We start from the raw sequence: 72,089 nt of genomic DNA, 5'->3' as shown, positions 1-72,089 counted from the left end.
CAGACATGGCTTAGCCACAGTCTGGGGGATGTTTCCAGAATGAGATTCTCACTCTGCAGCGGAGTGTGCGCTTAATGAAACTTCCTGGCAGATTGAAACTGTGTGCCCGACCGAGACTCGAACTCGGGACCTTTGCCTTTCGCGGGCAAGTGCTCTACCATCTGAGCTACCGAAGCACGGCTCACGCCCGGTACTCACAGCTTTACTTCTGCCAGTATCTCGTCTCCTACCTTCCAAACTTTACAGAAGCTCTTCTGCGAACCTTGCAGAACTAGCACTCCTGAGTGCTGTGGCTAAGCCATGTCTCCGCAGTATCCTTTCTTTCAGGAGTGGTAGTTCTGCAAGGTTCGCAGAAGAGCTTCTGTAAAGTTTGGAAGGTAGGAGACGAGATACTGGCAGAAGTAAAGCTGTGAGTACCGGGCGTGAGTCGTGCTTCGGTAGCTCAGATGGTCCAGTCGTGCTCAGGCACTCGGCCAGTGCACATCGCGCGGTGCCGGGCGGTAGCGCGGGCCAGTGTTTACGTCGCGAGCAGTGCTGCGGTGGAGAGCTGAGCAGCGTGTGCGACCGCTGTTAACGTTTGTTTCTGTACCACTGTTGTAAGTAAGATGTCGACAATTAACAGAGCGAACAGCGTTCAATGTGTTTTCGATCGTGCTGCCTTGCGACCGACGGCTTTTGAAATCCATGAGTGGATTTTTGAGGATCTGAAATTGCCGGAAGATATAGTCGACACGTTCCAGTTGGACTTTGTGCAGTACTCGTTATTTATCAAATTTATTTCGAGTGACACTTATGAGAAATTCGTTGAGGAGCATGCTCGTGTGAGACCATTTCGTCATAATGATGGCAGTATTAGTAACGTCCAAATCGTGCCTTCGGGATACGGAGTGAGAACCGTCAGGGTATTTAATGTGCCACCCGAGTGCCCTAATGATCTGATTGCACGTTCTCTGTCACTGTACGGCGCTGTTTTGTCAGTTACCAATGAAAAATGGTCGAGTGCATATCGCTACCAAGTTAACAGCGGGGTGCGAAGTGTACGTGTCGACTTAAAAAAGCATATACCTTCGTATGTTGCCATTGGCGGCTGTCGTGCACAGCTAACTTACATTGGACAACCCCCTACCTGTTCCATCTGCCATTCAACGGAACATCTGCGGATGAACTGTACACGTCGACGTCCATTTCAACTTCCACGGGAACATCCTGCAGACGCTAGTGAAAAGCTTGTTCCGCTATTGAGTGAGGTCGTCGCGGGGACGGTACCACCACCTCGGCAGCCGGAACGTGTTAGCGATGCGGAGATGCCAGTTCAGGTGGAATGCAGTGCCAAAGACATTCGCGGTAGGACGGATGTCGATCCGGCACCGTCATCCTCACCGGGGCAGTTACCGCTGGACACCAACGATGCGCCAGCCACCTCTGAAACTAAGCCGTCTGAGATACAGGAGTGGGTGCAGATCAGTTTGCCTGAGCCACCCCTATCGGTAGAGACTGCAGCAGAATCGAAGAAAGGCCGTCGAAGGAGAAGCAAAGGGAATAGTAGCAAAGAGGAAAAGACGGATGATTTGAGACCCGTACACGTGTCAGAAAGTGGCAGCGAGTCTGAACCTCAATCTTCTTGCTCCGTGCGCTGCGAGGACACAGCGAGGCAAGCACGCATTCGAGAACAAACAAAACACCTGAAGGCACTACTGAGTGCTGAGAGGGAACAGAGCACTGTAACGGCTAAGAGGAAGAGCGAACAGAGTAGCGAGCACCTGCAGCAGCGCTCCCGCAGGCACTCGCTGACGTCAGTCGCAGCCCCGCGTGGTGGACAGGCGGACGCGACCAAGCTGACAGACTCAGCCGGCGGTGGCGGGCAGGGCGGTGCGCGCACCGCGCTGCACCCCGACAGCAATGAGCCGTGGTGGCGGCAGGACGAGGAGATGCAGCAGTAGCTGCTCTCGCGCATGACAATCGCGCTGCGACATTTCCACTCTCTGACCCGTTATTGGTTTTGACATTTCGTTTCGTACTCCAGACGTTCCCAACGAGTTTGATTCAAAGCCGTCGAGAAGGACGATCCAACACAGAGCTCATTGTCCTCTGAACCATCATGTGCGATAGCCAAACCTACAACGTTACCACACTTAACGTCAATAGAATTCAAAGTGCGGTGAAACTCCGTTCGCTAACTGATTTCTTGTATGGTACCAGCGTTGACATTGCGCTACTACAGGAGGTAGTCACAGTCTTAGAAGTGCCCGGTTACGTTCTCATTGATAACACCAATCTCCAGGATGCTGTAGGCACTGCCATACTTCTGCGCGACGGTATACCCTTTACGGATGTGCAGCGGCTGCCTAGTGGTCGTGGCATTTCTCTTCGAGTGAATGGTGTGCTGATTGTTAACGTGTACGCCCCCTCAGGTAGCACTCATAAGAGAGATCGCTCAACATTTTATAAAAACGAGGTTCCCATTCTTCTTAGCGCTTATCGTGCACATCTCATCCTCGGTGGTGACTTCAATTGTGTGCTCAACGATAGAGACCAAACTCCTAACACGAACAGATGTATCGAACTTGAACATTTAATTCATGGCATGCGTCTTCACGATACATGGCAACAACTGCACGGTGAACGGGTAGCGTACACCTACGTAACCAGTCATTCTGCCAGTCGGCTGGATAGGATCTATGTGTCCGAGGCCCTCCAGCGACACGCTGTGAACTGTGACATAGCTCCTGTCAACATCTCCGACCATTGTGCGTATCAGTGTTACCTTAACCTACACCGCCAGCAAATATACCGCGGGAAAGGCTACTGGAAATTGAATGTCAGCCTTCTGCAGGATGCCCAACTTGAAGAGGAGGTGAACATAACGTGGCAACAGCTCCAGCGGCAACGACGTCGTTACGATAGCGCTCTCCAGTGGTGGACTCAGTGTGCTAAGCCTGAATTACGCCTCACCCTCATGAGTTACGCCCGACAAAAAAGCTTTTGGCAGAAACAGACTATTGAGTTTTATTATCGCTGTTTGAGAGAACTGTACAGTCGCGCTACCAATCCTTCTCGCGATATCGACATAAAGATCAAACGATATAAAGCGAAAATCACGGCGATACAACGCCAACGAATGCAAGGCATCATCGTGCGAGCCCACCCCAAGGACGTTGCCGCCGACGAACGGGCCTCTCTGTACCACATCCTGAGAACGACGAAACGGTGTAAAGCCATGTTGATTGAAGCCGTCGTTGATGACGCTGAGAATGCCATCACGAAGCAACGTGACATCATCTCGCACGTCTACGACTATTATAGTCAACTTTACAAGAAGCAAGCCGTTGATGAAAACTCGTGCGACGATTTTCTTAGGACGTTGAACTGTCGCTTGTCACAACAGGATAATGAAAATCTGGAATCTCTTTTCACAGAGGACGAAATCCGACTGGCGGTCCACAGTGCAAAGAAAGGGAAGTCACCAGGACCCGACGGTCTCAGCGCTGAGTTTTACCAGCGTTACTGGAACCTCCTCGGTCCGACATTCCTCCAGATAGCGAATGAACTCTGGCACCTGGAAGTTATACCCAAGGCATTTACGGAAGGTATCATCCTGCCCTTACCGAAAAAAGGGAACAGCAGGAAGGTCGAAAACATGCGACCCATCACACTCCTGAATGCCGATTTCAAAATCATCACCAGATCGATTAAGCGAAGGATGCAAACCGTTATGCACAAGGTTTTGGGCAGTTACCAGTGCAGTGCAGTGCAAGGCCGAAGTGCAATTTCGGCAGCCTGCGATTTGAGGGACATCATCTGTTCGTATGCTGTAACCAAAGGACAGGGCGCTCTGATCTTTCTAGATTTTGAGAAGGCTTATGACCGTGTACGTCATGACTTCCTCTTTAAAAGCATGAAGAAACTAGGATTTGGACTTCATATCATAGAATTAATTCGCAAACTTACTACAAACGCCTCCTCACGGATTCTCATTAATGGCCATTTTACAAAAGAAGTTTCCATTGAGCAATCCGTCCGCCAAGGATGTCCTCTGTCAATGATTTTGTACGCCATTGCAGTAGAGCCGCTACTGAACAACTTGGCGCACAGCGGGATCGGGCTTAGCGTCGAGTCTGTCACTATCCCATGCATTGCGTATGCTGACGATATATGCGTAACTGTGTCATCATCGCAACAACTTCTGTCAGCGGAAACTCTTTTACAAACATTCACGTTTCTTTCAGGAGCATTACTCAACAGAACTAAAACCACAGCTTTGCAGATCGGTGGCGGTATCGGAGACATATCCCATGTTACCTGGTGCAAGGACAAGGATTCTCACACAACCCTCGGTGTTACCTTTGAGGCCAAACCAGACAAATTCCTGACGAAGAACTGGTCACACATGCTTAATAAATTACGTGCTGCTTTGATACTTCACTCAGACCGTGACTTGAACATACTACAGAAAGTTAAGACCATCGAGATCGCCATCATGAGCAAGATGACTTATTTGGCGCAAATTCTTCCAATCTCCGACCATCTAGCCAAGAGTATACAACAAGCGTTATGTTGGTTTCTTTTTAGGGGGCACATTTTCAAAGTTCAATTCGATACCTTAACCTTACCTTCGTTCAAAGGTGGCCTTAACCTCATTAAAGTACACAAAAAATGTGTCACCCTGCTCCTAAATCGCATCAGGAAGGAGTTCCGTACCCGGAGGACCAGTATCATCACAAACCTCATTCAGCGGTGGAAGCCTCATAGCCTTGACCCACCCGTTAATATCGCCGGCATTCCACTTTGTTACCGACATGTGCGACTGTACTACATAGAAATGAGCTACATTCGACACAACATCGTCGATAACGGAAGCCTGACGAACAGGAAGCTTTATGGCTTTCTCACGACAACAAACCACAGGAATCGTCTCGAAGAAAAACATCCACATACACATTGGAGTATAGTATGGCGGAATGTGCACAGCGACGTGTTACCGTCACGCGTCATAGCCGACTGGTATCTAACAGTCAACGATAAAGTAGCAACGAATGAAAAGCTACATAAAATTGGCCTTCATCCAACGCCCAACTGTGACGCATGCGGAAGGGTCGATACGCTTCTTCATAGGTTCACGTGCGGACATGCAGCAGAAATTACCACATTTCTTCGTCAACGTTTGTCGGTGATAGACCGTACGACACCCTGTGGTGTAGATCCTTTAGAGGTCTTTCAGCCACAAAAACTGAGATATCCACGAGCCAAAAACAACGCTGCAACGTGGATCATGGGCCACACAGCATCGTTTATTATGCAGAACAGGCATGCTACTTTCCTCGACTATTATTCTTACATAGAAATTGAACACTTTAAAATGAGACAACATTGTGACTACAGGAGGATATTTGGAAATATGCTAAACATCATAATTAACGGTTAAATGCTTCAAATACAATATTTCGGATCGCAGAGGTTGCCAGTGACCTGTATGTATGAATCCCATTTGATTCCTGGGACTTCAGTACTTGTCGGAAATTTACGATACTATTCAGATGCTCACCAATGCAGAAGGCATTTTTTTCTTTCCCATTTTCGTTTTCACATTTCCCTTCTCTCGCAGAGCAGCGGAGCAACTTACCTTCACTTATGAAGTGATAGTCTTTTGTGCACCACAAAAATTTCTGTTTACTATTTGGACAAAAAAAAAAATAAATAAAAAACACCTCAAGAAGACATTTCATTTCTTATATTGCGCTACGGCGCCCTAGCAGTGAAAAAAAAAATAGATGGTAGAGCACTTGCCCGCGAAAGGCAAAGGTCCCGAGTTCGAGTCTCGGTCGGGCACACAGTTTCAATCTGCCAGGAAGTTTCATATCAGCGCACACTCCGCTGCAGAGTGAGAATCTCATTCTGAAAATATGTAATGTCGGACCTAGATGACGGTAGTTTATTTGGTCCTTCGATGGTACGAGAAGATAAAGATGAAGACTCCTTATGGACTGAAGCTTCAAGATTACGCATGAGACAAACCCTTCTATATGAGCAGATCCTCACGGAAATTCCAGAAGGAGTAATGCTATCAGCGGACGTGCTGTTATAGACCACTAAAAGGTTTAGTGGATTGGGAATAATAGCCAACCAGTTGCAAAGAATAGGTTTATTAAACCTTGGCCGTGGTTTCAACAGTTTTAAAACTGTAGGAACTATGGTGAAGGTGGAATAGACCTGTATTTTGCAAATGGTTTTTTGTCATTTCCGGCCGGCCGGGGTGGCCGAGCGGTTCTAGCCGCTACGGTCTGGAAGCGCGCGACCGCTGCGGTCGCTGGTTCGAATCCTGCCTCGGGTATGGATGTGTGTGATGTCCTTAGGTTAATTAGGTCTAACTAGTTCTAAGTTCTAGGGGACTGATGACCTTAGAAGTTAAGTCCGATAGTGCTCAGAGCCATTTGAACCATTTTCTTGTCCTTTCCAATCCATTGAAACTTGCGTGCACAGCTGCTGAAGCGGAGCCATGTTTAGAGTCTTAATAAACTACAAACACAACGTGGAAAATGTTTGTAACAAACGAAGATAAAAAATCTGAATTAGAATATATTTAGTGAATTTTATATTTAAATGGTTCAGGTATTGAAACTGAACGGGAAAAAAAGGTTAAAAAGGATCAAAGCGAGACTCGAACCAGACATCCAGAGATTACCACACTCGAGCGCTACCGATACAGCCACGAGTACGTCGGAAGTTGTCTTACCGTTAGTGAAGTTTCGATAGTCTCATCGAACTATTTGCTTGATTGATATTTGAGCGCACAACTTCATGTACTACAAATATAAAAAAATCACAAAAATCCGGTTGCCGTGTGGCCCCATATACCCGATATCTTGACTTACTGAAATCGACAGTAAAGAATCCATTCGCCACCAAAGCAAGATCTCTTTTTTCAATTCTGATGCAAAACGCAGTTTTTATATAATTCGAAATACGATGCAATATACTGTCTGGAGCGTTTTTACTATAAACATTGAGAAACGCCACTAAGGCTGAATTTGACCATAACTTGAAGAAAACAACTCTAGTTAAGACACGTTATTTAAGACCCTTTCAATTCCAATACTTTGATATTACATGTAAAATAACAGTGGATACACAGCCTCAATTTTAACACGAATAGTTATTTTAACACGAATATTTATTGAAACGTAACTTGGGCAGTCTTGTAAATTACTAGACTAGAGAACCTCGCACAGCTAGCCACGAAAGTACTCAAATTCCCATTGGCTTGTAAGAAGGGCTTTTAGGGCATAGAAAGTTACAACTTCGTACAATCATAAATGTGTATCAACACAAGGCCCAAGCTTGTAAGGCCGAAGTTTAACCACGAATGGTGGAGTCGACTGAAGGAAGTAATACTTACTTTGAACCAAGACGTGGCTCCGTTTGCAACCCCACGTCGAGTAGGCCACCGAAATGCGAACCCGGCTAACGCTACCGAAGAGGAACACACGAACTCAGGCGAAATCCACCGCCCGTAAGTCAAACTTGTAATCTAAAGGGAAGCTCTGCCTCAGCTCACTGAAACACAGACCACATCCGACAACGGGGGACCCAAAAAACGTTTCTTAACTTTAACATTCAAGATTGACCAGTAAATGAACACTATAAAATCAATGCTAAACAACAACTAATTTGACTCGCAAGTCCTTTCTTTAAGTGAAACAGTACCTGATAAAAAAGACGCTAAGAGTGGGAAATGGACTGCCTTACGAGAACCGACACTCACTAGAACTTAATGCCACGCATGTTGGCCACCTTAAGTGGGCCTGCATAGCTCAGCACGGCAACCTATAGGAATAAAAAATCAGATTGCCCGCAGAGGACATACTGACATGGATTAATCGATATCGTAAACAAATTAAACACTTGCTAATAATAGCTACTGAACTAACATTCTGCAAATACATCAATATTACGCGGAAGCAGAGCACACGCTTCGCAAGAGGCATCAAATGAAATCGCACACACGTAACATCACGCGGCCGGCAACGTCTTACTGTACCAAGAGCGATCACAATCACAGGCAACTAAGCGCTCTAAGTAATTAGAGCACTTTATTGGCTGTCTTGATGCTGGGGCGATTTTACGGAGATGTCAGACCATCACTTCACGAGACCTTAACAACGTGTCCCTCCAAGGAAGCGGGCACATCCACAGCTCACGAGGTCGCCGGAGAATGCGCAGCTCCGGCCAACTCCCGCAGCTTCCAGTACAACCACGTGACAACCGCCGCCCGGCCTCAGGCATGCCGTCTTCGCTTCTGCCCGGCAGCCAATCGCCGACTCGCGCACCGCCGCCTTCCGTTCTCATAGCGTTGTTCCCCATTCCAGCGGTCGGCACTCTCTTACACTACTGGCCATTAAAATTGCTACACCAAGAAGAAATGCAGATGATAAACGGGTATTCATTGGACAAATATATTATACTAGAACTGACATGTGATTACATTTTCACGCAATTTGGGTGCATAGATCCTGAGAAATCAGTACCCAGAACAACCATCTATAGCCGTAATAACAGCCTGGATATGCCTGGGCATTGAGTCAAACAGAGCCTGGATGGCGTGTACAGGTACAGCTGCCGATGCAGTTTCAACACGACACCACAGTTCATCAAGAGTAGTGACAGGCGTATTGTGACGAGCCAGTTGCTCGGCCACCATTGACCAGACGTTTTCAGTTGGTGAGAGATCTGGAGAATGTGCTGGCCAGGGCAGCAGTCGAACATTTTCTGTATCCAGAAAGGCCCGTACAGGACCTGCAACGTGCGGTCGTGCATTATCCTGCTGAAATGTAGGGTTTCGCAGAGATCGAATGAAGGGTAGAGCCACGGGTCGTAACACATCTGAAATGTAACGTCCACTGTTCAAAGTGCCGTCACTGCGAACAAGAGGTGACCGAGACGTGTAACCAATGGCACCCCATATCATCACGCCGGGTGATATGCCAGTATGGCGATGACGAATACACGCTTCTAATGTGTGTTCACCGCGATGCCGGCAAACACGGATGCGACCATCATGATGATGTAAACAGAGCGTGGATTCGTCCGAAAAAATGACGTTTTGCCATTCGTGCACCCAGGTTCGTCGTTGAGTACACCATCAGAGGCGCTCCTGTCTGTGATGCAGCGTCAAGGGTAACTGCAGCCATGGTCTCCGAGCTGATAGTCCACGCTGCTACAAACGTTGTCGAACAGTTCGTGCAGGTGGTTGTTGTCTTGCAAATGTCCCCATCTGTTGACCCAGGGATCGAAACGCGGCTGCACGATCCGTTACAGTCATGCGGATAAGATGCCTGTCATCTCGACTGCTAGTGATACGAGGCTGTTGGGATCCATCACGGCGTTCCGTATTACCCTCCTGAACCCACCGATTCCATGTTCTGCTAACAGTCATTGAATCTCGACCAACGCGAGCAACAATGTTGAGATACGATAAAGCGCAATCGCGACAGGCTACAATCCGACCTTTATCAAAGTCGGAAACGTGATGGTACGCATTTCTCCGTGTGACACGAGGCATTACAACAACGTTTCACCAGGCAACGCCGGTCAACTGCTGTTTGTGTATGAGAAATCGGTTGGAAACTTTCCTCATGTCAGCACGTTGTAGGTGTCGCCACCGGCGCCAACCTTGTGTGAATGCTCTGGAAAGCTAATCAAATGGTTCAAAGCACTATGGGACTTAACATCTATGGTAATAAGTCCCCTAGAACTTAGAACTACTTAAACCTAATTAACCTAAGGACATCACACAACACCCAGTCATGACGAGGCAGAGAAAATCCCTGACCCGCCGGGAATCGAACCCGGGAACCAGGGCGTGGGAAGCGAGAACGCTACGGCACGACCACGAGCTGCGGACGAAAGCTAATCATTTGCATATCACAGCATCTTCTTCCTGTCGGTTAAATTTCGCTTCTGTAGCACGTCATCTTCGTGGTGTAGCAATTTTAATGGCCAGTAGTGTATATCTCGAGCCGGCCCAAGCCCCAAGACAAACCTCTGCACTAGGAAATCGATCGTACTCATGTCAAAGATACTACTGGCGCCGATGCCGCCACGGCTCACTGGCATTCAGAGCATGGTATACTATGTCAACTTGTTGAAAATGTTACTGCTGTACTGACTACAGTTATTAAGGTTCATGTGTTTCCGAAGACTTGCCGGCAGGAATTTTCCACCGGTGTGTCTTATTTGCTTCAGTTAAGCCCTTAATGTCCCTCGATACAGCTGGAAGCTTAATTGTCCGTCGTGGCTACACTACTATGTTATTTATATCAAGATATTTTTACGGTAATGATCTCCGTCTACGTGTACCACAAATTATGTTTGTAGTTTATGATTACTTCGAAACATTGAGCACGAGTGAGACCATCACTCGCAGCACTTGTCAATGATTAACGGGTTATTCGTAGAAATATTGTATAGGTAGATATTACCTTGAACCTGACTGATCACATGTAAATATTGATATTTGACGGGGGCGTTGAATTTTCCGACGAATCAGTGTAATTCTATATGTCCTTTTAGCGCAACTTCTTTGTTATCATGACTGACTATTGCAAACAAAATATTAAGTAAATCGACATTCCTATTCCGTCCGACATATGAAACAAATAGTCTCTGTATGTCCATCTTTTTAGCGATGGTCGCGGGACTCGGCTATTCGATAGAGGATGTCAAATTAAGCACCTTTCAGCCGTCAATTTTCAACCTTATTTTGTTAGGCAACCAGATGGAATAATAAAGCACTGAAGCTGGTTGCCTAATAAAATAAGGTTGAAAATTGACGGCTGGAAGGTGCTTAATTTGACATCCTCTATCAAAAAAATACTTCGATGTCTTTAACTTATTTATAGCACTTCCGCAAATTTTTCTGACATTCTAGTAATCTGAAAAAGGAAGGGAAGCTATATATAAATAAACGGCCTGTATCGAAATTAAACGGAGAACTAAGCTCATCTGGACAAGGGTCTGTAAAAAAATCGACAGCTGAGCGTCTGGAGATACCAATCGCGGTCACACTTAATAATGAATTGAATCACTGGGCAATCTCTGTCAAATTTACTGTTTACTTTTTATAGGTCGGCGATACCTGAAATTACGTCTTTTGTTGTGACCTTTTCGGTACATTTGCTGGGCGGTAGGCAATGAATGTTGATTGTGAGCGAGAACTGACGTTGCGCAGCACATCCCTGTACTTTTGCTGCTGCCACGCAGTACTATTTCTGGTACTCCGTAAACATTTGTATGTAAATGTTACACACCACAGTTACGTTTCTGTCATGTTTTTGAGGCGGAACGGACAGTCCATTAAGCCCCGGCTCTTTATTAAAGACGATGACAGCGAATTTTTTTGCTGAATTCCCAGAGCAAGCTTAATTTCCCGGCAGAATGAGAGACGTGTTTGTATCTGTAAACTCATTTAGGAAGATATTTTCCGTTTTCGGCAAGCAGACTCGGCAAAGGGCATTAAACATTCTACGAGCTCAAAGATGACGTTCCACTAGCAGAGCGAGCTCGTTTATCTCGTATACTAAATGTGTGTATTTTTTCTCCATTATTTGGTTACAAAAACCATCTGCGAATGAAAAGAATGAGTGTTTCGTTTTTAATGCTTGAATCACGTCCCACATAAAATCTTGTAAAAGGGCGAGGTGAGATTGTAAAAGAGTAGGCAAAGACTTTACGGTCATTAACACACAAAACTTGTTTTTAGATATTACGCATTTTTTCAACATTAAAAACTTCGTCCGAACAGGTTCTGAAGACCCAAAGGTACCGACCGATCGCCGTGTCGTCCTTAGCCCTTGGGCGTCACTTGTAACGGAACATATTAAAGGCTTTACTGTACCGAAGTATGCGATACCCTCCAAAATTCAACCAGTTTAACGAGTATTTATGATTATAGAAAAGTTATTGTGTATGTTAACAATGATTGCGTAACATGTCTCCATAAACAGTCAACCCATTAAATTATACTGAATAACTAACCCACACAAAAGTTAATATCACTTGATCACTGATACAGCAAATGTCATCATGTAAAAACACTGAGTTCATCTTAAATAATTAATATGAAGTACGAAAAATAGTGTACAACTTAGGTATTTTGGATCTCCTTAAATAAAAATCACCCAGTGAAACCTATTTGTTCACTAGGAGCGGTTTCACTTAGAATTCACGAAATCAATCCTGTTTTAGACGAAAACCAATGTATTTCTTAATAATTCATGTTAATTACTTATTTATGCAAATTAGAGAAGTCAATTGACAAACTTTTAAAAAACGGACTTTTTGTAACAAAGAATTATTCTGTCAAGTCAACAAATCTGTCTGTCATTTTAATAACATGTTAAATTATGTCACTCGATGCAAATTAATAACTTTTCTGCACAAATTATGATAACAGATGTACATGTGACTTGTAAACTATATCTCTTTTTAGTAGTTCTTTGACAAGGTTATAAATACGAGCAGCAAGAAGGGTCGAGAAGCAGTTGGAATGTCACTTTGGTACAGTGTGTTAGTGTGTTATTGTTTGAGGTGGATAAACAATGCAAAGAACATGTAAAGGAAGTTGTGTTGTGTCATAGTCTTTGGTGGACAGTGGAATTAAGATGCCCACCAGAGAAATAAATATTTGAAGTTTGCATATTTGTTGGTTTCGTTCATCCTTTATCAGCAAAAGCACATAAAACAAAACACGGGACCTCATGTTTTTTCACCCTAGACAACAAGATTTAGAGCCAGCATCAACATCGAGACACAGCAGCGATCCAGCAAGCAGCAGTGATTACTACAAGGCATTGTAATGGCGCCAACCTAACATCAAGTACTAACAAGCTCCGTAAATGGGAGTGGAATAGTGCGATTATAGCAATTAGCAATATCTACGACCAGGCGACCATTACACACTGGATATGGATATGAAGGGGCATGTGGTCAGCACTCCGCCATCCAGGTCGTTGTTAGCTCTCGTGGCCGGAGCCGCTACTTCTCAATCAAGTAGCTGTCCATTTGGCCTTACAAGGTCTGAGTTGACCCCGCTTGCCAACAGCTCTCCGGGGACCCGGAACGTCACCAATCGGAGTGCTAGCCAAGCCCGACACCGCTTAACTTGGATGATCTGAAGAGAAACGGTGTTACCATTGCGGCGAGGCCATTGGACACAGTAAAAATTAGCACAGTCTTTAAATTTTTCCTTTCTCTCTCTTTTCGCTAGAGTTTATCCTCTCTAATACGTGGTCTGTTTGTACAAGACTTGCCAAATTTTATTTTATTATTTTTAACTTTGTAACCGAATGCCTTACCTGGTAGGACAGTCGTTAAGGTAACCGTGAACGAGGGAAGTCATGAGTACCATCTCTGCGACTTGTGTAAACTTTGTTTTGTGTGTTATTACGTATTCACTGTTTCTGTACCGCGTTCTGTGGGTCGCAATTTGGATACCAGCCCGGCATTTCCCTGAACAAGCCTTTGAAACGGCCTAAAAGCAACACTCAGGTAAGCGGTATACAATCCCAGAGTCGTTAATCCGTTGCCCGATGTGGGTCTGAGACATCTCCCTGTCTCGCAAGCTAGCGCACTGCGCCCTATACCACACAAGCAGGCCACAGGATTTAGGTATATAATACAGGGTGTAACAAAAAGGTACGGCCAAAATTTCAGGAAACATTCCTCACACACAAATAAAGAAAAGATGTTATGTGGATAGGTGTCCAGAAACGCTTAATTTCCATGTTAGAACTCATTTTAGTTTCGTCAGTATGTACTGTACTTCCTCGATTCACCGCCAGTTGCCCAATTGAAGGAAGATAATGTTGACTTCGGTGCTTGTGTTGACATGCGACTCATTGCTCTACAGTACTAGCATCAAGCACATCAGTACATAGCATCAATAGGTTAGTGTTCATCACGAACGTGGTTTTGCAGTCAGTGCAATGTTTACGAATGCGGAGTTGGCAGATGCCCATTTGATGTATGGATTAGCACGGGGCAATAGCCGTGGCGCGGTACGTATGTATCGAGACAGATTTCCAGAACGAAGGTATCCCGACAGGAAGACGTTCGAAGCAATCGATCGGCGTCTTAGGGAGCACGGAACATTCCAGCCTATGACTCGCGACTGGGGAAGACCTAGAACGACGAGGACACCTGCAATGGACGAGGCAATTCTTCGTGCAGTTTATGATAACCCTCATGTCAGCGTCAGAGAAGTTGCTGCTGTACAAGGTAACGTTGACCACGTCACTGTATGGAGAGTGCTGCGGGAGAACCAGTTGTTTCCGTACCATGTACAGCGTGTGCAGGCACTATCAGCAGCTGATTGGCCTCCACGGGTACACTTCTGCGAATGGTTCATCCAACAATGTGTCAATCCTCATTTCAGTGCAAATGTTCTCTTTACGGATGAGGCTTCATTCCAACGTGATCAAATTGTAAATTTTCACAAACAACATTTGTGAGCTGACGAGAATCCGCACGCAATTGTGCAATCACGTCATCAACACAGATTTTTTGTGAACGTTTGGGCAGGCATTGTTGGTGATGTCTTGATTGGGCCCCACGTTCTTCCACCTACGCTCAATGGAGCACGTTATCATGATTTCATACAGGATACTCTACCTGTTCTGCTAGAACATGTGCCTTTACAAGTACGACAAAACATGTGGTTCATGCACGATGGAGCTCCTGCACATTTCGGTCGAAGTGTTCGTACGCTTCTCAACAACAGATTCGGTGACCGATGGATTGGTAGAGGCGGACCAATTCCATGGCCTCCGCGCTCTCCTGACCTCAGCCCTCTTGACTTTCATTTATGGGGGCATTTGAAAGCTCTTGTCTACGCAATCCCGGTACCAGATGTAGAGACTCTTCGTGCTCGTATTGTGGACGGCTGTGATACAATACGCCATTCTCCAGGGCTGCATCAGCGCATCAGGGATTCCATGCGACGGAGGGTGGATACATGTATTCTCGCTAACGGAGGACATTTTGAACATTTCCTGTAACAAAGTGTTATAGTCACGCTGGTACGTTCTGTTGCTGTGTGTTTCCATTCCATGATTAATGTGATTTGAAGAGAAGTAATAAAATGAGCTCTAACATGGAAAGTAAGCGTTTCCGGACACATAACATATTTTCTTTCTTTGTGTGTGAGGAATGTTTCCTGAAAGTTTGGCCGTACCTTTTTGTAACACCCTGTATATTAAAACACTGTGGTATAATTGGGGAAACTGTTGTATCGTCTCCTGGAAAGCCTTCTAAAAACCGTGGTAAAATTTTACGATAACCACAAGTAATCTGTGCCAATAACGAACAAAACCATGCGTGTTATGTATGTAAATGCGCTATCAGTGATGGAATATTATTTCTGGACAAGAAAAACTCTTCACCTTTACTTTTTTCTCGTGATACCACGCACGCTGTAGACAGTGTACCATCGTGGCATCGCCGAGCCACCATCGCCTGTCATAGGGGTCAAAAAATCTGAGCCGAAACCGGTCATAACAAACAAATTTTATTGCCATCTCGGTTGTCGTTTCTAATCAAAGTTAGCAGCAGCTGGCTGCTCTCCAGGGACAATGTTGCCTAAATCTACAAACATTCATTGTCTGCGAACTGTTCCTTTATTGTACGCAGTAAACTATGGTCTAAAACGTGTTTATATCCCACTGAATATAGCGTTTTTTTAAGCGCACTAAGGAGACCACACCCTAACCACGAGAAACACACTCTTATATTAACATCACCTCTGCACTTCACTGTTGGCACTACTCATGAAGGCATGTGACGTTCTCAAGGCCTTCCATCCTATTGCCGCAGGTTACAGCGTGATTCATCACTCCGCAACAGTAATTTCCAATCGTGCACTGTCCAGTGACGTCACTGTTTACACCACCTCAGGCCTCATTTAGCAAATCTTATGAGGAGCTGCTCGATCATTGCACCCCATTTTTTTAAACTCCTTACACAATGTCATTATCTTAACTGGACTGCTGATAGCACTTTGGAACTTATGAGTGATTCCTTACGCTGAGTTCATGCGGTGTTTTGCAAACACCCTCGGAGATGCTCGATGGTCCCTGTCCGTCGCAGTACGAGGTTTTCCCGGACTTGGTTTAGCTATGTTTGTTCCTTCGCGTTCTTAATTGACAATCATCTCACCAGCAGTAGACTTGGCCTCCTTTAAAAGTGTTGAAATGTCCTTGATGGATCTGTTAATCAGGTGACATAAAATGACTCTTCCAGGTTCGAAGTCACTCAGTTCTCTTGACAGAGCTGTTCTACTATTACTGCTGCTTTACTGACAACACAATACTCCCCGCCGCCTTTCATACTGTCGTGACATCTAGTAGTCAGTCCTGCACTGAAAATGTGAGTCCGAATACTTTTGATCCCAAAGTGTACTTGAAACGCCTTCTGTGTGATTGGCAGAGAATGGTGGGTGCCAGAATTTTTCATTCCATTTATTTTAAATGCATTAATGGCAGTAGATTAAGATCAGTAATCTCTATGGTACCATGCACGTAGCATACACTGGTGTTAACTAGCTCTACATTTGTCACGCAAGGTTCAGGTACTATTTTTTTATGATACATAACGCCAAGTGTTCGGTGAGTTCAAATACCTATACGGGGCGGATCAGGCCTCGTCTGAACAAACGGAGAGCTGAAGATCAAAATATACCTATACTACTTAAATCAGAAACCACCGGCAGAACTGAACATTTGTAGGTTTGTACAGAAGGTTTGTCTGATGCACAACATTTTTAAGCCTTTTTTGATCGTCACACGGTGGCTTTTTTAACACTAGCTTACCTCACCATTGCGATTTTGTGGAAATTTTGAGTAAGCTGTCTTCCACTTGGTCATTATTTCCTGGTGTTCGCTCTCGTTTCACATAGTTCTTAACAATATCTTTGTTGTTTATTTCACTTTGTCACTCAATTCGCAAAAGACATTTCGGTTAACACAATTGCCTTCTACACTGTTCGCAAAACGTCTAACGCCTCTCACCCGTATCGAAAAAAAGCGCGCTGTGTCTATGGGTATAAAAGCATTCTCTGTATCCTTGGAGTGTTTGTAGCAGCCTTCTTGTGTAAGAATATTCAATAAAGTTGAAATAGGGGCAACTGTGACCATTATTTTGTGGATGTAAAATTTATTTCTCTATACTTTGTGAAGTAGTGGTGAAAAAGACGCGGACGCAACATACTGACCAGAATGAGACATAAAGCATAGCTTCGACAGCTTAAGGGAAGATACTACTAAGTACTTATACCAACAGTGACTGGCAAACAAATTGGAGAGTGGAGAGAAATCATTAGAAGAGGAATATGAGCATATAAAGAAGGCCATAGATGAAGCAGAGAAATAAGTCCTTGGAGCATATATGAAGAAGATGAAACCAGTGTGATGGGATGCAGAAAGAGCAGAGAAGGAAAAAAGCTTATTTGACGTTCCTGAATATCAGTGATAGTTAGGGATATATATAGGGCAGTAAATAGAAAAGTAAAATGAGAAGTTTAAAAAGGAAAAACAAGGCTCGAGAAGAAAGATGTGAATGTGTAGACTGACTGATTGGAGGGACTCACACTGCTGAGGCATGGAAAATAATCAGGTCAACGCGAGTGTCAACTACTGATGAGTTACACCATAGTAGTATTAGTCATGATCGATGGACAACGTGTTTTAAGGAAAGGATTTATTCCAAGAAAACCGGCCTGAACTTTCACATGGTTTTGAGGTGAGGATGCAACAGGAGGACTTATGGCATTTGGATATACAAGTTCTTCAACAGGCTATGAGCAGCTGTAAGTTGAAGAAGGCACCAGGATATGGATCAGTATGTATACAGAGTTAGTGTAGTTTGGTTCACTTGTATTGTTGAAGATGCTAAGGAAGGTATTTGGAAGACTATTAAACGGAGAAGATGCTCCATCGAAATGAGAAGCAGGTTACACAAGACCCATACAAATGAAAGGGTCTCGTAACAACCCAAATAATTGTAGGGGATTGAAGTGACATCGTTCGTTGTAAGATTGTACTTGAATACACTGAAACGTCTGGTAGAGAAAGAAACAACTCACAAGCAGTAAGAAGAGCAAGCAGGATTCCGAGAAGGAAGATCAGTAATGGGCAACATCTTCACCATTAAAATAATATGTAAAAAAGGCATAAAGGTTGGACTGGGGACGCATATCGCATTGATTGGCCTAGAGAAAGCATATGATAACTTGCCCAAGAACAAACTGTGGGAAAAGTTGAACGAGATAGAGTTAGATCTAATCAGCTAAAGGGTGATATGAAATTGTATGAAAATAACACAGCTAGAGTAAGGATTGGGAATAGTTGGATAGACGAATTCGAGGTGAATAAGGATCTGCCGCACGTATATTGGCTTTCACCGACCCTCCATAAGTTTTATCTAGGAGAGTGCTGCAGACTTGGCACAGAAAATGACAGGTTATGGGAGTGACAAGAGAGGACAGCAAGATATTTAGCTTATATTTTTCAGATATCAGAATGTACTAGCAGAAGATGGAGATGATCTGAGCTATATGATAATGAAGCTGAAAGAGGAATGCAATAAGGCCAGCCTGAAGATGAACATGGAGAGATGTGAGTACTTGCATGTCGGAAAAGAAAAAGTTAATATTTTGGAGGTAGATGGAGGAGTAACCGTAGGCGTGGAAAAGGCAAAATATCTTCAGGTAGTATTTAATAAACAGGACACAAGGAATGCTGAAATCACTAGTAGGACTAATAAAGGACGAGCGATAACAAGCGCAATGAACTCTGTTCTGTGGAAAAAAAAGAAGAACAACGAAGAATAAAATGTAAGACTGTAGTACAGAGTGTAGTTTACGGAGAAGAAGCGTGGAACTTTAGGAAAAAGAAAGAAGAATAAGCTGCTTGTCATTGAGCTGGGTTACGTCAGGCGAAGCTCGAGCAATACTACACTCCTGGAAATGGAAAAAAGAACACATTGACACCGGTGTGTCAGACCCATCATACTTGCTCCGGACACTGCGAGAGGGCTGTACAAGCAATGATCACACGCACGGCACAGCGGACACACCAGGAACCGCGGTGTTGGCCGTCGAATGGCGCTAGCTGCGCAGCATTTGTGCACCGCCGCCGTCAGTGTCAGCCAGTTTGCCGTGGCATACGGAGCTCCATCGCAGTCTTTAACACTGGTAGCATGCCGCGACAGCGTGGACGTGAACCGTATGTGCAGTTGACGGACTTTGAGCGAGGGCGTATAGTGGGCAACGGGAGGCCGGGTGGACGTACCGCCGAATTGCTCAACACGTGGGGCGTGAGGTCTCCACAGTACATCGATGTTGTCGCCAGTGGTCGGCGGAAGGTGCACGTGCCCGTCGACCTGGGACCGGACCGCAGCGACGCACGGATGCACGTCAAGACCGTAGGATCCTACGCAGTGCCGTAGGGGACTGCACCGCCACTTCCCAGCAAATTAGGGACACTGTTGCTCCTGGGGTATCGGCGAGGACCATTCGCAACCGTCTCCATGAAGCTGGGCTACGGTCCCGCACACCGTTAGGCCGTCTTCCGCTCACGCCCCAACATCGTGCAGCCCGCCTCCAGTGGTGTCGCGACAGGCGTGAATGGAGGGACGAATGGAGACGTGTCGTCTTCAGCGATGAGAGTCGCTTCTGCCTTGGTGCCAATGATGGTCGTATGCGTGTTTGGCGCCGTGCAGGTGAGCGCCACAATCAGGACTGCATACGACCGAGGCACACAGGGCCAACACCCGGCATCATGGTGTGGGGAGCGATCTCCTACACTGGCCGTACACCACTGGTGATCGTCGAGGGGACACTGAATAGTGCACGGTACATCCAAACCGTCATCGAACCCATCGTTCTACCATTCCTAGACCGGCAAGGGAACTTGCTGTTCCAACAGGACAATGCACGTCCGCATGTATCCCGTGCCACCCAACGTGCTCTAGAAGGTGTAAGTCAACTACCCTGGCCAGCAAGATCTCCGGATCTGTCCCCCATTGAGCATGTTTGGGACTGGATGAAGCGTCGTCTCACGCGGTCTGCACGTCCAGCACGAACGCTGGTCCAACTGAGGCGCCAGGTGGAAATGGCATGGCAAGCCGTTCCACAGGACTACATCCAGCATCTCTACGATCGTCTCCATGGGAGAATAGCAGCCTGCATTGCTGCGAAAGGTGGATATACACTGTACTAGTGCCGACATTGTGCATGCTCTGTTGCCTGTGTCTATGTGCCTGTGGTTCTGTCAGTGTGATCATGTGATGTATCTGACCCCAGGAATGTGTCAATAAAGTTTCCCCTTCCTGGGAAAATGAATTCACGGTGTTCTTATTTCAATTTCCAGGAGTGTATAATTCGAATGTTCTTATGAATTGTGATATTTACTCAAAAGCCTTAACTATCTGTAGCAATTTGGCAAGAATCTTGGTAACAGTTAGTTGGTTTATGATAGAATTATCATTAAATAAACACATTTGTTTCGGAATAATAAATGACGCATCAAACTGGACCATCCTTCCACGCCTTTTTCTTAAATTAATCTCGATCCTGTTCTAGGTCTCGATTGGTAGCAGAGCATGGTTACATTCTGTCTGACAGGTGAGGTTGGCGTTGTCTACCCTTTGTCGTCGTTTGTCGTTCCTTTGAGTTATTGTACTCGTACTTACATTTGTCATTCCCTGAGTTATTACAAACGTAAAAAAAGTTTTGCATCACCCTGGTTCCTAGAAATCCTGAAGATGGCCGTTTACTTTGGATATTGTATCACAGACGCAGTTCCTATATTTAGAGGTGTCACCAAGCCCGCCCAAAGATGTAAACAACCATGCATGAGCAGCGCCTATTAGACGGAGGGGGTCCGAGAGCCGATCAGCTGTAGTCATTCGACCAGGAAGGAGGTACACGGCTCATGTTGTCTGTAGTTCAGCCCTGCCTAAACAGTCAATACCGCGGTTCGATCGCTTCCGCGTTGTTACTTTGTGCCGGGAAGGGCTCTCAACAAGTGTACAGGCGACTCGGAGTGAACCAAAGCGATGTTGTTCGGACGTGGAGGATATACAGAGAGATAGGGACTGCCGATGAAATGCCTCCCTCAGGCCGCCCAAGGGTTACTACTGCAGTGGATGACCGACACCTACGGATTATGGTTCGGAGAAACCCTGACAGCAACACCACCACGTTGAATAATGCTTTTTGTGCAGCCACGGGACGTCGAGTTACGACTCAAAATGTGCGCAATAGGCTGCATTATGCGCAACTTCACTCTCGACGTCCATGGCGATGTCCATCTTTGCAACCACGACACAATGCAGTGCGGTACAGATAGGCCCAACAACAAGCCGAATGGACCACTGAGGATTGGCATCACGTTCTCTTCGCTGATGAGTGTCTCATATGTCTTCAACCAGACAATCGTCGGAGACGTGTTTGGAGGCAACCCGGTCAGGCTTAATGCCTTAGACAGCGAGTGCAGCAAGGTGGAGGTTACCTGGTGTTTTGGGGTGTCCTTATGTGGGGCCGACGTACGCCGCTGGTGGTCATGCAAGACGCCGTAACGGCTGTACGAAACGTGAAAGCCATTCTCCGACCGATAGTGCAAGCGTATTGGCGAGGCATTCGTCTTCATGGACGACAATTCGCGCCCCCATCGTGCACGTCTTGTGAATAACTTCCTTCAGGATAACGACATCGCTCGACTAGAGTGGCCAGCACGTTCAGACAAGAACGCTATCGAACATGCCTGGAATAGATTGATAAGGGCTGGCCGGTCGTTGTGACCGAGCGGTTCCAGACGCTTCAGTCTGGAATGGCGCGACAGTTGCGATCGTAGGTTCGAATCCTGCCTCGGGCATGGATGTGTTTGATGTCCTTAGATTAGTTAGGTTTAAGTAGTTCTAAGATCTAGCGGACTGATGACCTCAGATGTTAAGTCCCATAGGGCTCAGTGCCATTTGTACTATCTTTTGACAAGGTCTGTTTATGGACGACGTGAGCCACCGAACGCTCTGAGGGATCTGCGCCGAATCGCCGTTGGGAAGTGGGACAATCTGGAGCAACAGTGCCTTGATGAACTTGTCGATAGTACAGACATGCATCAATGCAAGTGGGCGTGCTACTGGGTATTAGAGGTACCGGTGTGTACAGAAATCTGGACCACCACCTCTGAAGGTCTCGCTTTATGGTGGTACAACATGAAATGTGTGGTTTTCTGAGCAATAAAAAGGGCGGAAATGATGTTCATTTTGATCTCTATTCGAATTTTCTCTACAGGTTCCGGAACTCTCAGAACCGAGGTGATGCAAAACATTTTTTTATGTGTGTATATTAACATTTGTGGTTGGTTTCAGGAGGTTACTACCTATTACGGTTTCCAGTGGGTGCCCTGGAATTTCGCTTCTTAAGAGGGAGTATTTACAGTATGAATTAAGGTTCGTGGCCTGCCTATAGAAGCTATATTCCCAGAACGGACAGCCATGTTGTCCGCTTTGCCTTTCTTCGGACACCACTGGAGAGGTAAGTGCCTCTCTTCCTATTATTTCAGCCGCTTTGGATGGTATGCAACGTAATGTATCTTTCCTGGAAGCCAGTGAACCCAGCAGTGTTGCAGGATCTAGGGGCACCTAGCATATTGGAGGAATCGCTTAATGGATCTCAGTCATACCGATCTTCAGGATTCCGAGAAGCAAGGAGATAAACAGTTACTTAATTGGGTAGGGGACTTGCAAGTTAGGGCGGGCAGTGGCGGGGGGGGGGGGGGGGGGGACAGAAAGTTTTAAGTCACAACCAACTCCTTGAGGATAAGCGGTCTGGTGCCGAGGTATTGGTAGTTTGACCTCTGACCACTTCGCCAAATTGCCAAACCCTATTAAGTGCCTCCTTACCGGTATATCTGAGTTGTCTATTGATGATTTGCGTCAAGTGCAACAAAGTGCTATGGCTGCTTGTCCGGCTTTAGTCTCATGCTGATGCCCTGTACGTACCGCACCACGTGATCCTTTCGTTGCTTCATCCATTAACAAAAGGGATACCATCTTGGTCTCTGAAACCTTGAGACATCAGGATTCCATAGGACTGCTCGCATTATAGACAGAAAGTTGTCGACGCATATGGGCAATGAGCTTGAGTGGGTGTTATTGGTGGGTGCAGGCATCATTCGAGTCATTGAGCCAATATGTTGAACGAGTAGGCTGCGTAGCACTCTATATGGGAGTTACTGAATCTGATAGTATCTTCAATATTTTAGAAGGCAAGCGTCCAGAGGATCGGCCTCGCTTGGTGTTCGTGCGCCGCCCGGCTAATTTTGATGAATTTCAGGAATTGTTAGAGTCAGCTGAGGCACTGAAGAGCAGCGCAAGTCAGACAGAAGTCGACCATCGACACCTTTTATTTCTCGGGGTAACGAACCAAGATCCGAATCTGATTGGTCCGGTCGCAAGCGTTGTTTCCGTTGCGGCGCAAGTGAGTAACTTGGGCGCGAGTGCTCTGTTGTAAGAAGCCCCAGCAGTAGCACCTGACGGCAGGGGGGCGGAGAGCGGGCGTAGAACGTCTCAGAGGAGGTTAACGTTTCGTTATGAGCATATTCGTGCTATGAAAAGATCTTCCATTCCTTACGATTGTGCCCGTTTCGGACGGGAATCAGTTACGCGTTATTGGACTCTGGCAGTTCGGTCTCCTTGCTTAATTACAAATGGTACCTGGAGTTTGTCTACTTGTGCAAACTGTCTCCCGTGCGCTCGTCTTTCCAGAGATATCTTGCGGCCAATGGGCAAGAGTTGCCTCTGGTTGGCGAGGTACTTGACAGTTTAGCCGTTTGCAACTTCTCATGACCGGTCAGACTTGTCGTAGTTAAGGATTTGTTAGTCACCTTGTTACTCGGCTGCGAGTTTATTCTGCGCACCAAGTTGGTCCTTGTCTCGGTGCCTTGTTCTTTAAAGTCTGTCCAGCAAAGAAGATAGCCCTCTGCTCTTGTCGCGGTCCGAGCGTCATTAATTCTGTTAGTTGTGAAACCAGGAAGTTTGCAGTTGGTCATCTTCAGCCAGGAAAGGCGAGACAGTTTTTGGACTTGCTGCGGGAGTTTCCGGATCTCTTGTCTGACAAACTGGTGTGACTAATTTGATTCTATATAATATTCGTCTAGGTGATGATGTTCCATTTCAATAGGCCTTTATCGTCTTTCGTCGCCTAAAATAAAAATTTTGAGGGAGAAGATCAATGGAATCAGACCTCTTGCCTGATCTACACAACTATTTTATGTGCTCTCCTGTGACTAATTTGTGGCCGAGCGGTTCTAGGCGCTTCAGTCCGGAACCGCGCTGCTCCTACGGTCGCAAGTTCGAATCCTGCCTCGGGCATGGATGTCTGTGATGTCCTTAGGTTAGTTAGGTTTAAGTAGTAGTAAGTCTAGGGGACTGATGACCTCAGATGTTAAGTCCCATAGTGCTTAGAGCCATTTGAACCATTCTGTGACTAGTTGCTTCACCGTGTTCGGCTTGAATCAAGCCTGTTACCAGGTTCCCTTGACCCAAGAATCTAAGCACGTCATCGCCCTTTTCACGGACTGGAATCTGTGTGAGTTTAATAGAGTCCCGTTCGGATTGGCAGCTAGAGCCGCTGTTCTTTCTCGTTTATTGGATCGTGTCTTGCGGGATTTGAAATCACCTTGTAATGTGGTTGTCTATAGCCTTTCGTTCGAGGAACACCTTTCTCACCTTGGTCGGGTGGTGTCCAGATTCCCTTGACCCAAGAATCTAAGCACGTCATCGCCCTTTGCACGGACTTGAATCTGTATGAGTTTAATAGAGCCCCGTTCGGATTGGCAGCTAGAGCCGCTGTTCTTTCTCGTTTATTGGATCGTGTCTTACGGGATTTGAAATCACCTTGTAATGTGGTTGTCTATAGCCTTTCGTTCGAGGAACACCTTTCTCACCTTGGTCGGGTGGTGTCCAGATTCCCTTGACCCAAGAATCTAAGCACGTCATCGCCCTTTGCACGGACTGGAATCTGTATGAGTTTAATAGAGCCCCGTTCGGATTGGCAGCTAGAGCCGCTGTTCTTTCTCGTTTATTGGATCGTGTCTTGCGGGATTTGAAATCAGCTTGTAGTGTGGTTGTCTATAGCCTTTCGTTCGAGGAACGCCTTTCTCACCTTGGTCGGGTGGTGTCCAGATTCCCTTGACCCAGGAATCTAAGCACGTCATCGCCCTTTGCACGGACTGGAATCTGTATGAGTTTAATAGAGCCCCGTTCGGATTGGCAGCTAGAGCCGCTGTTCTTTCTCGTTTATTGGATCGTGTCTTGCGGGATTTGAAATCACCTTGTAATGTGGTTGTCTATAGCCTTTCGTTCGAGGAACACCTTTCTCACCTTGGTTGGGTGGTGTCCAGATTCCCTTGACCCAAGAATCTAAGCACGTCATCGCCCTTTGCTCGGACTGGAATCTGTATGAGTTTAATAGAGCCCCGTTCGGATTGGCAGCTAGAGCCACTGTTCTTTCTCGTTTATTGGATCGTGTCTTGCGGGATTTGACATCACCTTGTAATGTGGTTGTCTATAGCCTTTCGTTCGAGGAACACCTTTCTCACCTTTGTTGGGATGGTGTCCAGATTCCCTTGACCCAAGCATCTAAGCACGTCATCGCCCTTTGCACGGACTTGAATCTGTATGAGTTTAATAGAGCCCCGTTCGGATTGGCAGCTAGAGCCACTGTTCTTTCTCGTTTATTGGATCGTGTCTTGCGGGATTTGAAATCACCTTGTAATGTGGTTGTCTATAGTCTTTCGTTCGAGGAACACCTTTCTCACCTTGGTCGGGTGGTGTCCAGATTCCCTTGACCCAAGAATCTAAGCACGTCATCGCCCTTTGCACGGACTGGAATCTGTATGAGTTTAATAGAGCCCCTTTCGGATTGGCAGCTAGAGCCGCTGTTCTTTCTCGTTTATTGGATCGTGTCTTGCGGGATTTGACATCACCTTGTAATGTGGTTGTCTATAGCCTTTCGTTCGAGGAACACCTTTCTCACCTTGGTTGGGTGGTGTCCAGATTCCCTTGACCCAAGCATCTAAGCACGTCATCGCCCTTTGCACGGACTGGAATCTGTATGAGTTTAATAGAGCCCCGTTCGGATTGGCAGCTAGAGCCGCTGTTCTTTCTCGTTTATTGGATCGTGTCTTGTCGGATTCGAAATCACCTTGTTATGTTGTTGTCTATAGCCTTTCGTTCGAGGAACACCTTTCTCACCTTGGTCGGGTGGTGTCCAGATTCCCTTGACCCAAGAATCTAAGCACGTCAACGCCCTTTGCACGGACTTGATTCTGTATGAGTTTAATAGAGCCCCGTTCGGATTGGCAATAGAGTCGCTGTTCTTTCTCGTTTATTGGATCGTGTCTTGCGGGATTTGAAATCACCTTGTAATGTGGTTGTCTATAGCCTTTCGTTCGAGGAACACCTTTCTCACCTTGGTCGGGTGGTGTCCAGATTCCCTTGACCCAAGAATCTAAGCACGCATTGCCCTTTGCACGGACTGGAATCTGTATGAGTTTAATAGAGCCCCGTTCAGATGGCAGCTAGAGCCGCTGTTCTTTCTCGTTTATTGGATCGTGTCTTGCGGGATTTGAAATCACCTTGTAATGTGGTTGTCTATAGCCTTTCGTTCGAGGAACACCTTTCTCACCTTGGTCGGGTGGTGTCCAGATTCCCTTGACCCAAGAATCTAAGCACGTCATCGCCCTTTGCACGGACTGGAATCTGTATGAGTTTAATAGAGCCCCGTTCGGATTGGCAGCTAGAGCCGCTGTTCTTTCTCGTTTATTGGATCGTGTCTTGCGGGATTTGAAATCATCTTGTAATGTGGTTGTCTATAGCCTTTCGTTCGAGGAACACCTTTCTTACCTTGGTCGGGTGGTGTCCAGATTCCCTTGACCCAAGAATCTAAGCACGTCATCGCCCTTTGCACGGACTGGAATCTGTATGAGTTTAATAGAGCCCCGTTCGGATTGGCAGCTAGAGCCGCTGTTCTTTCTCGTTTATTGGATCGTGTCTTGCGGAATTTGAAATCACCTTGTAATGTGGTTGTCTATAGCCTTTCGTTCGAGGAACACCTTTCTCACCTTGGTCGGGTGGTGTCCAGATTCCCTTGACCCAAGAATCTAAGCACGTCATCGCCCTTTGCACGGACTTGAATCTGTATGAGTTTAATAGAGCCCCGTTCGGATTGGCAGCTAGAGCCGCTGTTCTTTCTCGTTTATTGGATCGTGTCTTGCGGGATTTGAAATCACCTTGTAATGTGGTTGTCTATAGCCTTTCGTTCGAGGAACACCTTTCTCACCTTGGTCGGGTGGTGTCCAGATTCCCTTGACCCAAGAATCTAAGCACGTCATCGCCCTTTGCACGGACTGGAATCTGTATGAGTTTAATAGAGCCCCGTTCGGATTGGCAGCTAGAGCCGCTGTTCTTTCTCGTTTATTGGATCGTGTCTTGCGGGATTTGAAATCACCTTGTAATGTGGTTGTCTATAGCCTTTCGTTCGAGGAACACCTTTCTCACCTTGGTCGGGTGGTGTCCAGATTCCCTTGACCCAAGAATCTAAGCACGTCATCGCCCTTTGCACGGACTGGAATCTGTATGAGTTTAATAGAGCCCCTTCGGATTGGCAGCTAGAGCCGCTGTTCTTTCTCGTTTATTGGATCGTGTCTTGCGGGATTTGAAATCACCTTGTAATGTGGTTGTCTATAGCCTTTCGTTCGAGGAACACCTTTCTCACCTTGGTCGGGTGGTGTCCAGATTCCCTTGAACAAGAATCTAAGCACGTCATCGCCCTTTGCACGGACTGGAATCTGTATGAGTTTAATAGAGCCCCGTTCGGATTGGCAGCTAGAGCCGCTGTTCTTTCTCGTTTATTGGATCGTGTCTTGCGGGATTTGAAATCACCTTGTAATGTGGTTGTCTATAGCCTTTCGTTCGAGGAACACCTTTCTCACCTTGGTCGGGTGGTGTCCAGATTCCCTTGACCCAAGAATCTAAGCACGTCATCGCCCTTTGCACGGACTGGAATCTGTATGAGTTTAATAGAGCCCCGTTCGGATTGGCAGCTAGAGTCGCTGTTCTTTCTCGTTTATTGGATCGTGTCTTGTGGGATTTGAAATCACCTTGTAATGTTGTTGTCTATAGCCTTTCGTTCGAGGAACACCTTTCTCACCTTGGTCGGGTGGTGTCCAGATTCCCTTGACCCAAGAATCTAAGCACGTCATCGCCCTTTGCACGGACTGGAATCTGTATGAGTTTAATAGAGCCCCGTTCGGATTGGCAGCTAGAGCCGCTGTTCTTTCTCGTTTATTGGATCGTGTCTTGCGGGATTTGAAATCACCTTGTAATGTGGTTGTCTATAGCCTTTCGTTCGAGGAACACCTTTCTCACCTTGGTCGGGTGGTGTCCAGATTCCCTTGACCCAAGAATCTAAGCACGTCATCGCCCTTTGCACGGACTGGAATCTGTATGAGTTTAATAGAGCCCCGTTCGGATTGGCAGCTAGAGCCGCTGTTCTTTCTCGTTTATTGGATCGTGTCTTGCGGGATTTGAAATCACCTTGTAATGTGGTTGTCTATAGCCTTTCGTTCGAGGAACACCTTTCTCACCTTGGTCGGGTGGTGTCCAGATTCCCTTGACCCAAGAATCTAAGCACGTCATCGCCCTTTGCACGGACTGGAATCTGTATGAGTTTAATAGAGCCCCGTTCGGATTGGCAGCTAGAGCCGCTGTTCTTTCTCGTTTATTGGATCGTGTCTTGCGGGATTTGAAATCACCTTGTAATGTGGTTGTCTATAGCCTTTCGTTCGAGGAACACCTTTGTCACCTTGGTCGGGTGGCGTCCAGACTTCGTTCTGCTGGGTTAACGGTGAAGCCATCCAACATTGCTCTCGCCAGTCACTACGATTGCGTTGGACAGCTGGCATGTTTTTCGAGAGCCATTTGTACTTTTACGTATAATGCAACTGTCCTTATGCTCTGTGATATTAATTCAAAAGCCTTAACTATTTTAATTTGACAAGAATTTTGGTAACTGTTAATTGGCTTATGATAGAATTGTCATTAAATTAAAATATTTGATTGGGAATGATAAATGACACATCAAGTTCGACCACTCTTCCACGTGTTTTCCGTAAATTAATCCCGATCCTTGTTCTGGGTCTCAGTTGTCTTACACCCATGCATATGTTTTGATGTTTAATTCATAAATGTCCTTTTTGGGATCTGGAACGGTGCATTAATCAAGTGATGGGATAACTAATTTAGTACTTCTATTATTGTTTTGTGCATAGAGCTGACTGACGGAAATAAAATTTCTCCAATTCTGTAGGCTTTTAGTTTTCATATAGTAACACTATACTTCAATAATGTGCATACAATGATGTGACTACTAAAGGAACTCGTCATTTTTCTGAAGGAAGTGTTATTGAATGGAACTACGACTTTACTGAAATATAAATATTTTACCTAGATGTGTTACGCCGCAGAATATTTTTGTTGTATACGGTTCATTTTTTTAAAAATTCTACGCGGCGAGCCCAGAACAGAGAGGGCCAGTGTGCAAATGTGAACGCCAACAAGACGTACCGCAAATGTTACGGACGTCAGGGCGCCAGGCGAGCACTGAACAAGGTAAGCAGAAACATAAGTGGCACAGTGCTACATAACATTATAGTGTAAAATAATATTCCGTAACATCAGCGCCAGATCTCCACTGCAATAATCATACGTTGCAGAATGATCCGAGCTTGGTGACCCAGAATAATTACTGAAGTACCACACCAGCGCAAGTATGCGTTGACGAGACTGAATAGCGATTGAAAGTGCGATCATACACCAAGAGCGAGCATATCATACCTGCAGGCTTGGCTCTTTGAATAACGAAGTTTTTGGAGCTCAGAAACACATCTAGTCGTCCTGCCACTCTGTCTGTGTCAGCAGAACCAGAGGGAATGATGGTCTGTTGAGTTTCAGTGAAACCGTGACAAGCTGATCGATAGTGCTGTGCCTGCTACCCACACCGAGACTCAACCAATCCGACGCATGCCGCAGCAATGATCTGTCGTTGCTGTCTATTGCGACGTTGCAGATGAGGGGAAGACTGGTTTACAGCACGCCCTTCTCCACTGCAAGTCAATGGTGGAAGATCTGCAAGCTGCCATCTCCACACCAACCAGGTGTGGCACGTTGGCACAGCCATCTGCCCGATTCATGAACATCTGATGCCAACTTGGTCGATCCGTGGTGGATGACCAGGTCGTTGTTTTCACTGCAATTGACATCCTGGGCCATACTGTCGGCTCTCCTCACCAGGTGTAGACCATAGTCTTGACCAAATACAAAGAAGTTGCCATTAAACACTTTCGAGGTATTACATCAATCAAGGAGGGTGTCCCTGAGAGCTACAACACTAAAAAGAATCGCATCTCGGCTTTTGGCAAGATCAATGTGTAGTATTTTTTATGTAATATAGATAAAGGACAGGTAGAAGGAAGGGAACTTTATTTCAGTTTCTATAATTGAACTTTATTTCAATTTCAGTCACCAACAACTTCAATCTTGCTGCAATTAAGAGCTCCTGTAACCAATACAGACACAGCCTGTGATTCATTTATTTTGCCATGATTCGTCCTCCTAAGAACCAAAAGTATTGTGGACATACAATAAGATGTACCCCTGTCTTTAGTTTTACCAGGCATTGCGCACGCCATTGCTCGCGGACCGGAAGTTGATATGGCGCCAGTAGCGGAAATTGCGGTTAGACAAGGAAGTGCTATATAAATAATGTATCTGGAAAGACGGCGTCAGTCATCGAGCAGCCACACTTGCAGCAACATTGATGCCGCGTTATTATAGGAGAAGAAGGCGTTCGCGCCTGACATAGTATAAAGCTGTTTATAATATTGCTATCAGCACGAAGAACAGTGCAGATAGGCAAGTGATTTTGCATGGCCCTTCCCTTCAGTGTTTTGAGGATGTGTACTTAATTTTACGCTTACTAACACAGCCGCTAGTGGACATGGTAATGATTGAGTTACTGTGGCTGTAGTACATGGGGGAAGAGTAGAGACTGTAGTAGGCCTCGAGACTTTTAACACTCGAGAAATTATTGCTTATCGGACTTTCCAGATTTGTGAGGTGTACAACAGAGATAGGGGTACATTTTATTATATGCTCACAATGCCTTTGGTTCTTAGGACGAGGAATCACCGCAAAATAAACGAGTCAGAGTCTGTGTCTGTATGGGTTAAAGGAGCTTTTAATTGCAACAAGATTAACAACTTTAATGTCACAGATTATTGATGTCACAGATTATTATAGAAATTGAAATAAGTTGAATTATAGATACTAAAATAAAGTTCCCTTTCTTCTACCTGTCAGTACTTCTATTTTGTAATATGAATACCGCAAAAGTGTTTAATGGCTACTTCTTTGTATTTGGTCAAGACTGTGATCTTTGACTTTCAAGTTCTTTGACTTGTATTGTTGTGCATCACATGTTGACCTTTTGTCACTGCGCCATCGTATTTTAATCTTGTCACAATTTTTGATTTGTATTGGCAATTATGGTTTTAAGTGATAACTTACGTCAAAGCACGTATGACATGTGATACATCTGTGATGACTTTTGCGAGTATTTCGAACGATTTAACTGTTTTTCTTATTTTGTTTGGCACTGTCTCATTGTCCACTTTTATATGTTGTACAGCTACCGTTGATAATGGTTTAGAACCTAAACCTGTATTAGAATAAATAACATAATTCAGAGAGCACAGTGTTTCGCGTTTTGTAGAATTTGTACATGCTGTTGACGATCGCGTAAGCAAGATGTTCTATTTGACAGTGTTGACTGGTGTGGCAGAGGTCTCGAACTGGGACAGAGCTTTCGTTAGTTCGACACTGTATTTACCTCCGTGTGAGAGCGATGTTACGCTGAGAATGGAGGCTAGGTATTCAGGAGCGCTTCCCATACGTCGTCGCGTACTTCAGCGAGCTCTCGCTAATGTCTGTGGTACCGATTCGCGCTATCAATTTTGGTGTGGCGATCTCTATAAGATACCCTACTGGCCATACGATTCATGTAGCTTTTATGAAACCATGCTGCACTTTACTTCGACTCTAACGGATCCAAATCCGCAACCCCACACGGCTGTCTTACGTCCAGCTGCTCACACAAGTAAATAAGCCGTCCGTGAAGCGTAATTCGCAAAGCAACAGAGAGAATGAGGTACTGAAAAAACAGCTGAAAAATAATAAGCAAGTGGGAGGAATGGGACCATTGCAAGCAGGTAATGAACTTTCTGTTGCGGGACTGTGAGACTAGAAGTTGTGCGTAACGAGGATGCGAGTGCAGTAGTCGCGCCTCCCTCCCTCCGTATGCAGCAGGGGGCCCCGCGACGACAAAAGGCCAGCTGAGCTGAGCCGAGCGCGGGGGCGGCGGGGGCGGCGGGGGCGGAAGGCACAGAACCGCCGCTTAATTGTGTGCGCCGCGCGGCCGGGCTGCGGGGCTCGTTTAACGCGCCGCTTGCTCGGCCTGCAAAGTAATTATGAGCACTTGAAAGATGCAGTGCGCGCACCGACTGATTATCCTGCGAATCCAGATCTCTGCAAAATGCAGTGTCCGTTGATGAAGACGAGAGCAGCGGGGGACCTCGCGGGGCCCTTAGCAACCAGCTCTCGCTTTTTCCATTGGTTGAAAGTCACGTGGGCAGGGGAAATGAGCTGCAGGTTGTGGGGGAGGGGGAGGGGTGGGAGGTGGGAAGCTCTCGGTGAAATATCGGAGCGACGCTGTCACATTCCTTCCGGTTTTCACTTTCGCTACACGGTGCTCGTTCCTTACGATTCTCTTCCTGTCTTTAGCGCTGAGTGACTTTCGTAGCATCGCCGCCATACATCGTTTCGAAGTTTCAGTGAGCAACAAGCTGTTTAATGCAGCCGTTAATGAATGTGATTCTTCAAATAACTTTTTCCCTATTCTTCCATTCAGGCCTTTCGATGATGATTTCAGTTCTTCGCATTCCGTTTTTTTTTCTTTATTTTCTTCCAGTATTCCTCCAGCTGTTTCACGTTTTCTTCCTGCGTTTCTATCTCTCTTATTACTTTCTGTTTACTTCCTTTCACACTCCGAAAGGACAAAATCTTCAGACTGGAGTCATATTTACTCATCACGATCGCCATATTCAAATGACAGATGCATCAAGAGAAATAGACTAAATCAACTTCAGAGTTGCTTCTTAAGCGCCCACTTTCAATTTTTAGCGTAAAAAGGGAACCTGTACAATATCACTTCATTGTCCGTCTGTCTGTCTGTTAAAAACCTCCCGTCACTGGCTGTTCAGCCATACTCCCCCATTTTCCTGCATTCAATGAGTTCTTTTATTTGATCGAAATTGCCTGTGTAAACGATATATTGTTTTTAATTTATTTCGTTCCTTTAGTTAATGCAAACTGTTATATAGGCACAATTTTTCAGTATAGTGTAATGGTTCAAATGGCTCTGAGCACTATGGGACTTAACTTCTGAGGTCATCAGTCCCCTAGAACTTAGAACTACTTAAACCTAACTAACCTAAGGACATCACACACATCCATGCCCGAGGTAGGATTCGAACCTGTGACCGTAGCGGTCACCCGGTTCCACACTGTAGCGCCTAGAACCGCTCGGCCACTCCGTATAGTGTAATGTTTTGCCCATTCGCTCCCTTTATATTTGTATATTGTTCAACATTAAGCGTATTAAAATGCAGTACCACCATATTCTCAAAGACGGCATTTCTGCATATACCCTCACATCCCTCCATTTTCCTGCATTTATTCATTTTTTTTGTCTTATTGATATTGCTTAAGTCCTTCATATGTTCTGTGGGTACAATTGAGAATTCTTTCTTTTAATTGGTTGGTGTGTCACTCTCCACGTCGTTCTCGCTTCCCACGCCCGGGTTCCCGGGTTCAATTCCCGGCGGGGTCAGGGATTTTCTCTGCCTCGTGATGACTGGGTGTTGTGTGATGTCCTTAGGTTAGTTAGGTTTAAGTAGTTCTAAGTTCTAGGGGACTGATGACCATAGATGTTAAGTCCCATAGTGCTCAGAGCCATTTGAACCATTTGAGCCAACTCTCCACGTTTTATACCTCTTGAACTAGCCTTGTCATGCATTAATTTTATTAGTTTTGTTTATTAATACAAACTATTATGTAGGCAAGCTTTTGCAGTTTTGTGTTATAGTTTTTTTTCTGTTTACTCCCTTTATATTTATTTATTGTTAAACTTTTTTACTTTTTACATCGCATTACCAACACGCTGTGAAAGACCCCATTTATTGTGTGTTTGTACTTTAATATAGATGTCTGAACTTCCTCTCCAATATCGTTTACAAACATTGTAACTTCTTTGGCGACAATGGTCAGTAAACGTCTGATGATGGCATTGTAAGCCGAAAACAGATTACCGCAATAAATTAATACTGTGGTACAAAATTAAACAAGCGCTTTTAATTTGTTTTAATGGTGTTCTACCAAGAATCGATGGAAGATTCAGTTAACATGTTACACACCTGTTTTCGCAGGATCGGGTAGGTATAACAAGTTGGAATTTATGTCACATACTGAGGTTTATAGTTCGCTGGTGATGCAATAAATATAAACGTCTACGTCAATGCAATCAAAAGATATGGCCATTTAAGTGACATGTTTTGACGCTCCCAAACTCACTCATTACAAACTACAGTATATTTTCCGTTGTCCTAGAATCATGAAATTTAGCAAGAAGCAACATTTCACAGCACAAGTAAATAAAAAAATCTGAAAATCGTTGATTTGTAATTAGATGAAAAGATACAAATATTTATTTTATCACTTGTTATCTGAATTCAAAATTAAAATTAAAACGTTCTCGAAACTGTCTGAATTCCTGGGACCGATATCTTGCTAGTATCTGTGTAGGTAACAGGCAACACTCGTAAGGATTCTTGATTCTCGGGATATGTGTGTGTGTGTGTGTGTTTGTGAGTAATTAAGTTTATATAGAATCCTCAGCGCGCGAGATCTACTCGCTCCTGGCCGATTTCCAGTGATATGGCCGAGTTGTGTAGCCGCGCGGTCTATGACACCTTGCCACGGTTCGCGCTGCTCCCCTAGTCGGAGGTTAGAGTCCTCCCTTGAGCATGGGAGTGTGTGCTGTCCTTAGCGTAAATTAGTTTAAGTCAGATTAAGTAGTGTGTAAGCCTAGCAGTTTGGTTCCATAGGAACATACCACCAGTGTTATAATTTCAGTGACTCGCTAACTTCTCATTGCTGACACTTTGCAAAGACATTTCTGCAACCACTATCAGTTGTCTCTCTCTAAGACGAGTGCCTAAAATGAAGACAGTATAGCCCCATTCAGCTGGCTTTCGGCTGAAATCGAAAATTGGGTAGGTGACGTCCCTCGCTCGCTACCTTCGAGACGTCTTATTGGAATTACTTAATCACATCAGCTGCTTTGGTACTTTATGGGAATCAGTGGCGACGAGTGAAAATGTGAGCTGGACAGGGACTCAAACCCAGGATATCGCGCTTACAAGACAGTTGTGTTAACTACTGAACCACCTGGACGCAGTGTTTATCGCGAATGCGCTGACTATCTCGGCACGCTCCCCAGCCGACCCACACTGCCACCTAGAGCCACCTATCACAGTCCCCATCCATGTTCTCCATGTTCAGTAATTTTATATTCCCGCTGGAGGTCGAACGTAAATGTGCACCCACACTCAAGGCTGTGGATTCATTGCCCATCGACACGAATGAGTTATATGTCCCAAAGGACAGATGCCGCACATTCATATAAATTATGGTACTCTGGGCCACTGTGCTCACCGTGTAAGCTTTTGACGACACAACAACTATGCAAGCTGTAAATATTTTTGGTTTAATGTTGCAATCTTATCACAGAAATACACACATTTAAATAGTTTACCATGTGACAATGTTACAACAGTCGTCATCTTCAGAAAGTGAATTAATCCTCAACACAACAATGGCAAATTTTACCTACAAGTTTCTTCACAAAATTATTCTTATGACTACGTTATGATGTTGGCCAGTACTATGATAAACCATCCGATTCTGGTTCAAAGGTTGGTACTACACTCCTGGAAATTGAAATAAGAACACCGTGAATTCATTGTCCCAGAAAGGGGAAACTTTATTGACACATTCCTGGGGTCAGATACATCACATGATCACACTGACAGATCCACAGGCACATAAACACAGGCAACAGAGCATGCACAATGTCGGCACTAGTACAGTGTATATCCACCTTTCGCAGCAATGCAGGCTGCTATTCTCCCATGGAGACGATCGTAGAGATGCTGGATGTAGTCCTGTGGAACGGCTTGCCATGCCATTTCCACCTGGCGCCTCAGTTGGACCAGCGTTCGTGCAGGACGGGCAGACCGCGTGAGACGACGCTTCATCCAGTCCCAAACATGCTCAATGGGGGACAGATCCGGAGATCTTGCTGGCCAGGGTAGTTGACTTACACCTTCTAGAGCACGTTGGGTGGCACGGGATACATGCGGACGTGCATTGTCCTGTTGGAACAGCAAGTTCCCTTGCCGGTCTAGGAATGGTAGAACGATGGGTTCGATGACGGTTTGGATGTACCGTGCACTATTCAGTGTCCCCTCGACGATCACCAGTGGTGTACGGCCAGTGTAGGAGATCGCTCCCCACACCATGATGCCGGGTGTTGGCCCTGTGTGCCTCGGTCGTATGCAGTCCTGATTGTGGCGCTCACCTGCACGGCGCCAAACACGCATACGACCATCATTGGCACCAAGGCAGAAGCGACTCTCATCGCTGAAGACGACACGTCTCCATTCGTCCCTCCATTCACGCCTGTCGCGACACCACTGGAGGCGGGCTGCACGATGTTGGGGCGTGAGCGGAAGACGGCCTAACGGTGTGCGGGACCGTAGCCCAGCTTCATGGAGACGGTTGCGAATGGTCCTCGCCGATACCCCAGGAGCAACAGTGTCCCTAATTTGCTGGGAAGTGGCGGTGCGGTCCCCTACGGCACTGCGTAGGATCCTACGGTCTTGGCGTGCATCCGTGCGTCGCTGCGGTCCGGTGCCAGGTCGACGGGCACGTGCACCTTCCGCCGACCACTGGCGACAACATCGATGTACTGTGGAGACCTCACGCCCCACGTGTTGAGCAATTCGGCGGTAGGTCCACCCGGCCTCCCGCATGCCCACTATACGCCCTCGCTCAAAGTCCGTCAACTGCACATACGGTTCACGTCCACGCTGTCGCGGCATGCTACCAGTGTTAAAGACTGCGATGGAGCTCCGTATGCCACGGCAAACTGGCTGACACTGACGGCGGCGGTGCACAAATGCTGCGCAGCTAGCGCCATTCGACGGCCAACACCGCGGTTCCTGGTGTGTCCGCTGTACCGTGCGTGTGATCATTGCTTGTACAGCCCTCTCGCAGTGTCCGGAGCAAGTATGGTGGGTCTGACACACCGGTGTCAATGTGTTCTTTTTTCCATTTCCAGGAGTGTAGTTTACCATGTGACAATGTTACAACAGTCGTCATCTTCAGAAAGTGAATTAATGCTAAACACGACAATGGCAAATTTTACCGACAAGTTTCTTCACAAAATTATTCTTATGACTACGTTATGATGTTGGCCAGTACTACGATAAACCATCCGATTCTGGTTCAAAGGTTGGTACTATTTAGGATGACAATCAAGTCTACAGAGGATGGTTAGTTTTGTGACAAGTTGAGCAAAAGATTACCCTGGGCCCTCAAGGTTACAGTGGACGTAAGCTGGTGAACCAACAAGTTTATGCCTCTGCACATGTCATTTATCTTAGCTGTGATGAGCTGTCGTCTGCATGGCTGCTCTCGTCCTCTGAAATTCCTAAAAAAACTAATTAAGCCTTTGCTGATTTTTCCAGCAAAAACTCTCCCTATGTTTCTTGTTATGCGAGAAAACATGTACTCATCGCTAGTCTTGGAATACGGCGATATGCACGCACATGTCTGGAGCATCGTGCATATTAAAATGCCCTCTCAGTCCTCGCAAGAACAATTAACTAATTCTTTATGCAATAATTTACCAACAGCTGTATGTATTGTAGAAATTTATTTTATGAACTTCTTATGTGCTGCTTGCCGGAGTGGCCGTGCGGTTCTAGGCGCTGCAGTCTGGAGCCGAGCGATCGCTACGGTCGCAGGTTCGAATCCTGCCTCGGGCATGGATGTGTGTGATGTCCTTAGGTTAGTTAGGTTTAATTAGTTCTAAGTTCTAAGCGACTGCTGACCTCAGAAGTTACGTCGCATGGTGCTCAGAGCCTTTTGAACCATTTCAATCTTATGTGCTACCAGTTTCAGCATTACATTGATGCCATCTTCAGGCCCCACAGGTCATAGTTGTAAAATCTCTATACATGGAAGGAGGCATATAACTGGATACGTGAATCAAATCACTATGCAACACCTCTTGGTGGCCAGTCGACACACACTGTGTTGCCTGGCCACCAAGAGCTGTTGCACAGCGATTTGATTCACGGATCCAGTTATATTGCTTCTTCTGTGAATACCGATTTTACAACTACGATGTGTGGGGCCTGAAGATGGCATCAATGTAATGCCAAAACTGGTAGCACATAAGAAGTTCATAAAATAAATTTCTACAATACATATGGCTGTTGGTAAAGTATTGCACCAAAAAATACATGCCAGCCTTGTCCCACAGTCCATAATGGATCAACAAAGAATTAACTAACTGGCTGGTTCATTTTTCCACAGTTGGAGCTCAACAACGCTACAGCTAATATCTAGCTGAATGTCAGCCGCAGTAAACGCAGTGTTCACACAAATTTCTCCTCTGCGTCGTAAGGAGCGTTATGCGTCCTGTTCTGCACTTGACGCCAGTTCAGAAAAGACTCCCCCGAAATTTTCGCTCTTGCCTTTCTCTTAGCCGAACTGTCTCCACATCTGGGTTCTTTCGTTCTCCACATCACGGCTTTTTTCGACCAATAGGAGTGTTCCTCTTATTTTTGTGGAAACTCTCTCTGCCAATCACAAGGGTCCTACCATTAAACTGCGTTCCTACTTCGTTTCCGCCAATAGGACGGTTTGTGCCCGCTCCAGACGCCAAAAAGTTACATGCGTACATCACATGTGTAACACTCACTGTTCATGTGATCAACTGCGTCACTGGTTTTGTTCGTATCCATTTGGAATTTCGAAACACAGTTTTCTAAAGCTTCTGTCTGTCCTACTTCTGGTGGCCTGTTACTTGCTCTCCAGTATGCGTCACCTGTCCGGTCGCTGACTCCTGCTGCGGGACGCCCCCCTAAGAGGTTTTCGTTGTTCCTCCTGTCGTGTGGCCTCTGCCTCTGCCGACACCTGCTTCTTCACAAAACGTTTCCTCTCGCTGCCCGTTTCACCTTCTGCTAATTGACATGTATTATATAGGAGCGGTGAGTTAATACCGTCGATTGAGTGTCATCCCTTTTGCATTACATCCTTATAGGCTCATTACCGCCGAAGTAAGTTAGGTGTCGTATTCACCTTCCCGTTACGATGTATAAAACAGGTGCGAAATTGACCTTCATTTATTGTGCCACCTTACAAGCGAAAGCCGACACACACCGATTAGTATCTGCATGTCTAGAGTTGCTATCCACCGTACCAAAGCGACGGTGTCCTTAGATCTCTTGTACACAGAGCATACCCCATTTCCGACACAGGCAATTTAACCCAGGAACTTGCGCATTTGATGACTGTGTTTAAGGAAAATACACTACTGGCCATTAAAATTGCTACGTCATGAAGATGACGTGCTACAACCACGAAATTTAACCAACAGGAAGAAGATGCTGCGATATGCAAATGATTAGCTTTTCAGAGCATCCACACAAGGTTGGCACCAGTGGCGACACCTAAAACGTGCTGACATGAGGAAAGTTTCCAACCGATTTCTCATACACAAACAGCAGTCGACCGGCGTTGCCTGGTGAATCGTTGTTGTGATGCCTCGTGTAAGGAGGAGAAATGCGTACCATCACGTTTCCGACTTTGATAAAGGTCGGATTGTAGCCTATCGCGAATGCGGTTTATCGTATCGCGACATTGCTGCTCGCGTTGGCCGAGATCCAATGACTGTTAGCAGAATATGGAATCGGTCGGTGCTGGATCCCAACGGCCTCATATCGCTAACAGTCGAGATGGCACGCATCTTATCCGCATGGCTGTAACGGATCGTGCAGCCACGTCTCGATCCCTGAGTCAGCAGATGGGGACGTTTGCAAGACAACCATCTGCACGAACAGTTCGACGACGTTTGCAGCATGGACTATCAGCTAGGAGACCATGGCTGCGGTTACCCTTGACGCTGCATCACAGACAGGAGCGCCTGCGATGGTGTACTCAACGACAAACTTGGGTGCACGAATGGCAAAACGTCATTTCTTCAGATGAATCCAGGTTTTGTTTACGGTATCATGACGGTCGCATCCGTGTCTGGCGACATCGCGGTGAACGCACATTGGAAGCGTGTATTCGTCATCGCCATACTGGCGTATCACCCGGAGTGATGGTATGGGGTGCCATTGGTCACACGTGTCGGTCAACTCTTGTTCGCACTGACGGCACTTTGAACAGTGGACGTTTCATTTCAGATGTGTTACGACCCGTGGCTCTACCCTTCATTCGATCTCTGCGAAACCCTACATTTCAGCAGGATAATGCATGACCGCATGTTGCAGGTCCTGTACGGGCCTTTCTGGATACAGAAAATGTTCGACTGCTGCGCTGGCCAGCATATTCTCCAGATCTCTCACCAATTGAAAACGTCTGTCAATGGTGGCCGAGCAACTGGCTCGTCACAATACGTCAGTCACTACTCTTGATGAACTGCATGGCAGCTGTATCTGTACACGCCATCCAAGCTCTGTTTGGCTCAATGCCCAGGCGTATCAAGGCCGTTATTACGGCCAGAGGTGGTTGCTCTGGGTACTGATTTCTCAGGATCTATGCACCCAAATTGCGTGAAAATGTAATCACATGTCAGTTCTAGTATAATATATTTGTCCAATGAAAACCCGTTTATCATCTGCATTTCTCCTTGGTGTAGCAATTTTAATGGCCAGTAGTTTAGATACTCTGAGAAGTGAGTCACGGAGTCTTAACCATCCCTGGAGATGCATTAATAGGAGCATAGTCGCTACAACAGCCTGCAAAACCGGCAGTAGCAGAACATTGCTTAAACAAGGTAGACAGGATGGAATTTGACCTACGGGTTTTTGAACAGCGTTTATAAAGAGTCAGTTGAAATTAGGTTGGCAAACGGTTTGATTAATAGAGACAGTGCTTTTCCTGTTAGCAGGACGTCGTACCATGTATTACTCTGCAACGACGTCCAGAACACCTCAGATAGTAAGCACGGAATAGACCATAGAGATAGGTGCACCGGCAGTGGTGCGTCCAACAGTATTGGAAATGGAAATGGCACGTCGTCTTTTGAGCGATGGACGTACATGTGCGTGGAGGCTCGGAAGATAATGAACTTTGCTCGATTACAGTCATGGTCGTGATGGTATGGGATGCCACTGGGTCCACAAGACGAATTCTTCTTGCGTTGAAGCTATGTCGTTTCTCAATGTGTGTTCCAAGATATCTAGTTACCTATTTCGCGTTTTGTGTTCGTGTTGTTTACTTTAATTTCCGAGTGTAGTGATCTTTTAAGCATTATGTACGCTGTTTTTTGTGCTGCTACGGACAATTTGTTTTGGTTGCACCACTGCTGTCTTTGTCGTTGTCTACAGACAGATGGTGAACTACCACTGAGTCTACACTGTGCAACAAGGGGAGGGACGTTTGGGAACGGATGACAGCCACTTACACTGCTGCCATGTTTATCTTGTGATGGAGTCCTCACTTCAAGGTGTTGTATCGGCCCCATTACGTAGTTCGAAAAGGGGTGAATGAGTAAGAGGCAGAGAAAAGGTTGGCAATAATATTTCAGCACTTTTCAGTAAAATTTCGTTTCCATCTAGAGTGTAGAATAACGTTGAAACTACTACCATACCAAGGGACTGGCACGAAAAAAAAAAATCTCATGCCAGGCAGTCATTACTAGGGTGACAGTTCTTCAGGTCGCGCCAGGCAGCCCTAAGCTACAGTTTAGCACTGTCACAGACAATCATTGATAGAAATTATAGAGAATCCTGTAAAAAATAAGAAGTCTGTACCGATTCAAGGAGGGAGAAATCCCCCCTCTTGTTTCTCCCCCTCCACCCCTTGCGGACGCCTATGTCTCCAGAAGCTTGTGACACTTGTAGGGAGAGACACTTGTACGGGCATGGAAAGCGTTGAAATTTGTATGGAGCCCCTTTAAACTTCAGTGCAGGGCGTTCCGGAAGTACAGTACATCAGGCTATGCGACATACTACTAGGAAACGTTACTTCCTACATTAAAAAATCTGCCCGCATACTACACTCCTGGAAATTGAAATAAGAACACCGTGAATTCATTGTCCCAGGAAGGGGAAACTTTATTGACACATTCCTGGGGTCAGATACATCACATGATCACACTGACAGAACCACAGGCACATAGACACAGGCAACAGAGCATGCACAATGTCGGCACTAGTACAGTGTATATCTACCTTTCGCAGCAATGCAGGCTGCTATTCTCCCATGGAGACGATCGTAGAGATGCTGGATGTAGTCCTGTGGAACGGCTTGCCATGCCATTTCCACCTGGCGCCTCAGTTGGACCAGCGTTCGTGCTGGACGTGCAGACCGCATGAGACGACGCTTCATCCAGTCCCAAACATGCTCAATGGGGGACAGATCCGGAGATCTTGCTGGCCAGGGTAGTTGACTTACACCTTCTAGAGCACGTTGGGTGGCACGGGATACATGCGGACGTGCATTGTCCTGTTGGAACAGCAAGTTCCCTTGCCGGTCTCGGAATGGTAGAACGATGAGTTCGATGACGGTTTGGATGTACCGTGCACTATTCAGTGTCCCCTCGACGATCACCAGTGGTGTACGGCCAGTGTAAGAGATCGCTCCCCACACCATGATGCCGGGTGTTGGCCCTGTGTGCCTCGGTCGTATGCAGTCCTGATTGTGGCGCTCACCTGCACGGCGCCAAACACGCATACGACCATCATTGGCACCAAGGCAGAAGCGACTCTCATCGCTGAAGACGACACGTCTCCATTCGTCCCTCCATTCACGCCTGTCGCGACACCACTGGAGGCGGGCTGCACGATGTTGGGGCGTGAGCGGAAGACGGCCTAACGGTGTGCGGGACCGTAGCCCAGCTTCATGGAGACGGTTGCGAATGGTCCTCGCCGATACCCCAGGAGCAACAGTGTCCCTAATTTGCTGGGAAGTGGCGGTGCGGTCCCCTACGGCACTGCGTAGGATCCTACGGTCTTGGCGTGCATCCGTGCGTCGCTGCGGTCCGGTCCCAGGTCGACGGGCACGTGCACCTTCCGCCGACCACTGGCGACAACATCGATGTACTGTGGAGACCTCACGCCCCACGTGTTGAGCAATTCGGCGGTACGTCCACCCGGCCTCCCGCATGCCCACTATACGCCCTCGCTCAAAGTCCGTCAACTGCACATACGGTTCACGTCCACGCTGTCGCGGCATGCTACCAGTGTTAAAGACTGCGATGGAGCTCCGTATGCCACGGCAAACTGGCTGACACTGACGGCGGCGGTGCACAAATGCTGCGCAGCTAGCGCCATTCGACGGCCAACACCGCGGTTCCTGGTGTGTCCGCTGTGCCGTGCGTGTGATCATTGCTTGTACAGCCCTCTCGCAGTGTCCGGAGCAAGTATGGTGGGTCTGACACACCGGTGTCAATGTGTTCTTTTTTCCATTTCCAGGAGTGTATTTCATTGACAGACTCACGTGGTGCATGGCTTTCTCCCAGTGTTCAGTACTGCAGTTGGTCTCTGACTGGCAAATAGTGTTTCCTGTTCTACGTTTTGTGAAGATAGACTTCGCGAGAATACGGGCGTTAGTCAGTAGTGGACTGTATTACCAAAGAAGATTTAACCTACTGGCATTATTGTAAGAAATAGATGCGGAAGAAGACTATCCACTAAAAATAACACAGTCTTAGGCGAAGGCAGCCATGATTGTATTCCAGATGAAGCAGGAAATGAAGTGCGAAAAAATTTTGTAAGCCAAGAAAAGTGTGAAAAAGAAACAGACACATTACAATTTCACGAGTTTAAGTTGAAGCAGTAGGACTTCAATCAGAGCTAATGCTTAATAACATCGTTACCATCGCATATGATTCAGAACCTGTAACTGAATCGTATTAGAAGAAAATACATGAGACTTACGCAAGATCCAACCGACTCTGGAGGAACATTCAAAAGTTCGAACAATTGGTTTGGACAGTTGTTTATACTTCACGCAGATCTTACATATTCTTGGCAGAACACAAACTCTACATCAGTTGTCTACGTTTTGCTACCGAACAAAGGGCAATAAACATACTCGTTTATCAGTTCATTTGCCCATTGAAACGAACACGCTTGGATGGAATCCAGCTTCTCTCATAAAGGACTTCGAAATTCTTATCTTATAATCAGGTAGAAGTTTATTTCTTGAAACAGCCTGAAAAGGGTTGCAGTTTTCATTTTAATAAATGTTTGTGGAAACAAGTTCAGTGCTGATGTGGCCTTGTTCCTGCTTATGAGGAAAACGAAGAAACACTCTGTCACATAAGAATGTACTGAGCTCTAGCATATCTTTCCCCGGAAATGTTGCATGATGGTTGGCTGTCTGTTCAGGAGAGCACGTCTGGAAAAAAAGCGTCGGGACCTATACTACTACTTGTGGACCAGTGGCTCGATAACTAGTATATGTCAAGAGGTATGTGGAAATGAGGTGGAAGGATCCATCCCACTAAGAATATCTCTGACGAATGGAACCGAAGGATAAGGACATTAACATCAAAAGTTCATATAAGTGTTTACTCATCAGCAAAAATCGAGAAGACGGCCACCAGTTTGACCGATTAATTTTAAATTTCAGTGGGAAAGGGAGAACGAGGTCAGGAATTAAGACTAACGAGGCTATCGGAATCCAAAGCCACGGCAACTTAAAATCATTTCTAACTTGTGTGACGTAGGCCTATACACAGAAATTACAGTGAAGAAGGAAACGCCGCAAACATTGGAACTCGTGGAAATACTGAAAAAGTAGTTTAATGCACCTCATATTGGCAGTCTCGTGAAAACGTTTAATGGGGGAAGACATAAGACAAGATCGTTGTGGTTTTCCTTGGAAACGACCCAAAGTCGGATACATGTCTCTTGCAGTTTGTAAATTATTCGCCTATGAAGACAGACAAAACTGTCTGAAAGGCTATGCCTCTTATAGGAAATCAAAGTGGCATGCTCTTGAGAGATTCTATGACACCAAACACAAAATCGTTGCAGCGGAAACGCAGGTAGATGACATGCAACTAGAGCCATTCATTCTCCCTCAGTCTGAAGATGTGTGAATAAAACGTTCTCGGTTTTCCAGCCGCGTCAATTTGGATAAAATCCTCGAGCTTTCGATGGCCATCTCCGCCATTGTCGTCAGGAGTTCACTGATTTAGAATAGAGCACACTATGCTATACTGCTAGGCTTGTTAGTGCGCCTATACCTGTGAAGAGCCGGTTTTACCACCAAGAGTCTCTGCCTCTGTAGAACTGTCACTCCATAGAAATGTCACTCCATATGCCAGTGTTTCAATTCCGCCTCCATATCTCTCAGCCGATGAAACTAACTGGTCGTGGCATGCCGAGAAACTGGAAGGCCACACCATACAAGTGTTCTAACTCCATCTCCATAACTCTTAGCCACTGAAACTATCTGGGTGTGGCATGCTTTCAAACAGTACAAGCATTCCAACTCCGTCTCCGTAGCTCTCAGCCACTGAAAATATCTGGGTACGTCATGCTGAGAGACTGGAAGGCCACACCGTACACGTTTTTCAACCCAGTTTCTATATCTCTCAGCCACTGAACTACCTGAGCATGTCATGCCAAGAAACTGAAAAGCCACACTGGGCAAGTGGTTCTAATCCCATCTCCATATCTCTCAGCCACTGAAACTATCTTCTCATGTCATGCTGAGACTGGAAGGATACACTGGGCAAGTGTTCCAACTTCGTCTCCATACCTCTCAGCCACTGAAACTATGTGGGTATGTCATGGTGAGAAACTAGAAGGCCAAACTGTACAGGTGTTCCAACCAAGTCTCCATATCTCTCAGCTGTTGAAACTAGCCGGCCGCTGTGGCCGAGAGGTTCTAGGTGTTTCAGTCTGGAAACGTGCGACCGCTACGGTCGCAGGTTCGAATCCTGCCTCGGGCATGCATGGGTGAGATGTCCTTAGGTTAATTAGGTTTACGTAGTTCTAAGTCCTAGGGGACTGATGACCTCAGATGTTCAGTCCCATAGAGCTCAGAGCCATTTGAACCATTTGTTGAAACTATTTGGGCACATCATGCCAAAAGACTTGAAGACCACAACATACAAGTATTTCAACCATATATCCATATCTCTCAGCGATTGAAACTATCTGTTCTAAACCAGTTTCCGCCACTGAAATTACGAAGGTTGGAACTTAAATAGTGTCAACACTACTGTGGAGACACTGTGCAATGGAATCTACTATTGTCGCTGATAGCACCCGCTGTTGACATACCTACCTTACCTCCGAGCAAATGGACTCGCCCGTCCCACGTTTGTGACGTGCGTACAATCGAGGGAAACACAGTCACTTGTGAGCGAGCGGTCTAACGTAACGGTGTCACTATGTTTCCGAAACTGGAAAAACGGGGTTGGATCAAGATTGAATGTGCCAGAGGTCGTACAGCACGACAGTGTCATCAAGCTCTTCAAGTGCTTTGCGAAAGGAGCGGCGACACTTTCCCCGCAACCCACCCATCATTTTTCACGACAGTGTGCGGTCTCATACAGCGCCAGCTGTGGCTACTCTGTTCGGTCGATGGGACTGGGAAGTACTGTACCATCCACCATACTCGCCGGACATAAGTCCTTGTGACTCTGATTTGATTCCGAAGATGAAGGAACCACTTCATGGCATTCGCTCCAGAACTGTTCCATAGATTCGACAGGCAGTAGACCGCTCCATTTGCACCACCAACAGAACAGGCTCTGCTAACGGTATACTGCGCCTTCCACATCGCTGGCAACGGGTTATTCACAACGCTGGTGACTACTTTGAACGACAGTAACAGGTGCAAACATGTAACTCTTTTGTATCGGTTGTGAACAAATACACTCCTGGAAATGGAAAAAGAACACATTGACACCGGTGTGTCAGACCCACCATACTTGCTCCGGACACTGCGAGAGGGCTGTACAAGCAATGATCACACGCACGGCACAGCGGACACACCAGGAACCGCGGTGTTGGCCGTCGAATGGCGCTAGCTGCGCAGCATTTGTGCACCGCCGCCGTCAGTGTCAGCCAGTTTGCCGTGGCATACGGAGCTCCATCGCAGTCTTTAACACTGGTAGCATGCCGCGACAGCGTGGACGTGAACCGTATGTGCAGTTGACGGACTTTGAGCGAGGGCGTATAGTGGGCATGCGGGAGGCCGGGTGGACGTACCGCCGAATTTCTCAACACGTGGGGCGTGAGGTCTCCACAGTACATCGATGTTGTCGCCAGTGGTCGGCGGAAGGTGCACGTGCCCGTCGACCTGGGACCGGACCGCAGCGACGCACGGATGCACGCCAAGACCGTAGGATCCTACGCAGTGCCGCAGGGGACCGCACCGCCACTTCCCAGCAAATTAGGGACACTGTTGCTCCTGGGGTATCGGCGAGGACCATTCGGAACCGTCTCCATGAAGCTGGGCTACGGTACCGCACACCGTTAGGCCGTCTTCCGCTCACGCCCCAACATCGTGCAGCCCGCCTCCAGTGGTGTCGCGACAGGCGTGAATGGAGGGACGAATGGAGACGTGTCGTCTTCAGCGATGAGAGTCGCTTCTGCCTTGGTGCCAATGATGGTCGTATGCGTGTTTGGCGCCGTGCAGGTGAGCGCCACAATCAGGACTGCATACGACCGAGGCACACAGGGCCAACACCCGGCATCATGGTGTGGGGAGCGATCTCCTACACTGGCCGTACACCACTGGTGATCGTCGAGGGGACACTGAATAGTGCACGGTACATCCAAACCGTCATCGAACCCATCGTTCTACCATTCCTAGACCGGCAAGGGAACTTGCTGTTCCAACAGGACAATGCACGTCCGCATGTATCCCGTGCCACCCAACGTGCTCTAGAAGGTGTAAGTCAACTACCCTGGCCAGCAAGATCTCCGGATCTGTCCCCCATTGAGCATGTTTGGGACTGGATGAAGCGTCGTCTCACGCGGTCTGCACATCCAGCACGAACGCTGGTCCAACTGAGGCGCCAGGTGGAAATGGCATGGCAAGCCGTTCCACAGGACTACATCCAGCATCTCTACGATCGTCTCCATGGGAGAATAGCAGCCTGCATTGCTTCGAAAGGTGGATATACACTGTACTAGTGCCGACATTGTGCATGCTCTGTTGCCTGTGTCTATGTGCCTGTGGTTCTGTCAGTGTGATCATGTGATGTATCTGACCCCAGGAATGTGTCAATAAAGTTTCCCCTTCCTGGGACAATGAATTCACGGTGTTCTTATTTCAATTTCCAGGAGTGTAGTTGCCACTATTTAAGTTCCAACCCTCGTATCTGCACATGTGATGCGAAGAGACTGAAAAATCACGCCATACAGGTATTCCAACCCTGTCTCCATAGCACATCTATTGAAACCGTCTGGGAATGCGATGCCAAAAGACAAGTGTTCCAACCCATCTCCATATCTCTCATCCACTGAAGGTATCTGGGTATGTGATTTTGAGAGACTGGAAGGCCACACCGTAGACGTTTTCCAATCCCGTCCCCATATCTCTCAGCCATTGAAACTATCTGGGCATATGATGCAAAGAGACTGTAAGGTAACAGCGGACAAGTGTTATAACCTCTCTCCATATCTCTCAGCCGCTGAAACTATCTGGGCGTATGACGCCAAGTAAGTTTAAGCACACGGTGCAAGTGCTCCAACCCAGTATCCATATCTCGAAGCTGTTGAAACTATGTGTGCATGGCATGCTGAGGGACTGGACCACCAATGAGCATCCACTATGGTGATAAGCACCGACACGTAGTTGAATCAGCACTGAATGACGTACCTATATCCGTCTTCCAAGCACAATTCGACTGGATGCCCTGCCTTGTTAACGTCATTGATAATGGCGGACCTGGTAGCTCTGTAAACTAAATTTGGCTACCAGTATAATCGTGTACTCATCGCACTGGACTCATTACGGACAATAAGTAAAATTTCGTTATTTGCTATCCTTTATGGTGTCGCAACTTTAACTGCCAGCAGTGTAATTAAGTTTCGTGTCGACCACTGCGCTGCAGTCGTTGCGGAGTTAATTATCGCGCCGGCTGGACTCCGCAGAACAGTCAGAGTCGGCTGGACGCGAGGCCTCGGTAGCAGTTTAGAGCCGCGTCGACACGGGACGGGCCGAACCGGACAATGGCCGGGGATCACGGATCGCCGTCGCTGCCAACTATGCAAATGTTAACTGCCGGTAGCGCGAGGTGCAAAACGAGAGGGCTTGCTGGCGTGTTTAAGCGCCGCCCTCCGCGTGCTCTCTTGGCTTTCAGCCTGCCGGATTCGAAACCGCGCCGGCCGCGGCTGTGGTTAGTCTGTCACGCTTGCAGACCGTGGTGCAAAACTGGTTCGATTTGCTTTTCCGGCGTTTACAGGAATATGGTATGTTTCCAAAATATTCATCCGATTTCACCAGACTACCCAGAGCGTTGGACAAAAATACGAGACCACCAAAAACACTACACATTTTGACGCCTAATACTGTGTAGGAAACCGTTGGCATTCAAAACGGGTTCCAGTCGTCGCAGAATGGATATATACATGTCCTGTAAGGGTTTCGCCGGCAGGTGTGGCCGAGCGGTTGTAGGCGCTTCAGTCTGGAACCGCGCGACCGCTACGGTCGCAGGTTCCAATCCTGCCTCGGGCATGGATGTGTGTGATGTCCTTAGGTTAGTTAGATTTAAGTAGTTCTAAGTTCTAGGGGACTGATGGCCTCAGATGTTGAGTCCCATAGTGCTCAGAGCCATTTGAACCATTTTGTAAGGGTTTCAAGTGAGTCTTCCTGCAAAATAGTGGAAGTTCTGGTAAGTTCCAAAGTAGGCAACAAAGGCTCGGAGACTTGGGACTGTAGTCACCAGGGAAGAGGCAACAATTCATCGTCGTGATCACAAAACCAGCACTGGACTGTGCGAGCTGTCTGAACAGGGGCCCTCTTGGGATACAGCATCACTATTGGGGAACAAACATTGTACCATGCAAACGACCTGATCAGCCAAAGTGGTCATATAACCCTGGCAGTAATGCGAGCTTGCAGAGTAGCCATGGCGCCCATGGAATACCACGATATGTTTGCCTAAATCATCAACGAACCAGCGCCTTATTTCACTGTTTGGACGTTAATTCGACCAGAAGTTGGAAACTCATGGGACGTTAATTCGACCAAATGACTATTTTACATTGCTCCATAGCTCAGGTCTTATGGCTTCCGCACCAAGCTTTCCTGTTACGGTCATTTGCTCCACTCATGAGTGTCTCTGGAATTCCAACTTGCCTCCCAAATCCCCGTTATGGAGCTTCCTTCGTATAGTTTTCGTGCTGAGACTGTTCGCGAGTGCGACATTCAGTACTGCAGCCGTCATCCTCTTATTTTTCGTCGCAATCCTCTTGACTGACCGTGTCTGGACTATGCTACTCACTCCAACTGCGATCTAATGGCAGCTTCAAACTGGGCAGGTCAGACTGTCCAGTGTAGTCTGCTCCCTGCCGGGAGACCTTGCAACCTACGTGCAGAAGCGGATCTCCCAGGTCCTTTGTGCGCACAAGTAAGATCAGCGATATTTCCTGTCAGAGAGGTCACAGTTCGTACTAATTGACGGAAAGTCATCGAGTAAAACAGAAGTGATTTCTGGCGTTCCCCAAGGTACTGTTATAGGCCCTTTGCTGTTCCTTATCTATATAAACGATTTTGGAGACAATCTGAGCAGCCGTCTTCGGTTGTTTGCAGATGACGCTGTCGTTTATCGACTAATAAAGTCATCAGAAGATAAAAAAACTGCAAAACGATTTAGAAAAGATATCTGAATGGTGTGAAAAGTGGCAGTTGAACCTAAATAACGAAAAGTGTGAGGTCATCCATATGATTGCTAAAAGGAACTCGTTGAACTTCGGTTACACAATAAATCAGTTTAATCTAAAAGCCGTAAAGTCAACTAAATACCTGGATATTACAATTACGAGCAACTTAAACTGGAAGGTACACACAGAAAACGTTGTGGGGAAGGCTAACCAAAGACTGCGTTTTATTGGCAGGTCACTTAGAAAATGTAACAGACCTACTAAGGAGACTGCCTGCACTACGCTTGTTCGTCCTATTTTAGAATACTGCTGCGCGGTGTGGGATCCTTACCAGATAGGACTGACGGAGTACATCAAAAAAGTTCAAAGAATGGCAGCACGTTTTTTATTATCGCGAAATATGGGAGAGAGTGTCATAGAAATGATACAGGATTTGGGCTGGAAATCATTAAAAGAAAGCCGTTCTTCGTAGTGACGGAATCTTCTCACGAAATTCCATTCACCAACTTTCTCCTCAGAATGCAAAAATATTTTGTTGACACCGACCTCCATAGGGAGGAACGATCACCAATATAAAACAAGGGAAATCAGGGCTCGTACGGAAAGATGTAGGTATTTATTCTTTCTGCGCGCTATACGAGATTGGAATAATAGAGAATTGTGAAGGTGGTTCGATGAACCCTCTGCCAGGCACTTAAATGTGATTTGCAGTGTATCCATGTAGATGTAGATGAAGATGTAGATGTAACGGCCGAGCAGACAGCTTCGAGGCCCTGTAGCGGACGGGCGTGTATGTCTCCCAGCTAAGCCAGGAGCCGCAGTTGGCGCGCTGCCTGTGCAAGTTGTAAAGTTTATTCTAATAAACATTACCAGACAACTTGTTCCATCAAAGTATTGTGAGTGGAAATAAGGGGAGGACAGTGAGTCCTATCCCACAATACACTCACACTCCAATGTGTCACCACGGGAGGAAGAGCCCGTACGTACAGACCGTGTGTAACGACCGCTCGATACACACTTTCGTGTGACTTTGTGACATAGCGGTTGATGTTTTTCCTGCAGACGGTGTAAATCTTCGATACATTGCCTCTTGAAACACCAAACACTTCGGTTACCTTGTTTAGGGAAGCAGCAGCCCGCTGAGCACCAATGATTTATCCACTTTCGAATTCACTTAGCTCCGACATAATGCACTCGTAACTACGCAGAACACTGTTATGACCACGAATGACGAATGAAATCTAATGAGGACATTGCACAGCTGCCGTTCGTTGTGAAATACACTCCTGGAAATTGAAATAAGAACACCGTGAATTCATTGTCCCAGGAAGGGGAAACTTTATTGACACATTCCTGGGGTCAGATACATCACATGATCACACTGACAGAACCACAGGCACACAGACACAGGCAACAGAGCATGCACAATGTCGGCACTAGTACAGTGTATATCCACCTTTCGCAGCAATGCGGGCTGCTATTCTCCCATGGAGACGATCGTAGAGATGCTGGATGTAGTCCTGTGAAACGGCTTGCCATGCCATTTCCACCTGGCGCCTCAGTTGGACCAGCGTTCGTGCTGGACGTGCAGACCGCGTGAGACGACGCTTCATAAAGGCCCAAACATGCTCAATGGGGCACAGATCCGGAGATCTTGCTGGCCAGGGTAGTTGACTTACACCTTCTAGAGCACGTTGGGTGGCACGGGATACATGCGGACGTGCATTGTCCTGTTGTAACAGCAAGTTCCCTTGCCGGTCTAGGAATGGTAGAACGATGGGTTCGATGACGGTTTGGATGTACCGTGCACTATTCAGTGTCCCCTCGACGATCACCAGTGGTGTACGGCCAGTGTAGGAGATCGCTCCCCACACCATGATGCCGGGTGTTGGCCCTGTGTGCCTCGGTCGTATGCAGTCCTGATTGTGGCGCTCACCTGCACGGCGCCAAACACGCATACGACCATCAATGGCACCAAGGCAGAAGCGACTCTCATCGCTGAAGACGACACGTCTCCATTCGTCCCTCCATTCACGCCTGTCGCGACACCACTGGAGGCGGGCTGCACGATGTTGGGGCGTGAGCGGAAGACGGCCTAACGGTGTGCGGGACCGTAGCCCAGCTTCATGGAGACGGTTGCGAATGGTCCTCGCCGATACCCCAGGAGCAACAGTGTCCCTAATTTGCTGGGAAGTGGCGGTGCGGTCCCCTACGGCACTGCGTAGGATCCTACGGTCTTGGCGTGCATCCGTGCGTCGCTGCGGTCCGGTCCCAGGTCGACGGGCACGTACACCTTCCGCCGACCACTGGCGACAACATCGATGTACTGTGGAGACCTCACGCCCCACGTGTTGAGCAATTCGGCGGTACGTCCACCCGGCCTCCCGCATGCCCACTATACGCCCTCGCTCAAAGTCCGTCAACTGCACATACGGTTCACGTCCACGCTGTCGCGGCATGCTACCAGTGTTAAAGACTGCGATGGAGCTCCGTATGCCACGGCAAACTGGCTGACACTGACGGCGGCGGTGCACAAATGCTGCGCAGCTAGCGCCATTCGACGGCCAACACCGCGGCTCCTGGTGTGTCCGCTGTGCCGTGCGTGTGATCATTGCTTGTACAGCCCTCTCGCAGTGTCCGGAGCAAGTATGGTGGGTCTGACACACCGGTGTCGATGTGTTCTTTTTTCCATTTCCAGGAGTGTATAACAGCCCGACCTGCCAGCTTGACTAGCCCGTGCGTCTATGTCAAGGATGTATTTCTCGCAATGTTTTCATACTTTTGTCCAGCCCCGTATCTTTTACATCAGTGGTTCCCACTCCGCCCGAACAGGCCACGAAGGGCCAACGGTACTGACCGGCCGCCGTGTCATCCTCAGCCCACCGGCGTCAAAGGATGCGGATATGGAGGGGCATGTGGTCAGCACACCGCTCTCCCGGCCGTATGTCAGTTTCCGAGACCGGAGCCACTATTTCTCAATCAAGTAGCTCCTCAGTTCGCCTTACGAGGGCTGAGTGCACACCGCTTGCCAACAGCGCTAGACAGACCTGATGTTCACACATCCTAGTGCTAGCCCAGCCCGACAGCGCTTAACTTCGGTGATCTGACGGAAACCGGTGTTACGACTACAGCAAGGCCGTTGACAGTGGTTCCGAACCTGTGGGTAACTTCCGCTTGAGGGGCAAAATGGAATTTTCTGAGAGGTAAAAACCAAACGTTCCGACTCTGTTTGAGCCACTAAACTAAATTATTTTCAAAAGACCGTTACTATTAGCACAATTTTGTAAGGCTAATACTGATTATGTAAGTTATCAGTAATTACATTTTGTCAATTAATAGCATTAATGCGGTGAAGGTTATAGGTTTCTCACTCTGTCTACCTACTATACACATCCTTGTGCTTTGTCCTGTACATCGCAGATGTGAAATGTGAAACATATTCGTAAAAAATGCTAAAAATCTCAAGAAAACGTTTTCTCCAACTTGTCAGTTGTAGCTGCAGCAGTCCAGGAATTGTTTCATTACTTTCTTCGAACCAGACAAATGAATTAATTGACAGCACGAAACAGTGCTGTACACCGTTTTATTATTATTATTATTTGTTATTACTATTATTATTAGAGTCGTTAGACACAAAGGAGTAACAACCTGAAATCTGCCAGAAGTACGGTGCGAAGCAATTAAGTGATTTACGAACAGTCTCGCGGTAACGATCTCGCTTCCCGAGCACGGGGTCCCGGGTTCGATTACCGGCGGGGTCAGGGAATTTTCACCTGCCTTGAGATGACTGGGTGTTGTTGTGTCGTCTTCATCATCACCATTCATCCTCATTACGGTCGGAGGAAGGCAATGGCAAACCACCTCCACAGAACCTTTCCTAGTATCGCGGTGCGGGTCTCCTGCATCGTTCCCCTTCGCTCTGTCAAGGAGTATGGGAGTTCATCATCATCATCATCATCATCAACAACTATAGCTACTGTTTGGTTTGAAATCGGATTGCAGTGCACTGATCAAACAAGTGCTGCAATGGAGAGGACTAATGCAGGAGAAGTATGTTTTGTAACAAGTGTCTACCCTCATGGTGGATAGTTAGCTTTCTTTTCTAAGGAGTTGCAGGTAGCGTTTGCAGTGCACCACAAATTTCTTCGCCATCTTTGTAACACACCCACATACCCACACACACGAACAAATTAAACATCACTCATCTTTTATATTTTTAAAAATAAAAGTGTTCCAAGAAACGTTTTCCGTTCTACAGTTTAGTTAGGTGCTGAGGTTCTGAAGTTGGTGATACTGTGGGGAAGGGGGAGGGGGTTCAACAAACGGCAAACATCCAAATAATAGTCAGACTCGTTCCAGACTTCTACGAACACGTTAGGAGCTGCTATGTGGTTTCACAGTTCATCCAAAGCTCTGCCGCACCCGCGAAGAGAATCACACCACACACCGTGAAACGGGGATCTAAAACGCCTTTTATTGCTACGTAATCGTAATTTCAACTCGACTCTCAGTGTGTGATGAGCGAGGGAGTTAACGAGCTATCGAAAGCCCTGCATAAAGATAAATGGCTTTAGAGCTTGGAGCACCAGTGGGACCGCTACCGGCAACAGAGTGAACCGGCATCTTTCGACTGGTGCCAACGCGAGGCAGATTTTAGTATACATTCCCGACATCCTGTCTTCTGGAACAGCTACACTAAAGTAAAAAAAAAAATGTATTTGCTTGCTAATTGTGAATCCTTTTGACGTCAGCTGTATTAGGTATGAAAATATTACCTACCGCTGACACATCAAAATATATGCCCGCGCTAGTGGGCGCCACAACCATCTCCGCCATCCATGCACGATTTTCAGACCGAGCCAAACCTCTTCTTCCATACTGTCTACGCGCCTATTGTTCGCAACGTTTCTTGGATTTCTTAAGAGAGTTAATGAGACAAATGTGTTCAATGTTAATATCATAATCAAACTTCCTGGCAGATTAAAACTGTGTGCTGAACCAAGACTCGAACTCGGAACTTTTGCCTTTCGTGGGCAAGTGCTCTACCATCTGAGCTACCAAAGAACGACTCACGACCCGTCCCCACAGCTTCAATTCTGCCAGTACCTCGTCTCCTACCTTCCAAACTTCACAGAAGCTGTGTGTCAAAGTGATGTCCCTAGAATCCGGAACGAGTCTCTAGCGACAGGATCAATTGGGGATCGTAACAGAAAGTGATCACGGAAGAAAAACAAGAGGTGTGCAGGACCGAAATTTGCGTATAACAGCAAGCAGAAATCCTTAACACAATGCTACACATCTATGGCGGGAGTACAGGTGTCAAAACAGACGATACGAAATAGGATCTATGAGCAGGGATTACGTGCCAGAAGACTTCTAATGGCTCATCTGTAAATCATGTTCGGAGAGGGGCTCGTGTCGCATGAGCACAGAATAATTTTTTGTGGTCTAGGCAGCAGTGGGACACAGTGCTCTTTTCTGACGAGACCCGCAATAGTCTCCACCTTGACTACACATATTCGTATGTGGAGGAAACGGGGACAACGTTTACAAGCAAGCTGTATCGTAGACAGCCACTCTTTATCAAGGTGGTTCGGTCAGGTTTTGGGATGGAATCACGTATGACCACAGGACTCCCCTTGAACCAATCCATGGAAGGATGACTGGTGTGAAGTATGAGGACGACATCTCTGCTCGCATTTTGGCCCCATTTGGTGAACGTATTGGCGAGGCATTCACGCTGATGGACGATAATATACACCCCCCCTACCGTCACAATCTCGCGAACGCGTTCCTAGTGGAGCCTAGAATCAGCTGGTGGGAATGGCCGCCATGTTTGCAGATGTCAGAATGCATGGGCCATGCTGAAACGAGCGGTTCCATCAGAGACCTTACAGGACAACACAGATGCTGCTGTGGACGAATGTGACAATATGCCACAGACTTATGTGGACAATCTGTTAAGGAGTATGTCCAAGCACTGGAAGGAGGGCCAATTGATTCAAGAACAATGTCTTATGCAAGATGACAGTGAAAAGAAATTGTAGTATTTGCTTTCAAGACTTTTGTAAGGTTTTTTCTTTCATTTTTTTTGTGTTTGCCAAACGTTTTTTCTATACTTTTGTTTTCTTATGACTGTACCTGACAGAAAATAGTCGTGATAATCACAGAAACTGAAGAAATGAATTGAAATTAATTTGTGCCACAGCTGGGACTCGAACCCGGATCTCCTGCTTACGAGGTAGATGTATTAGCCAGCGCATCAGTATGGGTAAGACAGCTACATGGACTAACCTCGTCCAACGCCATTCCTAACACAAACTTCCAATTCACGCCTTCACTCTATTTTCCCCTTCTGAAATCGTCAGTACTGCCGAGGCTCTTCGATATTGGAGTAGCACTCTAACTTTGTACGTAACTGGGAAATACTGCCTGTGTTTCGGGAACAGATAATCTATAGGTCTCATAAATTTTCCTTGAGACATGTGTAAGATCTATAGACAAATTTTACTTCATTCCTTCAGCTTCTGTCATTATCATAGATAAAGTTGAGACTCATATGTCTCAAAGAAAATTTATATTTGTATAAGAAAGTTTATATTTATATAAGAAAGTTGAGGTTCACCGATGACATTGTAATTCTGTCAGAGACAGCAAAGGACCTGGAAGAGCGGATGAACGGAATTGACAGTGTCTTGAAAGGAGGATATAAGATGAACATCAACAAAAGCAAAACGAGGATAATTGAATGTAGTCGAATTAAGTCGGGTGATGCTGAGGGAATTAGATTAGTAATGAGACACTTAAATTAGTAAATGAGTTTTGCTATTTGGGGAGCAAAATAACTGATGATGGTCGAAGTAGAGAGGGTATAAAATGTAGACTGGCAATGGCAAGGAAAGCGTTTCTGAAGAAAAGAAATTTGTTAATATCGAGTATAGTTTTAAATGTCAGGAAGTCGTTTCTGAAAGTATTTGTATGGAGTGTAGCCATGTATGGAAGTGAAACATGGACGATAAATAGTTTGGACAAGAAGAGAATAGAAGCTTTCGAAATGTGGTGCTACAGAAGAATGCTGAAGATTAATTAGATGGGTAGATCACATAACTAATAAGGAGGTATTGAATAGAATTGGGGAGAAGAGAAATTTGTGGCACAACTTGACTAGAAGAAGGGATCGGTTGGTAGGACATATTCTGAGGCATCAAGGGATCACCAATTTAGTATTGGAGGGCAGCGTGGAGGGTAGAATTCGTAGAGGGAGACTAAGCGATGAATACACTAGATTCAGAAGGATGTAGGCTGCAGTAGGTACTGGGAGATGGGGAGGCTGCACAGGACAGAGTAGCATGGAGACCTGCATGAAACCAGTCTCTGGACTGAAGACGACAACAACAAAATAAGAAAATAACCAGTTTTGTTCTGTCTTGTTCAGTATTGACAATAAAGGAAAACGAGGGTTGTCCAGAAAGTAAGTTCTGATCGGTGGCGAAATGGAAACTACTGGGAAAATACGGTAAAGCTTTGCACAGATGTGTTGGGCAGTGTCTCTAGTGTGCCCATCGACCGTGTCGCACGGCTCTTTTCAAATCTGAGCGAACAGAGACCACGTAAAGATGCGTAGGGAATAGCGTCTCCCGCCAAGTGTGAGGGCCTGGTTAGAGATTTCGCATGTGTCATGCAGCCCACAGAACACAACTGTCGAGCAGTTCCTTCATCATGCCAAATCTCGGCCGCACACTGCAGGGGCAATGAAGTCGCTGTTTCAACGTTTCCGAAGAGAAGTGTTTGATCACCCACAATATAGACCGTAATTGGCTCCCCCTGAGCCTCATCTCTGCTCACAAGAACCGCTGGCTATAAAGACAAAATTTTTTCCACAGACAGCGAGCTGCAGACCAGTGCAGATAACTGACCTAAAGCACGGGCGGCTACTTTCTATGACGAGGATATTGGAACATTGATGCAACACTACAACAACACTCGAAGTTGGAGCGCCGGCCGCGGTGGCCGTGCGGTTCTGGCGCTGCAGTCCGGAACCGCGGGACTGTTGCGGTCGCAGGTTCGAATTATGCCTCGGGCATGGGTGTGTGTGATGTCCTTAGGTTAGTTAGGTTTAAGTAGTTCTAAGGTCTAGGGGACTTATGACCTAAGATGTTGAGTCCCATAGTGCTCAGAGCCATTTGAATTTGAAGTTGGAGCGGCGACTATGTAGAGAAGTAGGTGGAAGGTGTACCTAAGTGTTGCAGATAAACCGTTTCTGGTTTTCACTGTCGTTTCCATTTCGCGACCGATCGGAACTTACTTTCCGGACAAACCTCGTATGCAATATCTATTTAAACCACTGTACTGGATAGGTGTCTGGTTAAGCATGAATCCAAAACTTAAGCGCGTGTGCTTCGATTTCCTACACGAATCTGCTGGGCTTCCGTTACTTCGTGTCAACAAGACGTACAAAACTCGAGTGTATTACTGAGAACCAGGTGATGACTTACGTGGGGGAGTCTTCCTGTGTCATGCCCAGTGAGCGATCATAACATTATCGTGACTCTAGAGTGTACAGGAAAACAGTCTCACTCAGCTGGTACGTTTCGTTGGTATGTAATTGCCAGCTTTCCAGCGTTCTCCGGTACAAAGTCGCCCCTGTAGTTTATAACGGAGCGTCGGCGCGTGCAGCGAGACTTTTCCTTCAGCTCAGGAGCAGCGCGGCTGCGAACTCTGTGCAGGGTTTGTTTTTCCCTCCGGCCCTCCCTCTCTCGCTCTCTCTCCTTACCGCCCGCGCCTGCTTTCCTCGCTTTCATCAGCGGCCTTTCAATTAGAGTGGGTCATGTTTATCATGTCCGCGGCCCGTTTTATATTCAGCCGCCGCGCGCGCAGTGAGGTTGCGGCCTGGAAGCGCGCAACTTGTGTAACACAACACCCGAGCCTCCCCGCGCCGCGCGGCCCGAACAAAAACAAGAGGGTTGCGAAGGCGGCAGTGCGGCACTGCACGCAGGGGGGCAGGGGACCAAGATTTACACGCTTTGAAATGCAGAAAGAACATTCACTTTGCATAACTTAAGAGGACTCGAAATTGTGATTATAAATCCACAGATATGAAACGGGACTTGCGCCGAGGTAAGAGAAAGCAACAGAAAGGGGAGGAAAAAAAAAAGTTGGACGAGGAGTTAGGAGAGGTTTTCGGAGGGGGTGGGAGGTGGGGGTGGGGGCCGTAGTGACAGTGCAGCGGTGGCGGCCAGTAAATTGCCCCCCGTTTCCGGCGCCTTAAATTCCTCCTTTGTCACGCGGCGCGGTCCGCCGGAAGGCGCGGTAGGAACGACGACGACGACAAAACGCCGACCCGAAGAAGATGTCTCTCACCCCGCCTCGGGACAGGTGCTGCAGCTCAGCTCTCTGCCAATAGCAAGGCCCTCGCTTCATTTCCCGCGCTGAGGAAGATACATTTTTTTCTGCGCTGGAGACGTTTATTAGGGTGCTTGAGCGCATTCTAATGTGAAAAGGCTCAGTTTTGCTTATGAAATGATGAAGAGGAACGTGGGGTACCGAGAACAATAACTGGCCAAAGCATAATTACAAAGTTTTGAGAACTATGGTTATTTGTAAAAATTGCATTTACAGATAAACCACCAGTCTCATAGTATAATGGGTCACCTTTCTCTAACAACGCTTTCTTTTAAACAGAGATAACCGATACCATGTATACTATCGATTTTTGTGTATGAACTGAATGAACTTCATATGATTTTGTTAACGATGTGTTATGTTTCATGCTAAAATATGTAAAAAGAAATTAATTTGTTAGTTCCCTGTATGTGCAGTTAAAACTACACTTATAATAAAAATATTTGAAATTAGGAAATATCTGGTAGCGTATACTTAAAATTCATATTATTAATTGTGTAATCTAACGTTAATTACACTATTGGCCATTAAAATTGCTACAGCAAGAAGAAATGCAGATGATAAACGGGTATTCATTGGACAAATATATTATACTAGAACCAACATGTGATTACTTTTTCACGCAATTCGGGTGCATAGATCCTGAGAAATCAGTACCCAGACCAACCACCTCTGGCCGTAATAACGGCCTTGATACCCCTGGGCATTGAGACAAATAGAACTTGGATGGCGTGTACACGTACAGCTGCCGATGCACTTTCAACACGATACCACAGTTCACCAAGAGTAGTGACTGGCGTATTGCGACGAGCAAGTTCCTCGGCCACCATTGACCAGACGTTTTCAATTGCTGAGAGATCTGGAGAATGTGCTGGCCAGAGCAGCAGTCGAATATTTTCTGTATCCAGAAAGGCCCGTACAGAACCTGCAACATGCGGTCGTGGATTATCCTGCTGAAATGTAGGGTTTCGCATAGATCGAATGAAGAGTAGAGCCACGGTTCGTAACACATCTGAAATGTAACGTCCACTGTTCAAAGTACCGGAACAAGAGGAGACCGAGACGTGTAAACAATGGCACTCCATACCATCACGCCGAGTGATGCCAGTATGGCGATGACGAATACGCGCTTCCAATGATGGTTTCCCGCGATGTCGCAAAACACGGATGCGACCATTATGATGCTGTAAACAGAACCTGGATTCATCCGAAAAAATGACGTTTTGCCATTCGTGCAGCCAGGTTCGTTGTTGAGTACACCATCGCAGGCACTCCTGTCTGTGATGCAGTTTCAGGGGTAACCGAGCTGATAGTCCATGCTGCTGCAAACGTCGTCGAACAGTTCGTGCAGATGGTTGTTGTCTTGCAAATGTCCCCATCTGTTGACTCAGGGATCGAGACGTGGCTGCACGATCCGTTAGAGCCATGCGGATAAGATGCGTATCATCTCGACTGCTAGTGATATGAGGCCGTTGGAATCCAGCACCCACCGATTTCATATTCTACTAACAGTCATTGGATCTCGACCAACGCGAGCAGCAATGTCGCGATATAATAAACCGCAATCGCGATAGGCTACAATCGACCTTTATCAAAGTCGGAAACGTGATGATACGTATTCCTCCTCCTTACACGAGGCATCACAACAACGTTTCACCAGGCAACGCCGGTCAATTGCTGTTTGTGTATGAGAAATCGGTTGGAAACTTTCCTCATGTCAGCACGTTGTAGATGTCGCCACCGGCGCCATCCTCGTGTGAATGCTCTGAAAAGCTAATCACTTGCATATCACAGCATCTTCTTCCTGTTGGGTATATTTCGCGTCTGTAGCACATCTTCGTGGTGGCGATTGTAGTGGCCAGTAGTGCATTAGTGAGCCGTGGCGGGACTGGCGCCAGTAGTATCTCTGAAATGAGTACGATCGATTTCCTAGTGCAGAGGTTTGTCTTTGGGCTTGGGCCGGCTCGCGATATAAGGGAGTGCCGACCGCGAGTAAAGAGAGGACACAACGCTTGAGAACGAAACGCGTCGTTGCGCGAGTCGGCGATTGGCTGGCGCACAGAAGCGAAGACGTCGTGCCTGAGGCCGGGCGGCGGTTGTCACGTGGTTATGCTGGAGACGGCTGGAGTTGGCCGGCGCTGTGCATTCTCCGGCAACCTCGTGAACTGTGGATGTGCCTGCTTCCTTGGAGGGGCACGCTGTTATCGTCTTGCGAAGTGATGGTCTGGTATCTTCGCAAAATCGTCCCAGTATGAAGACACCCAATTAAGTACGCTAATTACTGGGAGCGCTTCGTTAACTGTGATTGTGTTCGCTCTTGGTTCAGTAAGACGTTCCACGACGTGTGATGTGACGCTTGTTCTATTTCATTTGAGGCCTCCTACTAAGCGTGTGCTCTGCTTCCGAATAGTATAGGTGTATATGCGTCATTAAGTTTTAGTGAGTGTCGGTTCCGTGAGACAGTTCATTTCCCAATCTTAGTGTTTTTTTTAATCACGTACTGTTTTATTTAAAGGTAGCACTCGCGGGTGAAATTAGTTGTTATTTAGCCTTGATTTTATAGAGTTAATTTACTGGTCACTCTTAAATGTTAAAGTTAAGAAAAGTTTTCTGCCTCCTGTTGTCGGGTGTGGTCTGTGTTTCAGTGAGCTGAAGCAGAGAACAACCGAAGCACAGGGCTTCCCTTTATATTGCAAGTTTGGCTTACGGGCGGTGGACTTCGCTTGGTCCCGTGTGTTCCTCTTTGGTAGAGTGTGCTTGGTTCACATTTTGGTGGCCTACTCGACGTGGATTGCAGATGGAGCCACGTCCTGGTTCGAAGTTAAGTATTGGCTCTGAGCACTATGGGACTTAACATCTGCGGTCATCAGTCCCCTAGAACTTAGAACTACTTAAACCTAACTAACCTAAGGACATCACACACATCCATGCCCGAGGCAGGATGCGAACCTGCGACCGTAGCAGTCGCGCGGTTCCGGACTGAGCGCCTAGAACCGCGAGACCACCGCGGCCGGCGAAGTTAAGTATTGCGTCTCTCAGTTCGGACTTACAAGCTTCGACCTTTTTGCTGTTGTTACACATTTATCATTGTTCAGAGTTGTTTGTTATAGTCAGCCTCAGTGGCTTCTGTCAAATTTGATGGGAAATCGTGGGCTGCATGTAATGTTAATTGAAACGGTCTTACAAAATGGTTCAAATGGCTCTGAGTACTATGGGACTTACCATCTGAGGTCATCAGTCCCCTAGAACTTAGAACTACTTAAACCTAACTAACCTAAGGACATCACACACATCCATGCCCGAGGCAGGATTCGAACCTTCGACAGTAGCTGTCGCGAGGTTCCGGACTGAAGCGCCTAGAACCGCTCGGTCACTCAGCCCAACCGAAAGGGTCTTAAGTAATGTCTTAACTAGTGTTGTTGTTAAAGTTATTTATTAACTTGGTTATGATTTATGTAATGAATGTCTCTTTAAATAATCTTGCCCGAGTGGCATCTGTCAAATTTTAAATTATATTCTTGTGGTTAATTAATAAACCCATTGTAATTGAAATGTTCACTTTATAGGGTCACCCTTCCACCCCCTTTAGATTTAAAGGTTAAAAAGACAGGTGTTAAGTCATTCCGTTCCATTTATATTTAATTCTGGGCTCCTTTATAAAATAATGATTTAAATTAGTAAAGATTCTTTTTGTGTCAAGAAAGTTTGTAAACTATTTTGCTTCGTTAACTCTTTCGAATATGGTTAGTACTGCAGCAAGTTAGGAGTAGTAGTGGACATGCCTCTGATGTAATCATACGTGTTTTTGATTGTGTCACCAATAATGTAATTTGTGGCGTGATAGAAGTGAAAATTGTAAAATCGGTGTGATTTAGAAGAATGGGATAAAATAAAAAGAAATTCGTAGCAACAGGCAAATCTTCATCAGGTATTTCTGCTTCAGGAACCCAGAACATTCAATCAAAATTTCAACTGCAAGACAAGACTTGGAGCCAACAACAACAACGAGATAACGGAGATAAGTAAAATGTTTTCTTTTGTAAGTCTTACGCCTCTCGAAGCTTTCAAAATTCGTGCATAGATAGAGCTTTTTATAGTGATGTGTGGGAGGGTATGATTGCGATAAGTTTGACTTGTTTTTCAATCAACTTCCTATAATTCCTAGAAAAAATAATGTACCCAATTTATGTTATGAAATTTTAATTAATATTTAGGATTATTATTAATAACGTTAATCCACAAAATTTTAGCCAATAGTCTAATGACAAAAGTGTATGTTTTACTGTTGTGTAATTTGTAATTATTAGCGCGAACCTAGAATCAGAAATGAAACTGAACGCACCGCACTCACAATTATGACCTGTCCCAATGCTACATTCTCCTCATTGTCATAATTTTCATTTTCATGTAAAACTGCTGTTCTCTTTGGGAATTAAATCTACTACTTTTGTTAAATCTATGTGTTTCAAGTCTGATATAATGGATTCTTTTAGGTCTTAAAAAGTCATGTTTGATATTTTCCTTCCACCTGCGTACTTGGGCTCTACATTTTGCAAGGCATGTTCAAACTGTGGAGAAAAACCAAATTATGGTATCCCTCGATGTGACTAAAAGAAAATGGTGACCTTCAGAGGATCCAGTGAAAAATAAGTTCCTTTAAACAACAGTTCATGGCAACCTGTCGAAAACTTCATCATTGCACAATTTCTGAAATGTATATTTTTAACGCAAACGTCAAATTTTGGTTTGGTGATGACGTCGTAGCGCTCTTTAAGGGTTCTGAAATTCTCAGAATCGATTTTACAGACAGGAACGCTGAAAACATGGATCTGAATGGTGGGGCATTCCTTCAAGAGCTTCCAATTTTTATGAAGAAATGGACGCCAGCGTAGTGAGTGAGCATTGCTACAGCAATGAAAATTTGTGCTTTGGGCCTTTACGCATGTGAATATCAGAGAAATCGACAAGACACCTTTTCGCAAATGTATATAGCGGGTATATGGGGTACAGCACTGATTAAAGCAGGGTCATCATAAGGTCAATACACCTCAGGAGCATACATAAATGGTACAATCTCAAAACCGTCGATGCTGTGCTTTAGCCCCCTACGGTTCTCGGTGCATCATACAGTTTATGATGCTACGATCGTGTTCTGTCCCGTCGATACCACAAATTAGTCTGACGCTTGATACAATTTGACTGTATTTTAATAAATTTGTGAAAATCTGCAGGCTCGCATCATTTGGTGAGAAATATAGTATATAAAGGACATTTCTTTTCTACAGTTAATTTTAGTAGCTGTAAATCTAAATCCAGTTATTGATTTTCTACGTCTCCCAGATGACCAGCGATGCTGTTTAGGCACTCAACCATCGACGTATAATAAGGGGAGTTGTCATGACGTAACAAACTTGAAGTCGACGTCTGCCATGTTCGTTGCCCCAAACATTAGCTTCTGGCGGAAGCGTTTAGATAAAAAATTCCACCTTATGTCATATACGCGTGTACTTACTCTCATTACAGTCTAAAGCGTAAAGGAATGACATTTCATTCATAAGTGGACTCGTTTAAGCGATATTTTCTTTTATATACGGTACATGAATTTTGGTGGCGCTGTTTACTTTTACTGCAGTGGTTTCATTTCTGTCACTTGACTTTAGATTTCGCGCCAGTCCAACTCGAAAAGTTTCCTGCGTGTACACTGCGAGAAGAAAATGTGGGAAACTGACCAAATGTAGCAAAATACGTCTTCATCATTTTCAAGAAGAGGACACAGGCCGAACATTATTACGGAAAATGCTGGATTATGAACGCGGCCTTTTCACATCACATATTTCGCTCCCTGGTTATTCGAAACGAATAACAAAAATAAGGCAAAATGAGCCATATTACTGGATCAAATATGCATATAAGACTAGAACAAACATCTGAAAATGCTTTCTTGGCTCTATATTATTCACGAAAGCACTCTATCATATTCTATTTAAAAAGAAAACCCGTGCACAGAACAGAAATTAAGAACAAAATACAATGGCAGACAGTAGTCTGTTAATGGTTAGCGGCATCTAATAAGGCGGCTCCGTCTTTAAGGCAATGTACCACCGTAAGTCTGCAGAGCCATACCCCCTTTTTAAACCTCCGAGCAATCAACAATATTGGCGAATCTTTGCCTTCTGCGCTAGCAGCTAAATTTGAAATTAATGTTTTCCAACACTAATAGACCTTAGAATTATTTCACAGATAATCTGAACATAAACTATTCACCAACAAACGGTTTGTATCTCATCCCTACACGGGAAACACAAAAATATTCTTATGTAAATACTCGTCGCCAAAGTATTATAATGCCAGAGATATGCTTCTGACTTACAGCACTTCTCAACGTCAAAAATATTTTTTCTAATAAATCTAATCAATTGTTTAAAATTTTATACTAGACACAATTGAAATAATCATCTTGTTAGATATACAGTGTATCCCATCTAACTTTGCCAACTCATATGTTATTTCCGGAAAGAAACAAAATTTGAAAAACGCAATTGACCAGGGATGGAACTATGTCAGGGTGGCGGGAATGAACTCTATAAATGTAAACAAACCTCACTTCCAACCAAAAGTTATGTATTTTTTTGTTTTTTAAATGGCACATGTACGTCTTTTCTATGGAAATGAAAACTAGAGGTGCAGGTAGTGATGGCAGACTTGGTTTTGCTGCTCTAAAACTTACACCTTCTGGAATATTTCGACTTTAAATGATGGAAACGGTACCACAGTCTTTGCCGTAGTGCGGGCTGCCTGCAATATCCTGAAGCCTGCTCTGTGCACTACAGCAGAAACTGTGGCACCGTTTCCATTATTTTAAGTCGAAGCATTCCGAAAGGTGAAAGTTATAGAGCAGTGAAACCAAGTCTGTCATCACTAATTGCACGTCTAGTTTTCACTTCCGTAGAAAAAAACATACATGGGCCACTAAAAAATAATAATAAAAAAACTTTATGTTGAAGTGATGTTTGTTTGCATTTATCGATTGTGCTGTCCTGTCCATTATGTGAGTCCCTAATATAGGTGCATCACTGGCCAATTGCGTTTTTCCTGTGTGCCTCGTCTCGGAAGTATATTAGGTGAGAGAGTTATATGAGACACATCATTCAATTATTTTTCATGAACGCTTTAAGTATATATATTATCAACAACAATGTACAACAGTAGGCCACGTAATAAAAAGTCTTGACTGATTCTAAAAAAAAAGAAATGGGCTTGATTCTATAGTGTCCAAGAAGACTCTGAATACATTTTAAAAGATGTACCTTACCACAAAGTTCATTCTTATTTTTTCATTCTCATATCATAACTTCCGCAAGAGATGTGCTACAGCTTCAGGCTTCCCGTCGGAATGGGCGACCGGCGATCAGCAGGACTACTCGATAACTTGTGCTGCAGAAACTATAGCCTTCAGCACTCGCTAGCTTTCCATGACATTCACGTAACATGTAAAACGAAATAAAACACTTCGTAGTTTGCCTTAAACTAAAATAATATCATAATAAACTCGTTAGACTAATTATAAAGGTTGAAACAAAACTCCACCAACAAACTTTCACAAGTTGTTCAAGGATACCTTCTGAGTATTATTTTGGTACAATGGATCCACGGTCTCCGGCGGCTCGTTACAGAGTAATAATAATTTAAATATCATAATAATGTAATTATCATTCATTCGGTTTGTTACCGCAGTCACCTTTGTTTATGTGAAAATAACATCTTATCAACGGAAATAACTGCAATACGCAATAATTATAACACGGAAGTTTTCGGTTTCTCGTAGCCGCCAATGAACAAATGCAAAAATACAAAGATAAGATTGCCGTCTGCAGGAAAAACTCATCATATCGTCGCTGTGCTATTCCCCCATCGCATTCTGTATACCCACACACTAGGTCCATCACTCATCACTAAATCTGTCCCTACTGCTTTGAATAATTGTTAACGTGCAACTAGTCACAGCATTGCCGCCTATTCGTAGCCCTGCCGGAGGTTGAACACATGGTCTAGGGTTACTGTTTCACCGATACGTACGCGTGTCCCCTGTGAGTATGAGTGAAGATGTAAAGTAGCAAGATATGAAAGTTACTGGTTGAGTTGTCTTTTGTAAAAAAACAAATGGTGACAGAGGGAATAATTTTTCGAAAATAACGATGGAATTCATGTATAGGATACATTTTTATGTCTTAGAAGCTCCTAACTTAAAAAATAAATTGACCATCAGAGTTTCATCAACCGTCTGCAACGGTTACATTTTCTCTTGCGCTGGTCCCATATTTCCTGGTAAAAGGAGCTATTATTTACGACGTAACTGTTAAACCGCCTAGTGTTGGGTCGGCAAGGGATGAATATGGTCATTCGAGACCGGTTGCATTCATGACGGATCGTGTTAATTGTCAGTACATAAAGTGGAAGGATTAACATCCACTTTGCTTTTTATAATGTGTGGACTACTTGTGTTGGACCATATGGACAGTTCTTCAACGACAAAGCTCAATCGGATGCCTCTAATATCAGTGTCCTCCTTCACATGTTGTATATTTGTATATGTAGATGTCGTGTGACTAGTGCCTCCCGTCGGGTAGACCGTTCCCCGGGTGTAAGTCTTTCGATCTGACGCCACTTCGTCGATGGGGATGAAATGATGATGATAGGACAAAAACAAAACCCAGTACCTGAGAGGAGTAAAACTCCGACCCAGCCGGGAATCGAACCCGGACTCTTTGGATTGACATTCTGCCGCGCTGACCACTCAGCTACCGGGGGCGGACTGTTTATGTACATGAAGTTGCGGGGATAGTTGCAGTCATAAAGAACATAAAAATAATTTTTATGATAAGTGAATTGTACATTTTACAAAACTGGTGATTCTGTATGTCAGTAATTTTCTATGTGTATTTATAAAAGAACACATTAAAACAGGTTTAAAATTAAAAAAAGAGGGGGTAGCGTCTTTGAATGGTTATAAAAACGTATGGATTCCAGGTTCTAACCCAGCCACTGCTTAAATTTTGAATGAAAATCATCTTCAAAGGCGGCTGAAGAGGCATCCTTGTTCTGCAGATGCTCATATCAAAGAGGGCGGAGGAGCGGGCAGAAGTTCAGTGCACTCTTTTTTCCTTGTGATGCTAAACTACCTCTCAAAGGCAGGAGACTCAGTTATGATCACCGGCATGAGGGTGTAGAACGCAATAATTAAAAAGTGTGTTGTGTGATCTCACCATTGGCGTAAGATTCTGGATTAGTTCACCATTCGGTTCTCCAGGAGGGGACTGCGAAGAGGAAGGTAACCATAGGAAAAAGGTTGAATAACAAGCGAAATGCTAACGTTCTACGAATTGGGGCGTGGAATATGAGAAGTTTCAACATGGTAGGTTCCATGCATCCATCCGGTCTGCCGAGCGCTGTTGGCAAGCGGAGTGCACTCAGCCCTTGTGAGGCAAACTGAGGAGCTACTTGGCTGAGAAGCAGCGGCTCCGGTCTCGGAAACTGACATACGGCTGGGAGAGCGGTGTACTGACCTCATGCCCCTCCATCTCCGCGTCCTGTGACGCCTGTGGGCTGAGGATGACACGCCGGCCAGTCGGTACCTTTGGGCCTTCATGGCCTGTGCGGAAGGAGTTTAGAGTTTAGGTTCCATGTACACATCGTTTGCCTAAAGGAATCGGCAACCCCTCAGACACTGAAGCATCACGTGTTTGCATACGTACAAGGCGGTGCCTCCCCGGACTGCGTCGTTCACAACTAGGGCGACAGATGGTAGGACGAGTCACCAGAGGTCCTCCGTGCCGGAGGCCTATTTCCTACGCTGTGTCACGTGTGCGGAACTGGATCGGCACGAACTCCTCCTCTCCCTGGCTACATAGGGCGACGCTAGCCAACACGTCAACAGTTCGCACCATCGTAGCTCTGGACCAATTCATGTGGCGGCTCTTAGCATTCCATCAGTCAGAACCAGGTCGGGAGCCTCCGCGACGTGACCTACGATTTTCCAGCGATATCCCGAGACGTACCTGTCGGACAGCTACACCCAACGCTCGACCTCCGTCGGTAGGGATTATCAGTGGCATAGCCTTCAAGTCCCACTGTTTGTTCACTGGATGGTCCAGGCTTATGCCTGTTAGTGTCTGGGAAGTTGTATTCATTTTTATTGAGAAGAGTTTGTTATTATATCTCTCTACTGTGGTCGTAATAAACCCCTGTTCTTGTTTATCTGTGTCTTATTGTTTCTTATCAAGCATCCCCGCCATGGAAAATATGAAAAGGGAAATGCTAAGGCTATACAGGGTGAGTCACCTAACATTACCGCTGGATATATTTCGTAAACCACATCAAATACTGACGAATCAATTCCACAGACCGAACGTGAGGAGAGGGGCTAGTGTAATTGGTTAATACAAACCATAAAAAAATGCACGGAAGTATGTTTTTTAACACAAACCTAGGTTTTTTTAAATGGAACCCCGTTAGTTTTGTTAGCACATCTGAACATATAAACAAATACGTAATCAGTGCCGTTTGTTGCATTGTAAAATGTTAATTACATCCGGAGATATTGTAACCTAAAGTTTACGCTTGAGTACCACTCCTCCGCTGTTCGATCGTGTGTATCGGAGAGCACCGAATTACGTAGGGATCCAAAGGGAACGGTGATGGACCTTAGGTACAGAAGAGACTGGAACAGCACATTACGTCCACATGCTAAAACCATTTTATTGGTCTTTTTCACTGACGCACATGTACATTACCATGAGGGGTGAGGTACACGTACACACGTGGTTTCCGTTTTCAATTACGGAGTGGAATAGAGTGTGTCCCGACATGTCAGGCCAATAGATGTTCAATGTGGTGGCCATCATTTGTTGCACAATTGCAATCTCTGGCGTAATGAATGTCGTACACGCCGCAGTACATCTGGAGTAATGTCGCCGCAGGCTGCCACAATACGTTGTTTCATATCCTCTGGGGTTGTAGGCACATCACGGTACACATTCTCCTTTCACGTACCCCACAGAAAGAAGTCCAGAGGTGTAAGATCAGGAGAACGGGCTGGCCAATTTATGCGTCCTCCACGTCCTATGAAACGCCCGTCGAACATCCTGTCAAGGGTCAGCCTAGTGCATTGCGGAATGTGCAGGTGCACCATCATGCTGATACCACATACGTCGACGCGTTTCCAGTGGGACATCTTCGAGCAACGTTGGCAGATCATTCTGTAGAAACGCGATGTATGTTGCACCTGTTTCGGTCCCTGCAATG

The sequence above is a fragment of the Schistocerca cancellata genome, chromosome 2 (genome assembly GCF_023864275.1).
Source record: "Schistocerca cancellata isolate TAMUIC-IGC-003103 chromosome 2, iqSchCanc2.1, whole genome shotgun sequence".
NCBI classification, from domain to species: Eukaryota; Metazoa; Arthropoda; class Insecta; order Orthoptera; family Acrididae; genus Schistocerca; species Schistocerca cancellata.
This window is presented reverse-complemented; position numbering follows the sequence as displayed.